This window comes from Macaca mulatta, chromosome 4, assembly GCF_049350105.2.
Source record: "Macaca mulatta isolate MMU2019108-1 chromosome 4, T2T-MMU8v2.0, whole genome shotgun sequence".
Taxonomy (NCBI): Eukaryota; Metazoa; Chordata; class Mammalia; order Primates; family Cercopithecidae; genus Macaca; species Macaca mulatta.
In genome coordinates this window covers 108,956,837-109,028,925 of record NC_133409.1, presented here as the reverse complement: position 1 = coordinate 109,028,925, position 72,089 = coordinate 108,956,837, and the positions used below count along the sequence as shown (strand labels likewise).

At 37.0% G+C, this 72,089-nt stretch overlaps 1 long non-coding RNA gene across 1 annotated transcript; it reads left to right on the top strand.

Moving 5' to 3' along the window:
* Positions 1 to 27,791: 27,791 nt before the first annotated feature.
* On the top strand, positions 27,792 to 71,795 carry LOC144340733 (uncharacterized). The gene is made up of 3 exons (XR_013417025.1): positions 27,792 to 27,939; positions 28,032 to 28,130; positions 70,999 to 71,795. It is a non-coding gene; the product is annotated as an uncharacterized LOC144340733 (long non-coding RNA).
* Positions 71,796 to 72,089: the final 294 nt, after the last annotated feature.

Sequence of the window (72,089 nt, the reverse complement as noted above, 5' to 3'; positions counted from 1 at the left end):
AATGCAGTGGCACCATCTCAGCTCACTGCAATCTCCACCTCCTGGGCTCAAGGGACTCTCCTGCTTCAGCCTCTGGAATAGCTGGGACTACAGGAGCACACCATGACACCTGGCTAACTTTTGTATTTTTTTGTAGAGGTAGGGTTTTGCCATGTTGCCCAGACTGGTCTCAAACTCCTGAATTCAGGTGATCTTCCAGTCTTGGCCTCCCAAAGTGCTGGAATTACAGGCATGATCCAGCGTGCCTGGCCCACCTACACCATTTTAATGTTAATTCTATCTCTAGAACCCCTTTTTTCCCCAGTGAGTATGGCTCTTTATACACTGCAAATTGCTGGCCAGATATCTGCTCTTCATATACTAATGGCCTGGGAATATTAAACTACCATTGTAACTTCAAGTATATCCCCTCATTCTGTCTTGTTTTAACCACACTTGGAATTTCCCTAATCAGCTGTTGTCAACGGGTCTAAGTCCACACTGATGTCACCTACTTTATTACCATGTTTTAATGTAGCTATTGTCCCTCAGGAACAGTCCTGCTGCTGGGTTGGTTTTCCTTTACCTGTCCTGGTCCTGGGTCTTCTTCCTTCTCTCTTTATTGTTGGTTGTGCTGAGGCCCCAGGATACCTTAATCAAAGCCCATCAAAACTTTGGCAATGACTATCAAAACAGAAGTACAAAAGTGCTTAAGTAAGTGGGGACTACCTGCGCTGAAGTTGTTAATGAAAATTTGGTGTGTTGTCTCTCTGAGTCCCAGAACATGGAGGGCATGAGGAGTGGAGTCATGCCTACTCTTCCCTGACTCAGGAAAAGGGAAGCTTTGGGTTATGGGGAAGAGGGCTAAAGTCTGGTGGTGATGGGAGTACTACTTTAGATTCTCCATTTTGTTCTCAAGTGAGATATTCCTCTTCTGAGTGTGCTGTGAAACCTCACACTGTTCTTTGTTATACAGGGGCCACCAGGGATCAGCCATAAATAGAGTGATGCCACATGATGTTAGTTCACCATCTGCTTGTTTCCTTCCTTCTTTCATGCCAAGAAAGAAGCCATGAAAATAGCTTATGCCAATCGCTTGTGCTAGTTCACTTGATTATACGCAATTTGAATTGGATATAAATATAATAGCAGTAAGTGTAATCTAATTCTAACATCTAATTGCTTGCAGCAATATTGTGCTTTTAACATACTATCCCAACATGTACATGTAACACTCTATTTTCAGCTGATCTCAATGCCATCAATTGGATGCTCAAGCTTTTCAGTGTTGCCTGAGGCTCTGCTTCCCACTTCTTACTCCTGCTGTACCTGGTCTTGCATTTCACTGTTATCATAAAATTTGTGGAATGCGATGTCATTATTCCCACTCACTTCCCCCATTCTCCAAGAGTTCTTCTCTCCACCCTTTCTTATTGGTTTTCCCAATGGATTTTTTTATTAACTCTTTGATGATTTCTGGAGGAAGCTCATGTTCTTTCTTCTTTCTTTTGTTGTCATTTCCCTGGGATCCTGTCTCCACAGGCAACTCATCACATTCTCTAACATAAGGCACTGATGGAGAATGTAGCACTGGAACTCGGACTCCAAAGTTAGATAAGATTTCTGCAAATGAAGTTTAAAATGAAGACATTCTGGATGAAAGAAGCGGCAGAAGTACTGTGTTTACTAGCAAAACAGTCTCTTACTAAGAGGCACATTTTTTATTGTGGTAAAAACCACATAAACCTAAGACACCTTATTGAAAAAGTTTTAAGTGTACAGTACAGTACAATGTTGTTAAGTATAAGCCACAATGTCGTAGACTAGATATCTAGAACTTTTCATCTTGTATGACTGGATCTCTATATCTATATCCATTGAACAATACCCAATTTCTGCTGCTCCCCAGCCCCTGACAACCACCATTTTACTTTCTGTTTCTATGAGTTTGACTACTTTAGATACCTCATATAAATGGAATCATGCAGTATTTGTCTTTCTGTAACTGGCTTATTTGACTTAACATAATGTCCTTAAGGTTCACAAACGTAGCATATGATGGGTTTAGCTTTGTATAACTGAATAATATTCCCTTTTATGTATACATAACATTTTCTTTATTCATCAATGGACATTTAGGTTACTCTGGAGAAGAACTGCTCTGCCTAAATCCTACTCAAAATTATTGCATACTAAATTGTCATTTTTATAGGTCAAATCATTCAAATATCCAGTAATTTAATATGACTCAATATATTATATTTACAGCAACTCAAATGACGAAAAATTCGTATGAACTTAAAAGTAAAGTGCAAACCTAAAGCACATTGTTCTCTGGCAAAGTTGATATTGCTTCCTCATTAGTCAACAATCTTTTAGCAAGCAAAGGCATTAGTTCCCTAACTTTACTGCATATTAGATTTATCAAAGGGGTTTTATAAAACCAATGCCAAGGTTTGCACCCCAGAAAAAGTAAATCAGAATGCTTGGAAATGGGTATTTTTTAGTATTCCGAGCTAATCCCAAAATGCATCAGTGTTTGCAAACCATGTGACAAGGGAGTTTCTTTCTTTAAGGCATTCTTTATATTCGATTGATGAATGTAGGATGAATAGTCATGTCATCAAATAGGATTATCTTATCATAAATTACATTATTCTTTGATTTCATGTTCTAGAAGGTGAATAGCTAGACATTTATTCACTTATTGTCAGAGAGGATGTATTCAGAAGACATATTCACAATTTGGCTCTGGGTCATCTTTTCCTGCCTGTGTAGCCCCTCACTTTCGTCCTGGGAAACAAGAACACCTGTAATAATAGTAGATAATATGTTTTGAGTCCATGCTATATAATGCACCCAAATTAACCACTTTATATTCACAAATACTATGACATAGATATGATTATTGTACTCATTTTACAGATAAGACTGGTCAAAGAGTCAAGGGGCAATTAAGGTAGCAAAGCAATGATTATGACATGACAATATGGCCTTAGAGCATGAACTGGTAACCACTATACTGTCCTGTCTTTCCATCGAATGAAGATTTCTCCTCCTTTTCTTTCTTTTTCCCTCTTCCTCCTTCTCCTTTTCTTCCTCCACTTTCTCCTCCTCCTACTTTCTGGCCCCCACCTAGCACAACATAAGATCTGCAACTGATGTCAACATCATATAACCTTAGAAAGTTTCCAAATCCAACCTTCTAATTACCACTCATTGGCGTACATCATGGCATGAATTCCCCTAACCCAACAGATCATAATATTCATATTCGTCTTTTATAAATTAATTACACTTTTGCATTATTATACAATCATTTTAAGAAGCATTCAATATAGCATGTTAGAACAAGGTCCTAGTACTTTTCCTTACTTCATTTGACCATTTGTGTTGACACAATGACTTCAAATCACAAGTCACAGGGCTCCTACAATTATGACTTCTCCACAGTAAATTGTTTTTTACAGTACAGTTCATTCTTCATCTTCTCATTTATGTTTCCACAGTCTGGAATCTTTTTCATATTCTTACAAAAACACATGTTTTCCAAACTTTGTTCTACATGTCAGCACAGAAGAGGTGAAAGACCAGACTGCAAAGCAATAAGACAAGGCATTTATTGGGATTTTAGGAATTGCAATTTGGGAGACACAGATTTGGCCAAAGGTCAAATTGAGTTCCAAATAGAGGGAAGGGTGTAAGGATTTATAAAAGAAAGTTGAGGGTGATTACATAAGTTGTTTTGAAATAATTATTATTAATGGAGGTGTCCATCTTAGTACATGACTCCACAGTTCACTGGTTGTCACTGTTCAGAAGTTGTAGCACTGGTGGAATTCAGCTGTTTTCTAGGATATTGTCGTCATTGCAGTTTGGCTAAGTTTGAAAGGTTCAAGGCAAGTTCCTATTTTTCTCAGGATTTTTTTTTTTTTTGGTTGATATGATTTGGCTCTGTGTCCCACCAAAATCTCATCTTGTAGCTCCCATAATTCCCATGTGTTGTGGGAGGGACCCAGTGGGAGATGATTGTATCATGAAGATCTGTCTTTTCCATGCTGTTCTCATGATAGTGAATGGGTTTCACAAGATGTGATGGTTTAAAAATGGGAGTTTCTCTGCACAAGCTCTTTTGTTTATTGCCTGCCACCATCCACATAAGGTGTTATTTGCTCCTCCTGCCTTCTGCCATGATTGTGAGGCTTCCCCAGCCACATGGCACTGTGAGTCCAATTAAACCTCTTTCTTTCATAAATTGCCCCGTCTTGGGTATGTCTTTACCAGTAGCATGAAAATGGACTAATACACAGGTCATGCAGGTAGTTCTTTTTCACATGGCTTTCTGAGTCCATTTTAGAGTTCTGGACCAAAGTGATGTCATTTTGTATATCACATCTCATGTACAAAACACTATTTGGCAAGATTGTAAAGAAGGTTCCATGAAAAAGAGAACTCCATGGCTGTGGTTGGCCTCGCTAAAATGGCCACATCTTTACCTCCCAGAATCTGTGAATATGTTCTTACATGACTATAGGGACTTTGCATATGTGATTAAAAGATGGGTAAGATTAATGCAGATTATTTGCGTAGGCCCAGTGCAATTTACTAGGGTCCTTATAAGAGATAAACAAAAGGATCTGGGTAAGAGGTATGACAATGGAAGCAGAGGGACAGGAAAGAGATTGGAAGATCCTGCTGGCTTGAAGATGGAGGATGAAGTCATGCTTCGAGCAATGCAGAAAGCCTGTGGAAGATAGAAAAGCCTTCTAGATTTTTCCCTAGAACCTCCAGAGGGAATGTGGCCTTCACATGAAAAGAGTCCTCTTTTTCATGGAACCTTCTTTACAATCTTGCCAAATAGTGTTTTGTACATGAGACAACCCTTTTCAGACTTTGGAACTGTAAAAGAACAAATCTGTATTGCTTCAAGCCACTAACTCTGCAGTAATTTGTTATAGCAGCCATAGGGAACTAATGCACTGGCCAAATAAATTTCAGAAATGCTACATGCTTTCTTCTCTTTTAGAAAATGTACAGTGTATATTAGCATAAAAATAATGCTTAATACTAAAATATTTAATAGAATTGCAATAATTTTCCCCTAGGAAGGGAGCTTTCATGGACAGAGAGCTTTGGTTGTGAATGACCTTAATTACTTGGCTATATTTTTGTTTGTAATCTACTCCACACTCAATAAATCCAAGGTGTTGTAAAGTAGACTGAGTTATGAACAGTATCTTGACCATTGTTCTGGAAGGATACAGACTTACTTCATGACTCCTTTATTCAGTTGATGCATTTCAGTTACTGTATCTTCTCTGTGTTTTCTGCTCATACAATATGGTAGCCCTGTAGATAATAGGTTTATGCTTGTATCAATAATTGTTTGGAATGGCTGCTGGTTTACAGATTAATGTTTTTTGCTAACAAGCTTGAGTAATATTTCATTTTATGGCAGCAGTTTAAAATAATAATGCATCTTTTTAAAAATCACTATGTTCCTAGAAATATTTTATAATGAACTGTGTATTTTAGGATAAAACATGTTCTGATTCATCAATTATTAGAAACATTGAGATTTTTTTTTCAGTGCATTATCAATGTAGTTTAGAATAACTGGCCTGTTTTCTTTTTGCATGGGTTTGGCACACGTTGCTTAGAGAGAAAACCAACATAAAGGTCAAGTGACTTTTAATTAAATTAATTAATTGATTATTTTTTAAGTGATGGGGATCCGCTCAAGTGATCCTCACACCTCAGCCTCTTGAGTGTCTGTTTCTACCCAAATTCAGTGACACAAACCTGTCAGGTGGCTTTTTAAATTTTTTTTGGAATAAATTTCCCGGTAGATAAGTATACATACCAGAAATTTAAGTGTATATTAGCATAATAATGTCAATAATTAATACCAAAACATCTAATATAATTGCAATAATTTTCCCCCAGGAAAGCTGTTTTTGAGGACAAAGAGCTTTGGTTTGAATGAACTTAATTATTTTGTAAAATTACAAGTATGGTAAAATGACTTTTCTATAGTCATTATAGGGACATTATGGTATACTGTGCTATATAGCAGAATAGTACAATAAATAGCATCTTTACTTACATTTGCAGTAAAATTTTTGAAATATCTGAAATTATGCTATGCTATTTTAGCAAAAGCAAAAAAAGTAAAAATATAGAAAAATATAACACAAAAGTAAAATCTACCAATAATTAAATAAGGACAGTATAGTATACTGTACTATCCCTAAAATATATAGCAAAATGACTTGTATAGTACAATATATTTTGAGTTATTAAAATTCATTTTTCCTAATTTGTTTTTGGCTTCCCTTAAGGGACATACTAGAATTAAATTTGTTTCTCTGGCATTCCAAATGTGTCTCACATTGAAGTATCACATTGTAGAACTGGAGGTAGCACAAAAATAAAGGGGATTTCAATAATCTAGAGCAAGTAAGTGCTTATCCTATTTATTTTTAAAAATATTAAATTTCTAATTTAAGCCAGGCATGCAACTAAGTGCTTCCTAGAAATAAATTTTGTCCCTGCTTTCAGTGTGCTTACAATTTTTCAAAATCTCCATTTTTTCCATCTCCTTGACTTATATATAAAACTCAGAGATTTGTGTTAATAAATTTTCACTATTAAAATGGTGGCTGGGTACACTATGGAATTTTTAGTCTTAAAGGGCTCAGGTGCCCAGGATGATTCTCTTGATCCAGGTCAAGGTTCTAACAGTGAAATTAAGTGTGCATTTTGAGATGGATCACCTGACTTTCTCATGTGAAAAACAGAGATAGTAACTACTACCTGTCTGAGAATTTCATGGAAGTTTGATGATTAAAAAGATGTGATTTGTGATAAACCTTGACTACTGCAAATAGTTGTCTCAGGGAATGGCTTGACTGATGGAAGCTCTAATTTATCAATAGCAGTAATTCTCTAAGTGTGATCATTGAACCAGCAATGTCCATACGTCCTAGAACCTCGTTAGAAATGCAAATTATCTTCCCTCAACCAAGACTTGCTGAATTAGAACCACTAGGCTTTAATGAGCCCTACAGGTGATTCTGATACAAGATGAAGTATGAGAAGCACAGCTCTAATAGATTGCTAAATGTACTAGTCTCTGCTCTGAGCTCAGAAGATGCTCTGTTAATGATTCTCAACCCTGAAATCTTCAACAGGAGCCTTCATCTTCAAAAGTATCTATGGAGGCATTGTCACCTGCCAAGAAGTCTACATTTTCATTTTTGATGCTCGAGTTATTTTCTAGCTGTTTTTAGCACTTAGTTGAGAAAAAGTCCTTATTTAATTATTGGTAGATTTTATTTTTGTGTTATATTTTTCTACATTTTTACTTTTTTTGCTTTTGCTAAAATAGCATAGCATCATTTTAGAGACTTCAAAAAGTTTACTGCAAATGAAGTAAAGTTGCTATTTATTGTGCTATTCTGCTACTATTTTACACATAGTATCTTATTTAATCATTATTAGTTTATTTTACATGTGACTCAAAGAAATTATATCGTCAGTAAATAGTATACTTAGAATCAAAAAATGGAGCTTTTTAATTCCAGGGTAAGAGATTTCATCGTTTCGTCATGCTGCCTTCCAAACAGAACGACCTATGGCACTCCTCCCAGTATTCAAAACCAACCTTTATTTTTTATCTTAAACTTTGAACCTAAAGTTTCAAGACTATTTTGTAAATAAAGGGTTGAAATCATTGTTCTGATCCAGAATTTTATGCTTTGTGATAGTAAAACTAGAACTTTGGCTAGGAGGAAAAACTTCCCAATTCTTTTTAAGGAAATTTCTCAGGCAGATACATTTCTTGTACTAAATCTTTAGAAGGGAGCTTACAAAATATAACTGTAAACTAAACACATTTTACAAATAAATATTCAAAATTCCAAAATTTAAAGATAACAACTAGGAATCAAATTATTTTTGTTTTATTATTTTTTTAAAACAAAAAAACCTTTTATTATGGATATTTGCAAACATATATAAAAGTAGAGAGAATAGAATATTGAACCCTAAGTTACACATGACCCAGCTTCAACAATTATCAAAATATGGCCAATTTTGTTTCCTCTGTACTCCCTCATTTTCTCTGGATCTCCCCTATTATTTTAAAGCAAATCCCAATTATCATATAATTTCCATCTGTAAATATTTCCAAATAGAGACAATAACTCTGTTTTTTAAAACAGAACCATAATACCATTATTATATCTTTAAAAATTAACAGTAATTTATTAATGTCATCTAATATCCAGCCAATGTTCAAATTTCCCTATTGTCTATACATAGCCATTTTCTCCCCAGTTGATATGTTTGAATCAGAATCAAAACGAAATCTGTATACCTTAATTTGTTGGTAGTTTCTCTTTTAATTTCTAAATTTCTGCTCCTTCCATTCTTCTTGCAACTTGATTATTATAGAAAATAAGTCCTTTATTTTGTAGAATTTCCCAGATTCTGTCTTTGGCTGATTGCATTCCTGTGGCATCATTTAACATGTTCTTTTCTATTCTTCTTTTAAACTGATAGTTGGGTCTAGAGGCTCGATTAGATTAAGTTGATTATTTGACAAGACTATTTCAAAGGCAACACTGTGAGCTTCCTATTATTAATATATCATATCATAATGCATATACTGTCTGGTTATCTGTTTTTTTGTGTGTTGTAAGATTGATCTGTGAGTTCAAGTGATATTATCTTCACTCATTTATTATAAAGTTGTAAGATGGTGGAGAATATGTTTCCACAGTTAGGGATTTCTGGATAAATTTTACAAAAATGTGTTTCCTGGCCTGAGAGCAATCTTAGAAGGCAATTTATGACTGATCAGATAATGAAAACATTCCAAAGAGATTGACCTAACTCTGGCAGTAAGAGGCTCAGGGCCTTGTAGACATCTCTGAGTTGTCAAAATGGAGACACTAGGCTCATCTTTTTCCTCAGAGGTTTACTTTCATACCAGAGGGTTAGGGTAAGGATCCTTCCATCTGATCTCCAAGGATACTTAGAAGGTGAGGAGGGAGAGTGATGTCTTCGCTTTTTAGAAACAAAAGAAATCCATTTTGTTGTATCTCACTTACAGAGTGACCCACCACTTGTTTAGGACATTTATTCCATCTGGCACTCACATGGCACTCTGAAGGCATGCTGGGTGTGCGGACCAATGCTGCGGTGTTACTTCACTTGTTGATCTTTTTGTGAGTGTAAAAAGAAATCTGCCTCTGATCTTAAAACCTTGTGTGTGTATTCAGAAAACATTAATAAAAACGAATATTAACCTAACAATCGCAAAGGAAACAATCAACAGATTGAAAAGGCAACCTATGGAATGGGAGAAAATATTTCCAAATGATACGTCTGATAAGAGGTTAACATCTAAAATATATAAGAAACTGCAAATAACTCAATAGCAAAAAAAAAAAAAAAAAAACTCCAAAAATGGGCCAAAAACCTAAACAAATATTTCCTATAAGAAAACATGCAAATGGTCAACTGTTATGTAGAAAAGATGTTCAATATCATTAATAATCAGGGAAATGCAAATCAAAACCATGGAGATATCACCTCACACCTGTCAGAATGCCCACTATCAAAAAGACAAAGTATTGGTAAAGCTGTAGAGGAAAGGGAACCCTTGTAAGCTGTTGATGAGATTGTAAACTGGTGAAGTTGCCATGGAAAACACTATGAAAGTTTCTAAAAAAGTCAAAAATACCATACTACCATATGGATCCAACAATCCCACTTCTGGGTATATATCCAAAGGAAATTATTATTATTATTTTTTTATTTCCATAGGTTTTTTTGGGGAACAGGTGGTATTTAGTTACATAAGTAACTTCTTTAGTGATGATTTGTGAGATTTTGGTGCACCCGTCACCTGAGCAGCATACCCTGAATCCAATTTGTAGTCTTTTATCCTTCATCCTCTTCCCACACTTTCCCCTTGAGTCCCCAAAGTCCATTATGTTGCTTTACGACTTTGCATCCTCATAGCTTAGCTCCCACTTATGAGTGAGAACATACAACGTTTGGTTTTCCATTTCTGAGTTACTTCACAGTAGAAATCAACAAGAGGAATTTTAGTAACTATACAAACATATGGAAATTAAACAATATACTTCTAAATGACCAGGAGTCAATGAAGAAATTAAGAGGGAAATTGGAAAAATTATTGAAACAAATGAAAATGGAGATACAATATACCAAAACCTATGGAATACAGCAAAAGAAATACTAAGAGAAAAGTTTATCACCTACAACAAAAAAACTAGAAAAACTTCAGATAAACAACCAAATGATGCATCTTAAAGAACTAGAAAAGCAAAAGGAAACCAAACCTCAAATTGATAAAGGACATAATAAAAATCAGAGCAGAAAGAAATAAAACATAAACAACAACAACAATAAAACCCACAAAAAATCAACAAAATTGACAAACCTTTAGCCAGACTAACAAGAAAAAAGGCCCAAATAAATAAAATTAGAGTTGAAAAAGGAGACATTATAACTTATAACATTGAAATTCAAAGGATTATTAGAGACTACCCTAAGAAATTTTATGCCAATAAATTGGAAAACCTACAAGAAATGGATAAATTCCTAGACAAATACAATCTGTGAAGATTGAGCCATGAAGAAATTCAAAACCTGAATAGACCAATAGCAAGTAATAAGCTGTAAAAAATACTCACAGCAAAGAAAAGTCCAGGACCCGATGGCTTCATTGCTAAATTTTACCAAATAATTACAGACTAATACCAATCCTACTCAAACTATTCTGAAAAATAGAGGAGGAGAGAATACAAACTTATTCTATGAGGTCACTATTGCCCTCATACCAAAACCAAAGACTTATATAAAAAAGAAAACTAAGACCAATATCCCTGATAAATATTTTTGAAAATTCTCAAGAAAATACTAGAAAACCAAATTCAACAACACATTAAAAAGATAATTCATCCTGGCCAAAAGGGATTAATCTTAGGGATGTGGAGAAAAGGAAAACCTTGTACACTGTTGATGGGAATTTAAATTAGTACAGACACTGTGAAAAATGGTATGGTGGTTCCTCAGAAAACTGAAAATAAAGTTACTACATGATCCAGCAAGCCCACTGCAGGGTATATAGCTAAACAAAAGGCAATCTGTAAGTTGAAGAGATATCTGTACTCTTATTTTTATCACAGCACTATTCACAATGGCAAGATTTTGAAGCAACGTAAGTATCCATCAACAGATGAATGGATAAAGAAAATGTGATACATTACTCAATGGAGTACGATTCAGCCATAAAAAGAAAAAAGATCCTGACATTTGTAACAACCTGTCCTTTGCAACAACATGTATGGAACTGGAGTATATAACATTAAGTGAAATAAGCTAGGCACAGAAAGACAAGCTTCACATGTTTTCACACATTTGTGGAAACTTAAAATTAAAACAATTGAACTTAAGGAGTCAGAGAGTAGAATAATGGCTACCAGAGGTTGGTAAGGGTAGTGAAGAGTAGAGGAAGTGGTGATGGTTAAAGGGTACAAAAATATAGTTAGACTGAATGAATAAAATCTAGTATTTGATAGCACAACAGGGTGACTACAGTACAGTATTTGATAGCACAACAGTAATTCATTTCACATTTAAAAATAACTAAAAGTATAATTGGAAAGTTTGTGTCACAAATAATAAATGCTTGAGGTGATGAATATTTCATTTACCGTGATTATTACATATTGCACACCTGTATCAAAATATCTCATATACCCTATTCATATACCCACTATGTACCCATAAAAGTTAAAAATAAAAAAAATGATAAAAAAAAAACCAGAATGGGGATACTTGTAGGATACTTACGAAGGATCAAAGAATAAGATTTAGAAATCAAGAATGTAATAGCCAAAATAAAATATTATAAACAAGAGTTGAAATTATAGCCTCGGGAATCTTTCAAGAAGAGGTAAGAAAAGAAAAGATAAAAAAGGCAAGAAAATATTAACTGAAAGTATAAAATTTGATGAGCAACAACTAACAGAAATTACAAAAAAGTAGTTAAAAGAAAATAAAGAGTAGGTAATTATCAGCAACATAATATAATAAAAATGTCCAAAGCTAAGGCACGCATGCCTCTTAATTTACAGAGCCCAATGTATGTCCAGCTTGGTGAAAGAAGAAAGATACTCCCTGAGGCATGTCAGCAAAAAAAAAAAGTCAGAATCCTGAGTGCAGCACTGGCTACATAATTGTGAGGCTTGGTGCAAACTGAAAATAAAGGTCCCTTATTCAAAAACCAGGCAAAAAGTGTCATTAAAGTAACTAAAATAGCAAACAGTATTCTTTATTCTGCAGTGTCTCTCAACCTATTGTGATACATTTTATTTGCTATTAATGGTGCACTCCCTTGAGCATGATGATACTGACAGCATGATTGTAGGCCCTCATAGAGGGTTGGGGACTCCCTCGCTTGATTGAGTGAGCTCCCTGTCCTCCCAGCTACCAAATTCAGGTTCTGTGCTCCAGCCAGGGATGGATATGTCAAGCCAGGCAATTCCCTGTCTAACAAACTTTTACCCCAACCCACTGCAGATGGGCAAACCCAAAGTATTGCAACTCTGCACTGCAAAGTGCTTGCTACCCAGATACCTAATGTCTGTGTCCCTTAGCCCGTACCCAGGCCTCACTGTGGGGGTGGGGGGCTGCAAGGATCACTGGACAGAGTCCAGGGAGAGGAGAAAGCTGGGTAGGGCTTGTTGTGCCAGGGGTCTGGGGAATGGACAGCTGAAGGAATGCAGTGAGATGGCAGGAGGTGCTACCATGTGTGAGCACTTAACACATGTTCCCTTTTTCCATCAGTCTTCAGTTGTAACACACGCATTCAGAAACAATTATTAACAATCTTGTGACATTAAACCAAGCTTGGCACCCTTCAGAACATAGGACCCTGTGTAACTGCACTGTTTACATGCACATGCAGTTGGCCCTGCCTGTGTGTAAAGATTTTAAAATCTTCCATGGTTCACATAAAAATGACTAAGAATATAATTAATATTTAACTTCAATAATAATAATAGATGCTACAAGGAAATAAAGCATTTTTTTCAAACTTTTCAGTGAAAATAATTTTAATTTAGAATTTAATGATAAGACAAATTATCAATCAAGTGTGAAGATTGTCTTAGTTATTTTTCTGCTGCTATAACAGACTGCCACAGACTGAATAATTTATAAACAATAGAAGTTTATTTGACTCATGATTCTGGAGGCCCAAGAGCATGGTGCTGTAATCTTGTGAGGACCTTCATGCTGCCTTATCTCATGGCAGAAGGTTGAAGGGCAAGAAAGCAAGAGGGGGCAGAACTCACTTTTTTTTTTTGTTACAAGTCCACTTTCTAGGTAACTAACCCTCTCCCATGATAATGACATTCATCTGTTCTTGAAAGCAGGGCCCTCATGACTCTTACCTTGTATTAGGCTCCACTTCCTAACACTGTTGCACTGGGGATTAAGTTTCCAACACATGAACTTCAGAGGTGAGTTTAAAAAAAATCAGTTTTTCCTGCTATACACTCAAAACACATGTCTGACACCAGATGTCTGGGGTTTTCTCCCTACTGGAAGCAAGCAGTTAGTTCTGCAGTGGGCACCATTTGGGTATCCTCTAATTCAATTCAATTCAATTCTGATGCTTTATGCCTGAAGGCAGCATTATATCCCTCTGGTTGAAAGTTCAGTTTCACAGAGCCCGGCTTCCAATGCTGATTGCACAGCTCAGGTTCCATGTGCTGATCCACTGGCTATAAATTGGGGTTCCAACAACCCCCTTTATGGGTTTGATTAATTTGTTGGAGCAGCTCACGGAAGTCAGGGAAACACTTTACTTACATTTACTGGCTTATTATAAATGATATTACAAATGATGCAGATGAAGGGATGCATAGGGCAAGAGATGTGAGAAATGATGTGGAGCCACCCTTCCTAAATCTCTACATGTTCAGCTATCTGGAAGCTCTCTGAACCCAGTCCTTTTGATTTTTTATGGAGGCTTCATTACATAGGCATGACTAATGAAATCATTGGCCATTAGTTATTGGTGATCAACTCAACCTTCAGTACCTGTCTCTTCCTTAGAGTTTGTGGTGGAGCTGAAAATAACAACTCTTTGATCATGCCTGGTCTTTTTAGAGACCAGGTCCCATCCTAAAGCTATTGGGGGATGCCAGGCATCAGTCAACTCATTAGCATACACAAAGATATTTATTACTTTAGAGATTTCAGGGATTTTAGGAGGTGTAAGACAAGAAATAAAATAAAGATCAAATAAATATTTTACATTATCAGAGAAGGACACATTCAAACCACAGCAAAAGTAGCATAAAAAATGTAAAGTGTGCAAGACAGAAAATTTTTCCTGTTCCCCCTTCGTATGAAGGTTTAGAGAGTATGCTTCAGCAACACAAGCAGATGAAGCAGGAAAGAGACTGATATAGAACTGGGAAACAGAAATTCCAATTAAAGAAAGCAGTAAAAAGAGGTTGAAGGGTAACATTATTATCAGGCTGTATTAGTCCATTCTCACGCTGCTATAAGGACTGGGTAATTTATAAAATTACCACTTGTAACTGGGTAATTTATAAAGGAAAGAGGTTTAATTGACTTAACAGTTCTGCAGTGCTGCGTAGGCCTCAGAAAACTTACAATCATGGTGGAAGGGAAGCAAACACATCCTTCTCCTCATGGTGGCAGCAAGGGGAAGAATGAGTGCCCCCCGAAGGGAGAAGCCTCTTATAAAATTATCAGATCTCATGAGAACTAACTCACTATCACAAGAATAGGATGGGGGAAACTGCCCCCATGGTTCAGTTGTCTCCACCTGTTCCCTCCCACGACATATAGGAATTATGGGAACTACAATTCGAGATGAGATTTGGGTGGGGACACAGCCAAACCATATCATTCTGACCCTGGCCCCTCCCAAATCTCATGTCCTCACAATTCAAAACACAGTCATGCCCTGCCAACAACAGTCCCCTAAAGTCTTAACTCATTCCAGTATTAACTCAAAAGTCCAATTCCAAAGTCTCATTGAGACAAGGCAAGTTCCTTCTGCCTAAAAGCCTATAAAATCAAAAGCAAGTTAGTTACTCCCTAGATACAATGGGGGTACAGGCATTAGGTAAATACACCCATTCCAAATGGGAGAAATTGGCCAAAATAAAGGAGTTATAGGCCTCATACAGGTCTGAAATCCAGCAGGACAGTCAAATCTTAAAGCTCCAAAATGATCTCCTTTTGACTCCATGACTCACATCCAGGTCACATTCATGCAAGAGGTGGGCTCCCGTGGCCTTGCGCAGCTCCGCCCCTGTGATTTTGCAAAGTACAGCTGCACTCCTGGTACCCATGTACTGTATTAGTCCATTCTCACACTGCTATACGGACATGCTCAAGACTGGGTAATTTATAAAGGAAAGAGATTTAATTGACTCACATTTCCACAGGGCTGGGGTGGACCCAGGAAACTTGCAATCACGGTGGAAGAGGAGGAAAATATGTCTTTCTTCTCATGGCAGCAAGATGGGGAAGAATGTGTGCCCAGCGAAGGGGAAAGCCCTTTATAAAACCATCAGATCTCGCGAGAACTCACTCTCTTGAGAACAGGATGGGGAAACCATCCGCATGATTCAATTATCTCTACCTGGTCCATACCACACCATGGGATTATGGGAACTACAATTCAAGATGAGATTTGGGTGGGAACACAGCCAAAGCATATCGGAGGCCAAAGAGCTTCTAGTTCAGATTAGAGCAGAAGGACAGAGGGCCCCGGTAAGAAATGCTCCAGGGAAAAAGTTGAGCTGATGTTACATAATGTTACGTGATCATTTTGGATATAAATGTTAACAGATATGTAACTGATAGGATGGAGTGTGTGGGAAAAAATTGCTAGATATTATGCCAGGTAAAGTGTCTTTGTAATATGTAGTTAGGTATTTTTAAATTAATGTATAAAGTAATTATTCTCTATTGTATTTCTGGTGACTAAAATTTCAAGTCTCCCCATCCCACATCCTTTTGCTTCTAGGTTGGGCTATATGAATCAAAAAAATATGTCACTTTTGGGCCTAGATGATTAAAAGGCAGGTATGCCTTTCCTACCTTATCTTTTTTCCCTTCCTGTCTGAATTCAGAGGTCACAAACCCAAGGGAATGATGAAGTTATCAAATAGAAGAAATTATATGTGGAAAAGCAATCTGCCAGCTAATAACCTCTTCATTGTACTGTTAAATAAAAGAAAAATGAACTGCTGTTGTCATAAGCTATTACTGTGCTCTGTTGTTACAGCAGCTATCTTAGTTAATACCAAATGCAGTTTAGAGATTTTGTGTTAAATTGGGTTTGGTCTGTGATAAGGCTTGTCTCCGTATCCCCACCCAAATATCTTGAATTGTAATCCCCACATGTCAAGGGAGGGACCTGGTGGGAGGTGATTGGATCACAGGGGCAGACTCCGCCTCACTACACTTTAATATATAGAGAGGAAAGCCTCTCAATTTTCATGTGAAAATAAACATTTGGATCAACATTTCTAAAGTATTTGATGATAAAAATAATAAACCCAGATCGAAACATTATGAAAAGATTGGAAGCATCTTGAATTCTACTTTGGGGTGTCTCACTGGGGATTTGATAGAATTTTTATGAAAGCCGAGCATTCTCAGGAGCCAGAGGAGCAGGTGGAAAGGAATTGGGAATCCCAACTACTGATGCAATAGCCATATTAATTTAAATGTGGATGACTGTCTCTTAAACTTTAAAATGTGGATATATTATTGCAAATATTTAAAAATTGATCGATAAATCCATCTCTGAGATCTTCCCCTCTCAAGCTTTAATTCTTGAATATCTTTCATGTCATGCTCTCTAGAAAAGTGTCAGAATATTATTCCCTACTGAGGTGACTTTGGATATATGCTAGGGTTCAGTTTTATACTACATTTAGGTTACTAACAAAGTCTTAGTCAAATATACATGTGTGAACTGTAAATGGCTAGAGTAAAAGCACTCAAATGTTTTAAGCAAGTGTAATTATTTTACATTTTGAGGATGCTTTACATTATTGAAAAAAGAAGGAACTTCAGAGCCTCACCTGCAAATTTTTAGATAAGCAAAATAAGTTTAATTAGAGCTAAAGCACCAATATTTAAAATTATATAAAAATAAATGTAATTACATATACTGTGCACATAAAAATGTAATTATATATGTATAATTGTCCATATATTTAAAAGATAGTACAGATTGGATTGCAAAAAAAAAAAAAGCCCTGTAGATTTCTTGCAGCAATATGTTCACATTTTTAATTACCTAATATTGGATAATAGAATGTATCTTGTTTTTATGCCTCTGGCAAACCTTCCCTCATAATCTATTTTATGTTGTAGGACAATGGCAAGACATGTTAAGTGAGAGATAGAGTACGAGGTACACTTAAATGAATAGCTTATCATGGATGTTACAGTCAAGATGTAGCTACAGAAACAAAAGTGGAGTTATAGATAGCACACTAGGAAAGTGAAAATTCTCATGAAGAACTCTTACTACTTTTTCTAAAATATTAAAATAATATCTTTCAGACATTTATATTATTTAGTATCTAGTTTGTTTTGAACCCATGCCAAGATTTTTAGAGACATAATCTGCCTTATTTCTTGTTCTTTGCAACGTTTGACACTCTATTGTTCCTGAGAAGTAATATTAGGTTTTATTTTTATTGCCTTATTTGTTCCTTTGGAAGTATAACTCACTTTCTTATGGCATATTGGATATTGAAACAACACTAAGAATGTACCTTACAAAATTTTATAATTTTTTTCTAAATCTAAAAGCAATTTAATACTAAGTCTACATCTTCACATATTGTACAGGTACACATTGTTATTATTTTCTCAGATTTTTCTGTTCATTCTGCTTTGGAAAAATCTCGTTGGTTCATTAATTTTAAAATCCTTGACCATTATGTCATTAGTAGGATAAAATTAGTAGAATAAAAAACTTACTGTCACATTTTAAAAACAAAACACAAGTATATCTGTGATAATATCAAAAGAAACAAAGGTAAGATCTGGGAAATCTAATGTGTCAATATGAAAATTATTAGAAATGGAGGCAGTAAAATATGTGTGACAGGGCAGACTAGTCAGGACTTTTTGTTGCTTTTAGATGACGGAAATCCAGCTTGATCAGTCTAGGGAAGACAGTTAATTTATTTACTTACCTAATTAACACTTGGAGGAGGCAGGGATGCAGCTGGGCCTCAGGAAAGCCACACCAGCGACTCCAACTCTGGCAAGCCTCTCTTTCAATCTTGCTTGTCAAACTCTTTATTCATACCAACTACTTTATCTCAGATGAGTTCCTTCTATGAGGATGGAAGAAAGTCTGCTGATAGCTCTCAACTTCTTCACCAGAAAGTGATAGATTAAGATGAAGTGTCACTATTCTCAAATTAAAAAGAAAAATTCTAAGGAAGCTTCCATACAGATTCAACTTGAATCAGGTACACTTTCCCAAACCACTTATATCTGACCTTAGGTATGGGTAAAATGATGTAACTCAGCATGGAATAGGAGCTTACTCCTGGGCCACCAAACGAGGATCAATGGATCTTCTATTGCAAACACAAATGTATAGTAGGGGAAAAGACATTTTTTCTGAGAAAGGGGGTTGAAGTCATGGCTAGGGAGCTACAGTTATGTCTAGGAAAAAACCCTTCAAAAAAATGAAGAACAAAGCAAGATGATAATGTAAAAATATTTATACTAACACCAAAAATATATGTCTTTTGGAAACAGGTATTCCTTAAGATTATAGAAGATATTAAATATTTGAATTTATGGGAAAATAAGTCCATAGCAGATCATGACATATTTATCAAAAATTTAAAAATGTTTCCATTTTATTATTCAGACATGTGTATAGGTGTATATTTCTGTTTCAGAAAGATTTCGTGACAATAGATTTTTTGAGAAAGGGAACCAAGTTGATGTTACATAAAAAAATAAGAACAACCTCATGTTTAAAGCACTCTGCAAATGTTACAGAATATTTTAAAATCTTATCTGAATTATTTCTGTCAGTAAATGAAGGAAGCATCTACTTCAAATTCTCCCTGACATTTCATTTCTTTCATCAAACATATCTTCATACATGTGCCCTAACATATATTAAACATTGGCAAATAGAAACTTGCAGTCACAAAATCATTTTGATTTTTTATGGTTATATTTTCAAAATGTTTGTATACAAGAACATCACTATACACTGCTGAGATAAATACATACAAGAAAAAAATACATAAAATTACATAAAATCTTAACATAAACTGGAAGAAGATGGATTTGTATAGGATAAGGAGGTCACTATATTAGGTAATACTCTATGAGTGCCTGAGACTGTAACACTGCATTATTGAGTGGTTAAAACTGATGGTTTTATCTTTGTTCTACGTGAATGAGATATAAATTATGAATGTCATTGATGTTTATGCTATCTAAGCAGCTGCTGTCTTATCTTGTGTTGGTTCTTAGCTCTGTATTTTGAGAGGTCTCATAGAACTGGAGCAATTCTCTAAATCTGCTTTCCATGGGGCTCTGCTTCACTGAGAAGGTTTGGTGTTTTTATATGAGCTTTATATGCCTGATGGCAGTAAGCTGAAGAATCTTTGGATGTGATCTGGACAATCTTGCTATCAACATTGGGCTGAATAGTTGATGTGAGGTCAGTTTTCCTTCAATATGACTGAGGGTTCATGCCACTTTGGTGAATCCAGACCATGTATTTTAGGGTAAAGGCCTAAGGTATGGTTCGAAGTGCTCTCACCTAGCATGCAGTTTATACATCCAAGGAGGGTGAAGCTTTATTTTGTAATATTGCACCAAGAGGAATGCCTTGATTTGGCAAGCCATTGGTTATGGTCACTCCTTATACTAAGAAGAAAAAGTTTAGCCTTCTTTCTGGTAAAAGCCAGAATGTCCTACAGACATTCAAAATCTGAATAGCTGAAGAAGACAAGGCCAGAAAGTAACACAATATTAAGATGGTGATGATATTCTGTTGTATTTTACTTTTCAAAATATGATAGGACCTTGTGTGACTGAAGCTATGTCTCTTGATGAAACTAACATGCAAAAGACATTGGGTACATTTTTCATTATACCTTACCAATCAAATTTCCCACCCTGATATTTTTTTTTTTGGTTAAAAATTCATTAATCAAAGTATATCATATTTCTCAGAAGGTGAATATTTTACATTTCTGAGCTTAAAGCCAATAGAAAGCTGGCACTAATAACTTAAAAGTCAGTCAACCCTTTATGTCAGTGACTATTCAGATATTAAAGTCACATAATATATAGAGGACTTTGAAGAACTCTTTTTCTTCAGCAGGAATAGTGGTCCCATAGAGAATCTTCATTTATAACTAGTATCTCAGATCTTGCAGTTGTAAAAATATTACCTGTCCAATTTTAAAATCAGGCCAGATTTATAGTTGCTGCAGTAGCAAGGCTGGATTTTTCTGGCATAAAAAATTTTATCAAATAATTGTTCCGTATCTTTTACAAAAATTATCATACTAGTTAAGATTAGAATTTCTTAGGCATGCTTGAGGTTATGTTTAGTCACATTTAACCTAATTTGGGAAGGCAGTTCTACATTTAAATACATTCTATACAAAATAAAAAATCCCACATTAGATTATATAAGATTCGAGATGTCTATAACCCAATACTGATCTAAATTCCCAAGCAAGAATATACTAAATATACACTTAATTGCTTGTAATTATTTGAGCATATTGAAAACATAAAAAAATTGTGAATATCCACGAACACTTGGAAAAATTTCTGTATACATGTATGTATGAAAATACATATATTTTCACATTTAAGTGGGCCTATATGTCTAGAAAATCTTTATGAAAAAGGAGGACATATACATTGGTTACGTAGAAAATAGGTGCGTACTAGCTAGATATGTAAGTCCACTGTGAATTCTGCATAGGCCGAAGTAACCACAGAGCACATTATATGTATCATGTACTTAAGCATTATTAGTTTTTAAAACTTTCTTGGAAAACGTTTGGGCAATAAAACTAAAAATTAATAACTTCTAAAATTATGAATTATTAAGATGTCCATTTCTTGCTACATCATAGTAGCTTTTATCAAATCAACTATCACAGTCAGACAACAAGAAAGGCTAGATTAAAAAACAAAGAAAGAAAACCAGGACCTGAAAAGCCAAGGCCACAGAGAGAGCATAGACTGACCTTCTCTACTGTGCTTTCCCCTCTCTGTGTTTCCTGAGTGTGTCAGAGAGTCCAAGCAGAAAGTAGAGACTGAGCAGTTTAAAAAGTCTCCTGGGAAAAATTATAATCAAGGAATAAAAAAGTCAGCTAGGCCAAGGCCCTGGAAAAAGGGTACCACAGAGAAGTGAACTCAACATTGTATAGACATTTGGTGCTGCAGGTCGCTTGTCTGGGTGGCCTTGGAGTGACCTAGTTCTCTCCCTTTTCTTACTTGGAGTTCTCAGGAACAGCTGTAGATTGCGACGGAAACGCAACATCTTGAGTTAGGGAGGAACTACTCTGGTACAGCCTTGGCTTTACTCCTCTTTTCCCTGGAAACCAGATGTCTTTCAAAGCTTTGCCCAGTGAGTTACGTGCCCCTGACGTATATAATCCAGGGTGGGCTGCCTGTTGGTCTTCCTCAGCTGCAATGCAAGTGGAGCATGCTCAGTTGAGACTTCACTTGCCCTGGGCAGCTTTGTTGAGGTGTGGAGGGATCGGCTCACAACAGATCCTAAGCTTCTTTTGTCTCTTGCTGCCTATCTGTGAGTAATAAATCTGTTTCACATAACTTGTGTGTGTATGTTTTGTCTTACCAGACTCAGGCAAATGGTAAGTAGTAAACCTACTTTACAAAATTGACATAGCGAGTAGAGGCTGGTCTGAAAGAACCATGGCTTATGGGCAAAGTAGGGGAAGCAAATAACCCCCAGGCCAGTACTAGGAGTTACGGCTCTACCCACTTTGCCAATAAGCATTAGCCTGGGCAAGCAGGGGCTGGATGTGCAGCTGGATGTTTGATCAGGAAAGAAGGGTGATAAGGTAGGCATAGGTAACCTCCCCCACCCACATGTGTGAGCTGGTTGCTGACTGAGGCAGAGAGAAAGGAATGCAGAAACAGGAGCACTATGCAGGATCCCCTGGCTATTGGACACTATGTGACTGATCATTCCTGGCTAGAGAGCTGGGAAAGCGGGTTCTCAGAAGAACCCTGAGAGGGAACTAACACATGTGCTATGTGGCCTTCACAGAAAGAGAGACTCATTATCTAAAGGATGAATACAGAGAAAGACCAGAGGAATCTCTTGCAGCCTGGTTGATGTTTTTTTAGTGTTTGTTTTTGGTTTTGGTTTTGTTTTCTTGATCAAGGGACATTGCAAATCCAAATGTCTCAGGCAGAATGGCACAGTTAGAAATGGGGCCATTCAGCCTGAGAAATTAGGTCCTCAACTGGAGGTCAATGCCAATGTCCCTATAATCCTGTTAAAACAAGAGGAGAAAAGAAAGGAACTCAGACTTTTCTGGGGTTCTTGGATATTAGAGCCCACAGGACAATATTTCTAGGTCCCCTTAGGGGAAAAATTAAACTGATGACCTCAGGAGATTTGGGGACAAATATGTGACTCACAGTACTTATTTGCTTATGATTGGGGTCCTTTGAGCAATTTCAGGTACCAGTGACTGCGGTTGCCATAGCTGAGTACATGATAGTTGTGAGACAAAGCAGCATACATCATGCACCCCTTAAATATATACACCTACTATGTGCCCACAAAAATAAAAAATAAAAAGAAGCCTTGTGTATTAGTCAGGGTTCTCTAGAGGGACAGAACTAATAGGTGCTCGCTCTCTCTATATATATGTAATATATATAATTTATACATATATATATGAGTTTATTAAAGAGTATTAAACTAATATGATCACAAGGTCCCACAACAGGCTGTCTGCAAACTGAGGAGCAAGGAAGCCAGCCCAAGTCCCAGAACTGAAGAACTTGAAGTCCAATGTTCGAGGGCAGGAAGCATCCAGCACAGGAGAAAGATGTAGGCTGGGAGGCTAAGCCAGTCTAGTCTTTTCATGTTCTTCTGCCTGCTTTTATCCTAGCCATGCTGGCAGCTGATTAGATTGTGCCCACCCAGATTAAGGCTGAGTTCACTGACTCTAACATTAGTCTCCCTTGGCAACACCCTCACAGATACAACAAGAATCAATACTTTGCAACCTTCAGTCCAATCAAGTGGACACTCAGTAGTAACCATCACACCATGTTTGCTCATTTCTGCTTGCCAGCATGATTTCACAAAGCCCCTGACTCTGTGATGATGTGCAGCTCTCAGAAAGATGCTTTAAAGACAAAACAGGATAGACCACTCCCACCCCCATGTCTCTTGCCCTAGTCACTGTATTCCTTAGAAGATAAATAATCCTAGTCCTTTCTTTTTCTTTTTCTACACATAAGATAATGTCTAACAGAGTTAGTGATTATGTCTCTGTAATCTATAACCAGATATACTCTTATACCCAAAGAGTATATGATCTGATTCTGCTTTCATATAACTTCTGAACAAGTTTAATACAATTTTACATGTACTAAATCCTCACCATCTCTATAAGCATTGGGCTAAAATACTGTGCCAAACAGTCTAATAAAAGCCCTCCACAGGGCTGCCCCCAGGCTATAGGCCTTGGTCTATAGTCCTCAATAAAACTTATAAATAAAACCCACTGCAACTCTTTAAAACCTTTTTTTTTCTTTAGTTGACATATGCATTGACACATTGCTTGTGGAACAGAATGTCACCACATTATAGCCAAGAATTCGAGCCTAACAGTGGAACATGTCCACTTCAGCCTGCCACCTAAGCTACCCAAGTCCCAAAAGTTTATTCCACAAAAGCAGTACTGCAAGCTAAGTGGAAAATAGGATATTATTTTGCTAATTCAGGCCTTGCTACACAGTACACTATCACAGTGTTAACAGCCCCTTTTGGCTGGTCAAAAAGGCCTTTGGGGCATGGAGACTAACAATGGACTGTCCAGGCTTAATGCCAGAGTCACTTGGGCAGGAGGCCAAAAAGGTATTCCAGAGACAGTGAAATAAGTATTTTTAACCCTGGAGGTACTCACTAATAAAAAGGAGGCCCAATTGCTGGCAGGGCTCTTTGGGTACTAGAGACAGTATGTACCCCACCTGGGTGTTCTGTTGCTCCCCTTAGTCAGGTGACAACAAAGCTACCAACTTTAAGTGGAACGCTTTGCAGCAGCAGGCTTTGGAAGCCATTCAGTGAGCTGTGGTCCAGGCACTGACTTTAAAAGCTTTAAAGCCTGCTACCCTGATGAAATGACGTGTGTGCATAACCACTTTGCATGCAGATTGGTGGCATGTAGCAACAGAAAACTGCCACTGGGGTGCACCAGCCTCTTGGAGTTTGGACATGTAAGTTGCCTGAGGCCGCCCCCAGGTACACCTCTTTTGAATGACAACCCCTTGCTTGCCATTGGGCACTAAAGGAGACTGAGCATCTTGTGATTGAACTGCCACAAAAGACACTGCAAATTGAACTGCCCATTCTCACCTGGGTGCTCACAAACCTTGCCAATGAAATTGGACAGGCTCAATACAGCTCAATGATCAAATGGATAGGATACATTCAAAAGATTGGGCCTAGCAGCCAAGGGACCAGTAGGCTCCATGAGCATGTGACTAACTTGCCAGAAGGGACTAAGCAACATGTAGGGGATGTTTTAGAGCCTCCTATGGATACTTGGGGCCCAAGACTCAGACATGTGCCTACTGACAGTATGACATGGCTTGTTTACTGATGGCTCTGCCAAATGGCAAACAGGCAGGGTTCCCTGGGCTGTGGCAGCCATCTAGCCAGTGGGTAGCTATCTCATGACTGAGACTGGACATAGGCATTTTGAACAATGGGCCAAACTACATGCAGTGGTGATCCTCTACCACCCTATCTCGCTACATTTTCACTGACTCATCAGCTGTTGCCAACAACCTAGACATCTCTTCAGAGGAAAGGCAACTAAGTGGCTGGATTATTAAAGGACAAGTACTATAACAATAACTTGCTGTCTGCAATGGGAAAGTGTATATGTCACTCATGTAGAGGCTGGGACTAACATAGCTTCTCTTAAAAGGAACACATGTCATGTTTTTTATTACCCCATGGAACTTCACTCTGACCAAGGAATGGTCACTACCCAAGTAACACAACAATGTGTGCATTCTCCTACAATGCAATGGACTTTCCATACACTTCGTCATCCTCGGGCCAATAGAGCTGTGGAATGGTGGCAGAGCCAACTCACAAGACAACTGAAAAAATGACATCAAGATGGCCTGCTAATGCAGTGACAACCCCTTCTGACTAGAGCAATGTGGTCACTAAACACTGCACTCTAATATAAGGGAAACGTGGTGTTGCAGCTCAAGTTGACAGATGCAGAGCTTGGTGGAGGTGGAGGTGGAAGTGGACTAAGTAGCTGCCTGATTAGGCTGTGCCTGCAAAATCCCAATTCCAGTGTTCCCAACTATGATTTTTCTTCTCTTCCTTTAGAGTGCACGTCCTGGAGGATGGTTTGCAGTTTAGGCTACCCTAGTACCCCAGGCGAGGCTCCCTAACTTCAATCTGAAGGTGATACCTCTCCGGGGTTCCTCCCCTCTATGGGATTCCACAGAGGTGGAGAACAAGACCAAGGAATACCAGGATGCTAAGGTTCTTCTGGAGGCAGGGAATGTTTAATCCTTCCAGTATAGTGGATGTTATCAGACATGTCAAGTTAATACAAGTTATAACCTCCCTTCCTAGGCTGGACAACAGAGGCCCAAAGTCTGGGTCAAACAACAAGAATAACGAGTGATCGCTGAGGTATTAGCCTTGGGACTGGGGCAGACAGATGGGTTCACTATACCAACTCAGCCCAACCCTTATGCAATAGGTAGGGGATACGTGAGACCCTGGGAGGGTAGAGGGTTGGGGAACTAACTTGTTAATCTGCTTTTTCCACAAGGAGAGGGTAGTACAGGCCTAGAAATATAATATCATTTTTAGGCTCTCCCAGACTGTGGCAATGTGGATAATCTGATAAAGTGTTGGATATCTTTTCTTTGGGCCTCATTCTGTCATAGACCACAGTTACCGGCCAGTGGTAAAACCACATCAGCATTCCTTAATGCCACAGTGGACACTAATAAATCCTGAGCAGCCCTGTCTTATTGAGTGAGGATCTGGTACCTATTGCATGGAAGAGAGCAGAAGGTTCTCCGTTTTAACTTATAACTGACTGTGTGAAAAATATCACAACTATAACTAAACAGAATCTTGGTGCGCTTGTGCTTTGATGCACTAAGCTCCTCTGATTACATATCAGAAATGTTCCAGTGTAATGAAGAAAACAAGAGCTGGACCAGTACTAGTACTCTGTGTAGGAGTTTCATGAACATTATATGAAGGAAATTGGGCTCATGAAACTCTGCCATCAATGAGACTTGGCTAGGAAATGTCAATGCCTCTTTACCAATGAGTGACTCACTGAACAAAGAAATAAAGAAAGGGGTGCTGTGTGTGCTCAAGGGTTGCATCTCTGTCTGCAGGTGGCTGGGGATGGCCTAGATACAGGATGGACAATGCCATGCCTGTGAAGCTGGTAACTGGTGAGACTCTGCACATTGGTTGTACTAGGGGTGCCCCAAGATATCACACTGGGAAGGAGATGCTCCGTTGGGCCAGCGGCCTAAAGCTTTACACGGGCTTACTAGGAACCCACCAGGAGGTGGAACTGACTTTGGGTTTATGTCCTTTATTAGGTCTTTGATGTCACTCATGAGTTGGTATTCATGAAAAAGTAGTAAGAACCCTGCCTCTGACCATGCAGATATTGCCTCTTCCACTGCCACTGTCTTGGAAGCCCTAGACATCCCCCAGATTCCTCAGGAAAGTTGTTTTAGACAACAGAATTGCTCTAGACTTTATTTTAGCTTAATTGAGAGGAGTGTATGTGATTGGCAATTCCTACTGCTGTAGCTAGATAAACACCTCAGGTATAGCAGAGACATAAGTAGAGGAGATCTGGAAGCAGGTCCACTGGCTACAAACAGTGGGGCTATCTGATAATCCTTCTTTGCCTTTTTTTTTTTTTTTTTTTTTTTAGCAATTTCTTACCTGAGACACTGGGATTCTGGATTAGGTCACTGCCTCAAGCAGGTCTGGCTGTCCTGCTAGTGGTGTAGTCCTTTGGGACCCAGTAAAGGATTTTCTATCTGTTACGCAACAGTGTTGCACTGAGTTTGGGTCAGTCAAGGTGCTACGTCGGTCTGGCTGAATAAACCTCTTCCTTCAGATCCAGGGAGGTTGGTGGGCCTATGAAATGGACTGACTTTGCTATGAGAGATGTCTGGGTAGAGGGGTAGACCTCAGGACAACTCTCCAGGTGGCCTTGGACATACCTAGTTATTCCCGTTTCTTGCTTGTAGTTCTCAGAAATAACTGTAGAATGTGCTGGGAATGAAACATCTTGAGTTAGGGAAGAACTGTTCTGGTACAGCCTGGACTTTACTCCTCCTTCCTGTGGAAGCGAGATATCCTTCCAAGCTTTGCCCAGTGATCATGCGGCCCCTGGGTTATATAACCCAGAACAGGCTGCCAGCTGTGTTTCCTCAGCTGCAGTGCAAGTGGGGCATGCTCCGTTGAGACTTTATTCACTCTGGGCAGCTTTGTTGGGGCTTAGGTGGTCAGCTCACAATGAATCATACGCTTATTTTGTCCCTTCCTGCCTATCTGTAAGTAAAAATCTGCTTCATATATTGTGTGTGTGAGTGCGTTCTGTCTCAACAGACTCAGGCAAATAGTAATTAGTGAACCTGCTTCACAGATGCTAAGAAGCTAAAAGGTTAAGCAGCGATGTCAGTGTTGTCAGGGAGCTGTGGAGACTGGAATTGAAGTCCAGAGTCTTTCATGGGAGACAGCTCAGGTAAACATCCAAGCAAAGTGATAAAGGAAGAAAACACTGCGAAACTCACTACCCACTGTGGGCTGCTTTCAAGCTTTAACTTCAGATCCTCCTGCGAGTTTTTATTTTTCAGAGTGTTTAAGTGGTTTTTTTGTTTGTTTGTTTGTTTTGTTTTTTGTAGTCTGTTCAGTTTTAGTTGCAAACAGTGCATTAGATAGATTGTAGTTGACTTACTTCATCTTAGCAATCATCGAAAACTTAGATATTTTATCTTTAAAATTACAAACCAATATAGACTACTACGAACATTTATTAGAGCATCACTATCTTTAAGTATGATTCCCTGCACAGGGTGTGATACTTCTGTATTTTAGAAAGTTCCCCTACCCCAATAAATCTAAAATGTCAGATTAAAAACCCTCATTTCTTCTTTATTTGCCTAGTTCAGCCAGTTTGACTCTCAGTTGGATTTTGAGCATCTCAGTGATGTTTCAGTTTGGAGGTCTGTTCAGAATAGCTTTTTATTCCAATTTTAATACCTCTATTATCCTGGTAAAAGTGTTCCTGATGAAATAATTTTGAATATCTCAATAAAAATCTCCAGTGCCAACCAAATATTCTTTAAGCTTTCAACTTATATATTTTATACATTTTATACATCATGTAGTCTTTGAATGTGAAAAAAAATCAGTTAAAAACATCAGTTGTATTTACAACAAATACATGAGGATCCTCTTAATCCCTGATTCCAAGTTCTCAGTGCAATGACTAATAGACAAGACAAATTAAAGAAGACTTACCTCATGTCTGGGGGACAATGTCTGGCGGACAAGTATACCTTCCACATACCAAATTGTTGAGAATTTGTGCTTGAGATAGTATTGATAACAACTCAGTACACTGAGTCAACCTGCAACTCTTTCTCCTAACAGATGTCATCATAACTAGCCCAGATTAGCAGAGGAAACTCTTTATATTTTGTAAGAAAATGTTGAGCAACAGGGCAGTTGGTGGAGAGTATGGAAACATACAAATACAGTTAACAGGAAAAAATATTTTAAAATCATATCAGGATCTAATTCTGCATCTCAAAAGCATCCCCTGAGTATATGGGAAGTTAATAGAATGATACTAGCTTCTGAGTATTTTCTTCTGAGGTGTCTCATATTATTCTTTATATTATTTATAAAGAAGGTGACAAGTAGTCAGTGTAAACAACAAAACAAGAAAACCAGACTGTCCTCAGACTTCCCAATACTAAAAATCTGAGGGTGGTAAAACAACTGCTTCAGAATTTTGAGGAAAAAAAAGAATTTGTTACCTTAGCTTTTAATATAGCTAAGTTGTCTTTCACTTTGAAGGCAATAGACATATATTCTTAGATGTTAAAAGATTCAGAACATATACCAACCTCCAACAAAATGGTTGTAAAAAGATTAAGTAGTTTCTTAGTTATAGAAATAAACTCTCCTTTGTCTTCAATCTTTAATCAGGGTTTTAGTGCAGTGGTGGAACACATAAAAAGTAAAAGTACTTTCATATCCCAGTGAAATCCATAGACTTTGATAAAGTTTGTTTTCCATTTGGTTTAAATATCACAACTTACATTTTTTGGTCCCTCAATAACATCTTGGTTATGGTTGACTATCTCTGCAATACAGTAGGTAAGTATCACTTCTGGTTCATATCTATCTTAGGAGATTTAATGAATCACAAGGAGAAGACTTATTTTTAAGTGTTGACTTAAAAATGACTGTGTCAGGGAACTAACAGGTGCATTCACATTTTGATGTGGAAATCATTTCTGTTCTTTGTTTCCACTCATTGTTTCCAAGTTGTTTTTCTATCATACTGACGAGAGTTTTCCTGAGGAAAAACAAAGGTCTTCTGATTGGGTCAGGTTTACATGATGATTTATCATTTACATCTCTTGAAACTCAACAGGGAGAAAACAATTTTGTGTGTAGTGAGGTGGTGGCAGGCAAGAGAAGGAGTGTATACAGAGAGAGAATTCATTTTAATTCTGGTGCAGTGCACAGATGAGGAATATCCCACATGGAGTCTCTTCTAGCCTCTGCTTAAAAATAGAATGATTTTATTTTCTTGTATGCTTGTTGTCTCTGCCTGTGGGAATAGGGAGAATGAAGAAAGATAATTGAGCTTATTCTTTCATTTTCAGCAAAACCCAAATATATACTTGAAGGGAAACAGGAATAGGTATTGTCATCTTATATATAACTACTCTTGTTCTCAGTACTTAGAAAAGGCATGGCTGCTTTTGCCATGAATATTTTAAAGTTTCAGTGAGGCTCAGGGAGAGGCAGCCTTCCCTGGCATGCAAGTGGCAGTATTTGTTTGAAGGATAAAACTGCATCATGCTTTTCTTGTGTGTGATGTGTGTGCATGTGAATAATTTCAAATGATTTCAACAGTATGGTATATCTCATGTTTATGGTTTCCCCAGTAAAAGGCTGACAATATCCTTAAGATATTTTCTTCAGCCTTCTTCACTGCGATTTCATTTTGTAAATAATTAACATCCTTTCACATTAAATAATTTTTCAATGTATGAAGTTTCCAAACGTCTAACATGAGTTAAAAAAAGTATAGCATTTTTATCACAAATAAATATAACTAAATATGTCATTGGTACTCTACTTAATGGGATATGAAGGTAGTGTGTGTAGAATAAAGAGAGTATCTACAAACTATTTTGTGGTAAGTAAAATCTGGGGCATGCTAAATATTTAAATTCCTGCAAAGATCCAGACCAAACAACCAGGAAGATAATGAAAAGTGTAAAGCTTGTCACATGGAAAATGCCTCAAAAATAATATGAAGTAATATTCTACCAAAGGCATGAAATTTTTTTGGTCCCCCACACCTTCCAGCTCTGGAATACATGGCATAAATAAACCTCTGATAACAATTATCATAGTGAAGTACATAACTCTGATTTAAATAAGTGATCCATTAAATTAAGTTTATGTAACTAGAACTATTTTAGGATATACAGGGGTATAAGATAATGTTCCTGGCCGGGCGCAGTGGCTCAAGCCTGTAATCCCAGCACTTTGGGAGGCCGAGACGGGCGGATCACGAGGTCAGGAGATCGAGACCATCCTAGCTAACACAGTGAAACCCCGTCTCTACTAAAGAATACAAAAAACTAGCTGCGTGTGGTGGCGGGCGCCTGTAGTCCCAGCTCCTCGGGAGGCTGAGGCAGGAGAATGGCATAAACCCGGGAGGCAGAGCTTGCAGTGAGCTGAGATCCGGCCACTGCACTCCAGCCTGGGTGACAGAGAGAGACTCCGTTTCAAAAAAAAAAAAAAAAAGATAATGTTCCTGTCTTTAAAATAATTATAATTTTGATGGATAAATTATAAATACACATGTCAAAAGTTACACAATATTAGCTTCAAATAAGAGTTTAGGTAATCCCTGGAATAGATGACATTTTAGTAAAATAAATTACAAATATGATAGCTATTATAGGAGAGTTCAGAAGATGAAAGAATATCTTCTATTTAAGCAAGATTATCCTGAGGAGGTGAAATGAAAAATAAACCTTATAAATATCTCCTTGAAGATGAAAACAGAGAAACGTTCTAAGTAGAATATTAAAAATGAATCCATGGGGGTGATGTCAGAGTAAGGACCTCCAAAAATTTTCCCTTTCATTAAAGCAATAAAAACACTGGCAAAAAATGTTCAGTAAACTTTTGTTTAAAAGTCACTCAAATTATCAAAGACTTGCAACAACCCAGGGAGTGTTTATTCAAGAAAAATGGCTGAATGTAAGTAAAAACAGTGAGCTTTGTATCATTTTAACTTACTCTATCCTATTTCCTTGTACAGCTCTACAGTAGCTTTGAAAACAAACAGCCCACAATCATGGTGACAGCCAGCAGTCTGGCAGACACTGGGATAGAAATATAATGTTGGATATTCTACACAGCCTCATTCCTAGAAAATTGTGATTATTTAAACTGTCTCTCAGTTCCTGGAAAACTCCACTTACAAGACTGCCTTTATTTGACCTGATTCGGAGCTTGGGTAGTATTAACAGCTTTATCCTCAGGGGTGTTGGTTAAAAAAAGAAAAAAAAAAAAAATCCTAGGGCCAAGTTTAACATTATGGCTCTGTGAGACAGTAGATAACATTAAAGGCAAACTATAGAATTTGGCAATGATAAAATTAGGCAAAGTAAGACGTTTACAAGGTAAATCTTAAGAATGAGATGTTCATGAGGAGTTTGGAAAAGCTTTGACTTATTTCTAAAAATCTACATGGCTTGTGGCATATGTGTACAGCTCTAGGTATGTCCAGAGTTGTGCGATTGCTCTGGGAAGATCTGAGAAAGTCCTAAGCTCGCACTTCTGATTAACCTTGAGGTTTTGGGCAAGCAAGAAGTAAAGGTGAAGTCAGAGTTGTAAACAACTGGCTGAGTGTTTAAGATGTATCTCGATACATATGCTAAGCTCCTTGGCAAAAATTAGTTCCATACATTGTAAAAACACCTTTTTCTAACCATTAGCTGACCAAAACACCAACCAAGCAGAAATTTCAGTGGCCATACTTTGTACCATATTTTAAAAATTAACTCAAAATGGAACTAACTAAAAAAGGATTGGAGGCTGTAATGTTGCAGCTAAAACTATACAACTCTTAGAAGAAAATAAGCAGAAATCATTTTGACATTGGTTAAAACAATAATTTCTTAGATGTGACACCAAAAGCACAAGCAGCCAAGAAATATATATCTCAAATTGTTCTTTATAAATTTGTACTTCAAAGAACATTATCAAGAAAGTGGTAAAATCATCCAGAGAATAGAACTAAATATTTGCAATCATAACCGGTAAGAGCTAAGTTTTAGAATATATAAATAACTCTTAGAATGCAACAATAAGACAAATACCTTGATGAAAAATGAGCAAAAGATTTGAATAGACATATCTTCAAAGAGATATACAAATATCTAATCAAAGTATTAAAAGATACTAAACATTATTAATCATTAGAGAAATGCAAATCCAAACCACAATGAGATACCACTTCAAACACACTAGAAATGATATCATCAAAGGAGACAGATAATAATAAGTGTGGGCATGGATTTGGGAGAAATTGGAATCCTCATGTATTACTAGTGGAACTGTAAAATGTTGCAGCTATGTGTACTGAAGAGAATCATAAACACATGTCCACTCAAAAAATTGTTCACAAATATTTACAGCATCATTATTCATGATAGCAATGTAGTGGAAATAACACATATTTATCAGCTTTTGAGTGAATAAACCAAATTATATTCATATATACCTAGAATGGAATATTATTCAGCCATTGATGAACTTGAAAACATTACATTAAGTGAAATAGGCCACAAACAAAAGGCCATATATTATATGAATCCATGTATATGAAATGCCTAGAAAAGGCAAATGTGTAGGTATAGAAAATTGCTTCCTGGGGCTCAGAATAGGTTAAATGGGAAATAGCTCAATGGCCATTGGGCTCCTTTTTGGGATTATAAAAATACATTGGTATTTAATAGTGTTGATGTTTGCAAAATATTGTGATCCTACTAAAACTCCACTGAGTTCTACACTTTAAATAGATGAATTTTATGGTATGTAAGTTATATCTCAAAAAATAATAAAATGAATGAACAGAGATCAAGATTTGAAATGACTGTATACAGAGCTCAGCAGAGTCTGTCCCAGATAAATAAGAACTTAATAAAAAATAATAAAAGTTAACCATTTAAAGTCACTAGAGGGTCACTATAGGAGAAGTGGTACATTATACTTGCCTACATCTCCAGGGCAGTGGGGCAGAGATTCTGCTGAGGGTGGAGGAAGGAAGTGAGAACAGAAGGTGCTAAAGCTCTGTGTAAGAGGGCTGACTTCATCTGGAACACAATGTGAGGACGTTTATCGAGGAGATATTCGTGGGGAACACATAGAGGAGGCAGGTAATTCCATGGTATTAATAGCAACAAGTGAAAATGTAGATCAACTAGAAGTTTATCAGAGTGAACTAGAGAAAGAGCATAAAAAAGCCCTCCTACGGTTGGAGAATCCTCAAAGACTGACAAAACCTAGCTTTTCAAAGAAGCCTGACTTTAATCAGATCACATTTTGGAGCAATTTATGTCTCAGTACTGTCAAAAACAATACAGCAATCAGCTAGCAATTAGTGGATACTAATAGCTGGGCATGAAATCCATAGTGCTAGATCAGCCAGAAATGTAACAGGAAGATCACAGAAAAAGACAAAGTGAATACTGATGAAAACCACAATCATCTCAGAAAGGTTCTGTCTGTGCATTCCCAATGTGTGTTTTCTGAGGAGCAACATCAGAAGCTATATACTGTAGGGGAAATAGATGTCCATAAAATAGTTTTCTCAAGTCACCAACCAGTGAAAAAGCAAATAGGCAAACAACACAAATCTCACAAACATTTACAAAGTTATAGGAAAGTTTCTCGAATTTAGCAGCTTTGTGTCATGTTGTGATATCCCATCTCAACTGAAAACAAGATGCTTCATTTTAAGCTACTAGAATGGAAGCAAGCCTAGTTGGCATTTTTTTATTTTTTTTAGGTTTATGGACATACAGTACGCATTAGGGTATGTGTTACCTTCTTAACTAGTAGTTCATGGGCTTTGAGAGGACTACAGAGAAAGATAAGTCCCTTTAGCTTGTTCCAGCTTAGGTATAAGTTGTGCCACTTGGCTCGTATGAAACAGTAGAGTCAATGTTATTTTAAGTGTCCGTGATAAAACAGGATACTGCATGGAGTCTGTGGAAAACTCTGATAAGACAATCAGAGTACAGTTCCCCAGAATTTGCTGTAAAGCTATGCAGTTTTCTATAAATCACTTATTTTAAGAAAATTCCTGGTTTGCAAATGGACCCTGATTGAGACTAAATGCTTAAAGATGAAACACAATGTGACCAGATGACTTGAGATGCCCATTACAAATTGGATATTATCTGATCCATCAAGCTATAAAATTGGTGTCCCAAGTGGCATTCCATCATCAAATGGAGGTAGTACACATGAGGTTGGACTGGAGGACATAATATGATCAGTTGGTTCACATCACAGTGTACTTTCTTCTGCTGCACTGACACATTCACTTCAACTTATACCTATAGACAGCTAAGGACACTCCCATAATCAATTGAGTAAGAAAGAAAAAATTAGAGTCTAGTTTACAGGTGATTTTATATTACATGTTGGCTCTTGCCATAAGGGAATTGTTATAATACTACAACTCCATTAAAGGGTGGTTATGAAAGACAGAGTAATTACCCCATAGGTAGAACTGGCTATCTCCTTTATCCAGTTCAGATTATCTGATGTTCGGGTTTATGCTGCTTCACTAGTGGTATGACCAAATGGTCAGGGACTTGAAAAGAATAGGATTGGAAGATTGATGGCAAGGAATGAACAAGAGGGAAGAGGTATGTGGATGGCTGTCTCCAAATGTGAGAATATTTTTTTCCCTAAAAGTAATTTATAAATTACATTCACTACAGAGAAGGCACTAAATTATCAGGTGAACAAATACTTTGTGCATATCAGTATCTTTTTCTACAACTCTATGCTTTCCCAATGGACTCGTGAAAGAGGGTGGCTATGGTGACAGAGAATCAAGCCATGCATGGATTTTACAACTTGGACTTCCTCTAAAGGACTCATCTGACTACCGCCATTGCTGAAACATTACTTGTCAACAGCAGAGAATAATGCCGAGCTCCAGATATAGAATCTGGAGGGACTAGTCAGCCACCTTGGAGCAGGGTGATTACATGGAGCCCCTTCCATCATGGAGGAAAAACCAATTTATCTTTAATGTAATAAATGTTTATAATTCTGCCCATCATGCTTTTACCGAGAACACCATTCTCAGGTTTGCTGAATGCTTTATTCTATGTTATGTATCCCATCTATTATTGCTTCTGATCAAATAATTTATTTTACAGTAACACAAATGAAGTAGTAAGTTAGCTCTCAAGAGATTTAGTAATTTCATATGCAGAAGCAGTTGGCCTTATAATATAAAGAAAAGAATAATTGAAGACATCTATATGCTGATTCTAAAATTTTTATCTCCAAATACCTGAATAGACATTTCTTAAAAGAAAATATACAAATGGCCAATAAATATATATAAAAAATGATCAACATCACTAATCATCAGGGAAATGCAAATTGAAACCATAATGAGATAGCATTTTAGCCCAGTTAAAACAGCTATTATCAAAAAGATAAAAAATAACAGATGCCAGTGACAATGCCAAGAAAGCGGAATGCCTGTACACTGTAGTGAGAATGTAAAGTAGTACATCCACTATAGTAAACAGTATGTAGGTTCGTCAGAAAACTAAAAAATAGAATTACCTTATGATTCAGCAATCCCACTGCTGGATATGTCTAAAATGAAGGAAATTGGTATATCGAAGAGATATCTGTACTCCAATGTTTATTGCAGCGCCATTCACAATAGCCAAGATATGGAATCAATTTAAGTGTCCGTGAATGGATGAATAGGTAAAGAAAAGGTGGTATAGATACACAATGGAATATTATTCAGCCAGATAAATGACATCCTGTCATTTGCAGTGGCATGGATGGAACCGAAGATCATTACGTTAAGTGAAATAATCCAGGCACACAAAAAACAAATATTACATGTTTGCATTCATATATGGGTGCAAAAAAAAGTGGATTTCATGAGGTCAAGAGTGGAATGGTGGTTACCACAGACTGGAAATGGTAAGGGTGGGAATGAAGAGAAGTTTGGTAGTGGTACAAAAATACAGTAAAATAGAACAAATACATTCTAGTATTCGATAGTACCGTAGGGAGATTATAGTTAGTAATAATTTATTGAATATTTCAAAATAGCTAGAAGAGAAGAATTTGAATGTTCCCAGCACAGAAAAAGATAAATATTTGAAGTGATGAAAATCTAAATTGCCATAATTTTCTCATTGCACATTGCATACATGTATAAAAATATACGTACCTGCAAAATATATATGACCACTATATTTCAATAAAAGTAGAAAAAAATATGTATCTCCAGCCCAGACCATCTCCTTGATTCCAGACTCACATATCGAATTGCCTAGCTGATATCTAGATATCTAATGGTTTCTTCTATAGTTTGAATATCATTTTTTTATCCCTATCAAGTGTCATATTGAAATTTGATCCCCAGTGTGATGGTGCTGGGTGTTGGGGCCCAGTGGGAGGTATTTGAGTCATGGGGTCAGATCCCTTATGAATAGATTGTCCTTCCTTGGAAGAGTGAATGATTTCTCACTTTATTAGTTCCTATAAAAGCTGGATGTTAAAAGACCTTGGCACTTCCCTGCTTCCACCGCCCTTTTCCTTTTCTTTCTTCATGCAATCTCTACACGTGCTGCTCCCCTTCACCTTCTTCCATGAGTGGAAGCTGCCTGATGTGGCCCTCAGCTTACGTCGATGTCAAATATTAAACTTTGCAGCCATCTAGAACCTGAATCAAACACACCTTTCAGTTTATTTGAGGAATACCCAGCCGCAGATATTCCTTTGTAGCAACACAAAACAGACAACTTCTTAAAATTAGCAAGTTCAAAACCAAGCACTTGATTTTATACTCCCTTCCTCTTATAGTCTTTTCCATCTTAACTGATGGAAACTCTATTCTTGCAGTAGAGTCAACCCAAAATCTTGGAGTCGTCCTTGACTTCCTTCTTGCTCTCATATACCACATCTAAATCATCCTCAAAGTCTGTCAACTGTACCTTCAATAAATACCTTAATGCAGTCATTTACTGCTATTTCCTGTTGCCTAAGTTATTGAATAGCCTCCTAAATATTTTCTCTATTTTGATCTATGAAAGCCATCCCTCTGTCTCTAAATCTAATTGACATAGAGCAAACAGATGAACCTTTAAAAATATGCCAGATCATGTAATTTCCATTTTAAAAATTTAATGGCTCCCCATTTCCACTAGGTCCCACATAACATAACATATTGTGCTTCTTTCTTTCTTGGCGCTTTTCTGACCTTCTTGTGTCACTGGTCTTGATGTTTTTCAACAAGTCAAACTGCACACTTCAGAGTATTTGCGTTTGCTTTTTCTCTGCCTGGCATACTTTCCTACTACTTATATATCTATTTATCTTCACTCTTTTAGGTTTCTGTTCAAATGCCTTCTAAAGAAGTATTCTCTAGCCACTGCACCCTCCACCCAATCACTTTGTAATTTCATTTTTCTGTATCTTTTTTATTCTTAAGTACTATAACCACAACCAGCTGACATGGCTGCTGCCTTCTTCTCCTCCCTCTTATTCATCTCCTCTTCCTTCCCCTTTTTTCTCTTCTTTCTTCTCTATTGTTGTTGTTATTTTGTTTATCTCTCTCCACTAGACTGTAGGTTTTCCAAATATAGATATCTTGTCTGTTTCATTCATTGTTGTATGCATAGTGCCTAGAATGGGGTCCTAGCACAGGGATAGGTAGTCAGTGAGTATTTGGGAAGTAAAATTAATTTTTCATTAGCGATGTGCTAAAACCTTGGATATATATCAGTTGATATAAGGGTACTAAGAAAGGTTCTCTCTTTATAGGAGTTAAATGCCTAGGTGCAATGGGCCACACCTGTAATCCCAACACTTTGGGAGGCCAAGGCAGGAGGATTGCTTGAGCTCAGGGGTTCAAGAGCAACCTGGGCAACATAGCAAGACCTCGTCTCTATAAAAATTACTTTTAAAGACTAAAATTTATTGATCTAAAAATTGACTTCTGCCTGTTCCTTCCTCTGGAAACTTCGTCTCAGAGGGACACCTGCCAGATACCAGCCGGAGTTCTCAAAAACAAGCAATGGGGAAAGGATTCCCTATTTAAAAATGTTGTTGGGGAAACTGGCTAGCCATATTCAGTAAACTAAAACTGAACCCCTTCCTTACACCTTATACAAAAATTAAAGATGGATTAAAGACTTAAATGGAAGACCTAAAATCATAAAAACCCTAGAAGAAAACCTAGGAAATACGATTCAGCTCATAGGCATGGGCAAAGACTTCATGACTAAACCCCCAAAAGCAGTGGTAACAGAAGCCAAAATTGACAAATGGGATCTAATTAAAAAGCTTCTTCACAGCAAAAGAAACTGTCATCAGAGTGAACAGGCAACCTGCAGAATGGGATAAAATTTTTACAATCTGTCCATCTGACAGAGGACTAATAGCTAATATCCAGAATCTACAAGCAACTTAAACAAATTTACAAGAAAAAACAACCCATCAAAAAGTAGTCAAAGGATATGAACAGACACTTCTCGAAAGAAGACATTTATGCAGCCAACAAACATAATGAAAAAAAGCTCATCATCACTGGTCATTAGAGAAATGCAAATCAAAACCACAATCAGATACCATCTCACGCCAGTTAGAATGGCAATCATTAAAAAGTCAGGAAACAATAGATGCTGATGAGGATGTGGAGAAATAGGAATGCTTTTGCACTGTTGGTGGGAGTGTAAATTAGTTCAACCATTGAGGAAGACAGTGTGGCAATTCCTCAAGGATCTAGAACCAGAAATACCATTTGACCCAGCAATCCCATTATAGGGTATATACCCAAAGGATTATAAATCATTCTACTATAAAGACACATGCACATGTATGTTTATTGCTGCACTATTTGCAATAGCAAAGATTTGGAACCAACCCAAATGCCCACCAATGATAGACTAAAGAAAATGTGGCACATATACACCATGGTATACTATGCAGCCATAAAAAAGGATGAGTTCCTGTTCTTTGCAGGGACATGGATGAATCTGGAAACCATGATTCTCAGCAAACTAACAGGAACAGAAAACCAAACACCCCATGTCCTCACTCATAAGTGAGAGTTGAACAATGAGAACACATGGACACAGGGAGGGAAACATCACACACCAGGGCCTGTTGGGGGATGTGGGGCAAGGGGAGGGATAGCATTAGGGGAAATACCTAATGTAGATGACGGGTTGATGAGTGCAGCAAAACACCATGGCATGCGAATACCTATGTAACAAAACTGCACATTCTGCACATGTATTCCAGGACTTAAAGTATAATTTTAAAAATGACTTCTAAAATTAATGCTTTCTCTAGCTGACATTTCTTATTCTCTGAAAGTCATAGAATTTCTAGCAATTTATATTTCAGAAATCTGCCCAGTGCCCCCCACGTTTTATCTGCTGCTTTTATATTTGTAAGCCTTAAAGATCCTCTAATCTCTTATCTCACTTTACTCTTTTCCCCACTATTTAGATTTTCTCAGCCTCACTGGATTTTTAAAAATCTGAAAGTTCTGCCCATTTTATTGGTTTCATAATTTCACTAATCTTTTAAATTTATTATTGTTATTTCTTATTTACATTGCTTCTTTTGGTAAGAAATATTCCCTAGTGCTCCAGGAAACTTGAATATCTTTTTTCCCTAGATGAGAAAAATTTGAAGAGTTCTCATATATACCCCATGTAAGCTGAAAGTTAGTAAAATATACCAGATGTCATGTTTCATTTTGTTGAATATATGTAAGGGATTTATTTTAAATTGAATAAATTTAGTGAGAACTAGTCTGCAAAGGCATTGTTTCTCCAAAGTTATGACATAATCTTATATATGAAAATATGTTATGGAAAGCTTAGAATAATATGCTAGGCTAAAATCCATTTCATACTAGACCAGAGAATATACAAGATAATCCTGGGTCATCTTTTAGTGCCAGAAAGTAATAATCCAAAAACAACACAATGGGTATTTGTCAAAGGGAAACAGAAGCCAATTGAAAGAGCTCCTAATGGCCAAAACTGGAGCAATTAGAGCAACAAAATAAATATGGTAGTACTAGATTGTAATACAAAGTAAAATAAATATCCATTAGTTCATACTATTATAAATAAATGAAGGAATAAAAAACAAATGGGAGACAAGAGACAAATCTCTTTTATAGAAGAATTCCATATAGTCTGTGAACAGACTCTCCCTTCAAGAATGTGAGCATTACCCCCTACTTCTTAAGTGGGAGCTGTGCTTAGTGACTTACTTCCAAAGAGAATAATATGAAAAATTGTAAAGGACAACTTTTCATTGGAGAAATCTGGCAAACAGTGCCTCAATTAACAAAGGTTAACATAATCAATAATAAGTCCATTGGATTATATGTACTCTTAATATGATATGATATGAGGCGAAGGACAATTCTCTTTTATCTCCTCAAAATTCAAAACTCAGTCTAATCATGAGAAAAACACCAAACAAATTCTTATTGAGGAGATATTCTACAGAGTATCCAGCTAGTACTCCATAAAATGTCAAGGTCATCAAAAAACAACAAAAATGAGAAGCTGACACAGCTGTGAGAAGCCTAAGGAGACATGATGACTAAATATAATATGTGCTGTATGAATTACTGGAACAGAAAAAGGACATTAGTAAACAAGATAATGAAAGTATAGACTTTAGTTAACAATAATGCTGCATTATTGGTTCATTAGCTGTGACACAGATATTGTAGTAGTGTAAGATGTTAATAGTCAAACCTGTGTGTACTGTATATGAGTATCTTTGCAACTTATCTGTAAATCTAAATTTATTTCTGTAAATCTAACTATGTACATATATTATAACAATTTTATTTAAAATGTTGTGCATAAGGAGGTGATAGAAATTATGTCCTCTGTCTTTGAGATACTTTATTTATTTTTTTTCTAATAGGTCTCCTAAAAACTTTAGTTAGACTTAAATTCTTTTCAGAGTAAAAATAAAATATATAAGAGTCCATCACTTTGCTAAACCTCATGAATATCTGTTGGTTTTGCTCATGATTTTGTTTCATAGAATGTTTCTAAATGGTATGTTAAAGGATAGTGTGAGATGATGTATTAGTCTGCTCTCACACTGCTATAAAGAAATACCTGAGACTGGGTATTTATAAAGAAAAGAGGATTAATTGGCTCACAGTTCTGCAAGCTGTACAGGAATCATGACATGATTTGCTTTTGGGGAAGCCTCTGGAAACTCGAAGTCATGGCAGAAGGCAAAGTGGGAGCAAGCACATCTTACATGACAGGAGCAGGAACAAGATGTGGGGAAGGTACTACACCCTTAAACAACCAGATCTCACGAGAACACTATGATGAGAACAGCACCAAAGGGGCAATCTGCCCCCATGATCCAATCACCTCCTACCAGGTCCCACCTCCAACATTGGGGATTACAATTCAACATGAGATTTGAGTGGAGACACAAATTCAAACCTTATCATTCTGTTCCTGGTTCATACCAAATCTCATGTCCTTCTCACATTGCAAAATACAATTGTGTCTTCTCAACAGTCCCACTAGTCTTAACTCATTTCAACATTAAAAGTCCAAAGTTTCATCTGAAAAAACACCAGTCCTTTCTGCCTATGAGTCTATAAAATAAAAAACAAATTAGTTACTTCCATAATTCAATGGGGATACAGGCATTGGGTAAGTACTCCCGTTTTGAAAGGGAGAAATTGGCCAAAAGAAAGAGGCCAGAGGCCCCATGGAAGTCCAAAATTCAGCAGGGCTCTTGTTAGAAAAGCCTCAAAATATTCACCTTTGACTTTATGTCTCACATCCAGAGCACGTTGATGCAAGGGGCGCACTTCAAAGACCTTGGGAAGCTCCCCTTCTCTGTGGCTGCTCTCATGGGCTAGTGTTGAGTGCCTTTGGTTTTTCCAGGCACATCGTGCAAACTGTCAGTGCCCCTACCATTGCAGAATGTGAAGAATGGTGGCCCTCTTCCCACAGCTCCACTAGGGAGTGCCCCAGTGAGGACTCTGTGTGGGTGCTCCAACCCCACATTTCCCCTCTGCACTGCCCTAGTAGAGGTTCTCCATGGGGACTCCACCCCTGCAGCAGACTTCTGCCTGGGCATCCAGGCTTTTCCATTCACCCTCTGAAAACTAGGCAGAGGCTCTCAAGCTTCAGCTCTTGCACTCTGAGCACCCTCAGGCTTAACACCAAGCAGAAATTGCCCAGCCTTATGGCTTGCACCCTCTGAAGCACTAGCCTGACCTCCACCTGGGTACCTTTTAATCAGGGCTGGAGCTGGAGCAGCTAGGATGTGAGAAGCAGTGTCTGAGGATGCACAGGGAAGTAGGGCCCTGGTCCTGGCCCATGAAACCATTTCTTCCCCCTAGGCCTCTGGGCCTGTAATGGGAGGGGCTACCTCAAAGGTCTCTGAAGTGCCTTGGAGGCCTTTTTCCCATTGTCTTAGCTATCAGCATCGTGGTCCTATTTACTTATGCAAACTACTTCAGCCAGCTTGAATTCCCCTCCCCAGTAAACATGGCCTTTCATTTTCTACCACATGGCCAGGCTACAAATGTTCTATACTTTTATACTCTGCTTCCCTTTTAAATATAAGTTTCAGGTCATTTCTTTGTTCATGCATATGAGAATAAGTTGCTAGAAACAACCAGGAAACATCTTGAGTACTTGGCTGCTTAGAAACTTCTTCCACCAGATAACCTAAATTATCACTCTCAAGTTCAAAGTTGACAGATCTGTAGAGTAGGAGCACAATGCTGCCAAGTTCTTGTCTAATGAATAACAAAAGTGACCTTTGCTCTGGTTCTCAATAATTTCTTCATTTTCATCTGATACCTTCTCAGCTTGCTTTTCACTCTCCATATCACTATCAGCATTTTGGTCACAACAACTTAACCAGTCTCTAGGAAGTTTCAAATTTTTCCTCATCTTCCTGTCTTCTTCTGAGTCCTCCACACACTTTCAACCTATGCCTGTTACCCACTTCCAAAGTTGCTGCCACATTTTCAGACACCTTTATAGGGATGACCCACTCCTTGATTCCAATTTTCTCTATGAGTCCATTCTCACACTGCTATAAGAAATACCTGCAACTGTGTAATTTGTAAAGAAAAGAGGATTAATTGGCTCACAGTTCCACAGGTTGAACAGGAAGCATGGCAGGATCTGCTCTTGGGGAGGCCTCAGGAAACTCAAAATCATGGCAGAGGGCAAAGGGAGAGTGAGCATGTCTTAGGTGGCAGAGAAGGAGCAAGAGGGGAGATTACTACACACTTTTAAACAACTAGATTTCATGAGAACTGTATCATGAGAACAGCAACAAAGGAGGAAATCTGCTCCCATGATCCAATCACCTCCTACCAGGCCCCACCTCCAATACTGAGGATTATAACTTAACATGAGATTTGGGTGGGGACACAGACCCAAACCATATCAGATGGCACATTGACACCAGGTTGTCAAGGGAAGGCACCTTCTCTCTCTACTCCTCAATGCCATCAGGTTACCTTCTGTTAATTCTGGCTGTGGATCCTTGAAGAAGATATAGAAACACATAGGATTTAGAAAAAGATGACCTGTCTGTATTCTTTTTCTTAAAGTAATTCCCTCTGATTCTTTGTGGTACATCAAATATGTATAAACATTTTCCTAGCTTTCATAAGCTGAAATCTGAGGAATAATATCAATGTACCTATATGCACCATTCACCATATCTAAGATGGTCTGGAGTTAGTTCTAAACACTGTTTACTGCTTACTCTACTCACGAGAGAATTATTGCTTTTACCCATCCCATGTGTATTAAACTGTTTTTGCATTGGTATAAAGAAATATCTTAGACTGGATAATTTATAAGAGAGAGAGAGCATGGGGGAGGAGGTGGAACACATTTATAAATGACCAGATCTCATGAGAACTCATTCACTATTACAAGACTAGCACCAAGGGGATTGTGCTAAACCATTCATGAGGAATCCTCCACGATCCCATCACCTCCTGCCAGACACCACCTCCAACACTGGAGATTGCATTTCAACTTGTGATTTGGGAAGGGACAAAGATACAAACTTGATTGCCATGTTTCTTCAGTACAGGCTTCCAGTAATTTTTGGTGTCCATCATGCCTTTGAAACCTTTAACCTCACCAGTGTATATGCATTGTCAGAATCTATGTGGGTTGGACTAAATAACTTTTGCTAAGCAGATGCTGGTGTACTTGTAAATTTAGGTTTCCACATCTGAATATGGAGATAAATCCCCAGAATTTACTCTGCTCTGTGGCCAGAGATGTGTTCAGTTGAACATTTAAACCACTGATTTACATCAATTACAGATATGATTTGAAGAAGGGTACACTCACAAGCAGGTTTGCAATTCTGAAGCAAATCTCTTCCTGTGCTGGAGCAGTGCATTAACTTACAGTTTCCACAGTTCTGCTCTGTTCGATTGACTGCTTCACTCAGGGTCTCTGCACGGGTTCCTAAAACCGAGTTTAATGTCAGGATGAGTTCATTACTTGTGATCCATTTTCTAATCTTCCTGACTACTAACCCATTTCCTCAGGTTAACTTCTTAAAGATTATGTCTCTCCCTGTGTAGGAGTATATCTCTCTGTGGGCAACCATACAACACTCTGTGTGGTTTCTGAAATGGGAGGATGGTTGCGAAGGGTTCAGCTTCTCTGCCTGAAGGCATCCCTGTGGAATTACATCTTGCAAAAACATGACTTTCTGAGGGTCTAGAATATACTTATATGACACACATCAAAAGAATGATAGCAAGCACTGCATAACAACAGATAGGCATTCACACTGAGACTATTAGATTGCTCAGGACACTGATTCATTTTTCACATCGTCCTTTCAGAAATAATAGTATAAATATTCATAATCGCCAAAATGCTGTTATTTAGGAGTTGAAATAAACAACTAGTATTTATTGTTAGCACCAGTACAGTTAGTGTTATAGCAAAACTATTTTACTTAATCCTCACTACAATTAACAAGTGTTAACATTCCTCATTTATAGATAGGAATCAATCTCAGGAAAGTTTGATAGTGTGTCTGTGATCTCACTATTAAAGGCAAATATGGGGATTGAACCTGGATACATTTTGACTCCACCCTTACTCTTTAGCTTTACTTTATTAAAACAAAGTAGCCAGTAAAAAATGAGCAAACAAAAAACAATATAGGAGGGTTACACCAGGTGTATTCAGATACCTTATTTGTTTGCAAATATTTCTTTTTCTATATAATTGTCAGATTAGGGGGTCATGAGTAAAATCTTTGATAGAGAGGAAGGAGGGCAGAGAAAGAAATGAGAAAAGAAATTCTAGACTAAATTCAGATTTAAAAAAATAGTTGTTTGCCTAACTCACACATTATAGTATTAAAGGCAGTATTTTATTAATAAAATATAAATTCATGAAGAAAACTGATGCTGAGAGAAAAGAGTCCAGGAAAACAAAGACATTTAATGCTGAGAATCTAGCTTTAGAGTTCTAGTGCAAATCAAGAGCACTTTTAGGAAAATACCAAGATATCAACACAACCCAGAAGATGGGCCAATTACAATAACTACTTAGGTACCTGCTATAGGATTAAACCTGGGAAAAATAACCAAAACTAATATTGTTGGATAGTTCAAATTGAAAACAAAGAACAGCTGTGAATTTTTAGTGAGGAAAATACTTTGCAGCATAAGCAACAGAAGTTTCTGTTTAGCTGCCTGCAAAGAACTGATTTGAAATAACTTGTTTTTCATGGGCCACTGAGACTGAGATGGTTCTGAAAGATGTCTTCTCTGAGGGAGTCCTAATTTGGCTTATTCACAGAACATTTTAAATGGTTTTTGGACATGGATTGTGCATGCAATCACCCCACCCTTATAAACAATATCTAGAATTACCTTGGCACTATGCCTGTCATTGAAAGTGTCTTATTTTTTTTCCCTTTTGCTATTTTAGGATGAGATTACAATATGGTATGAGGTAGGGATATAAAATTTTCTTTCTTAAATTGTTGCCCATTAACTTAATTATCACTTGTTGAGTAATCTGTCTTTACTGACATTTATCATACTTATCAAATACCATACATTGTACATGTGTAGACATGTTCCTATGTTTGGTGCCTTTGCCACATCTATATTTATGAGGCCAATGAAACACAGCTTTAATTATGACATTTTACAAGTGCATTTTACTGTCCCATAGCGAAGGCATCTTTTCACAATTGTATTTGTCTATTCCTAATAGTTTTTTTTGATAAATTTCAAAATCATTTGTCATTATGTGAATACATATTTTTTTAACATTCATGGTATTCAAAGCCAAAGATACTAAAAGGTATACAGTGAGAATTCCCCCTCCAGACTTGTTTGCCTGGTTTCCATGCCACCTGCCTTCTACAAACAAGTAAGCGCTAATATTTGTTTCATATGTATCCTTCCAGAATTTCATTTCTATGAAAAAAGGAACTACTTATCAAGATATTTTTATCATTTAACAATATACTTAAGAACTTCATTTTAATGTATTGACAGCATCTTCATTCTTTTTTATTATTTGATTGTGTATTATGGATGTACTATAATTTATGTAACCAGCCTACTGTTAGTGGACAGTTAATGTTTTCCCGAATTTCTGCTCTTACAAACAATACTACAGTGAGAAAACCTGTACCTGCACAAATTAGCATAAGAACAAGTGTGTCAGTAGAACAGTTTATTAGAAGTAGTTGCTGGGTCAAAAAGTACAAGCGTTTATAATTTTGATAGATCTCACCAAATTGCCACTTAGGGTCACACAAATTTATAATCTTCACAGCAAAGTATGAAGATAGCTGTACCCTAACAACATGGTGTACTATCAAAGTTCGGAATTTTTTCTAACCTGAACATGAAAAATGACATCACATTTATGTTTTTCCTACTATGAGTGATACTAGTCATCTATTCACATGTCTAAGAGTCATTATATTTCTTTTTTTTTTAAGCAAACTATTTATAGTCTATGAGCTTTTAAAAATCTAGTTCTTTGGTTTTTAATGGAAAATTTTCTAGGAACTCTGTATAAATATAGAAAAAAACAAAATACTCTGTGATATGAGTTAAAGATATCTTCCCCCAATTTGTTATTTGGTTTTTGACTTGACTATTTTCAGATTTTAAAATGTAATTAAATTATAGCCAATTTTATGGATTCTGAGTTTGACTCATTGCTAGAGAGGCCTTATTTTCTTTAGTTAAAAAGAAATTTTATGATTATTTTTTATATTTTTATTATTTCATTTTAAAGTATATATTATTGATTCTTTTAGAATTATCTCCCTTTATGACTTGAAGTATAAGTTCAACTTTTTTTGCTTAATTTTCTATGAAATTATGAAATTCTCAATTCTTTTTTTTTTTTTTACTGATTTTATATGCTACTTTGATTATATATTAAATTCCCACTTAAAGTCTATTTCTGGGCTTTCTATTCTAATTTCATTGGTGCAGCTACTTATATGCATTCCTACTGCTTTTGCTGTTGAGACACTGGTAGTGTCTGTCCCCCATTGCTCTTTTTCCAGAGACTTTTCTATGTTTTTTGCTTATTTTTCTATACTTTTATGATTAATTATTTACTTCTAAAAATCCCCTTTAATAAGCTTGAATCATAATAAAGTTGTCATTTAGGAATAATGACATAATGTTGCTGTTGCAAGTTTCAAACAAGAGCTTGTTATATTCTTCCACTTGTTCAGGTATTCTACTATATCTTTTAGTCGTATTTTAAACTTTTTTTCATAAGGGTTTTACACATTTATAGTTAAGTTCCTTTCTTGGTAATTTATATTTTTATGGCTATTGGAAATTGAATGTTTTTTCTACATTAGACTCTAACTGATTATATAAATGACACTAATCTCTGTATGTTAATTTCATGCCTCACTATCTTACTGAATTCTCTTACAGTTTGTCATATTATCTGCAGGTAGTGTTAGTTCTATCTCTTGTTCATTTTTTATAGCTTTAGTTTCTTTCATTTTACTTCCTGTAAATGTCAGATAATAGCAGTGTCATCTGGCATCTCTTTTATTTAATTAGAACATTTTCTAGTGTTTCTCCATAAAGAATAATGCTGGAAATTGGGCTAAATCAAATACATATTTTCATGTTGGGAAACAATGTAACTTTTCACTGAGTTTAAAAAATAACAACTGCAATATTGAGAAACTGAACTAATTTGACTATTAGTCTCAGGAAATTAAATATTTGCATCATGAAATACAGCATACCTTCCTATTGGCTAAGTATTTTCTGTTCTTCAGTAAAATTTTCTGGTTTATTTATTTAGAGGTTTCATTAGGATACCAGTAACCTCTTTGTCTTGATATCCAATGTCCATACTTAAGTCTTCATTTTACTTGAATTTTAACCAGCTTTTGATATTCTACTAAATTCTCTTTCTTAAAACATTATTTTCTCTGATCTAAAAATGGTTTACTATATTGGTTTTCTTCTAATGCCTCTGAGTAGTACCATGAGTTTTTGCTTAGTTTTTTATATTTATTTTCACTATGGTAAGTAGGATCTTTTCCACTATACTTTTTCAAGTGGTTCTAGTAGACAGGTGCTAAAAGAACTGTGATCCTACTAAAAGATTTTTCTGACAGTTTTTTGTTTGTTTCATTTTTAGTCTTTCAGTTGCAAATAATGTTAAACAATGCTTGAGACAATAAGCACATTATTCTTAGTTCTTACTTTAAAGTGAGTAATTGCAGTGCTTTACCATCAAACATAATGATGTTGCTGGCCTGTCATTATTATTCTCCTATATTTGAAAAATAGAATTTATTTAATAATGGGGTCTATTTCTAGACTTTCTGATATGGAAGATAATTACATCTTTTCTAATGGTGAGATAATCATATTTCTGTTCTTTTTTTGGTATACTGCGTATTTTCTTACGTTAATTTTTTATTTTTTTTGTTTCAATAGTTTTTTGGAGAACAAGCGGTGTTTGTTTACAGGAATAAGTTCTTTAGTGGTGATTTCTGAGATTTGGGTGCATCCATCATCAGAGCAGTGTACACAGTACCCAACATGTAGTCATTTGTCCCTCTCCACCTACCACCCTTTACCCCAAGTCCCCAAAGTCCAATCATATCATTCTTATGCCTTAGCATCCTAATAGCTTAGCTATGACATATGAATGAGAACATACAATGTTTGATTTTCCATTCCTGAGTTACTTAGCTTAGAATAATAGTCTCCAATTCCATTCAGGATGCTGTGAATACCAGTATTTCATTCCCTTTTTATGGCTGAGTACTATTTCATGGTGTGTGTGTGTGTGTGTGTGTGTCACATTTGCTTTATCCACTCGTTGATTTATAGGCATTTGGATTGGTTACATATTTTTGCAATTTCAAATTGTGCTGCTAAAAACAGGCATGTGCAAGTATCTTTTTTATATAATGACTTCTTTTCTTCTGGGTAACACCCAGGAGTGGGATTGCAAGATCAAATGGAAGATCTAGTTTTAGGAATCTCCACACTGTTTTCCATAGTGGTTATACTAGTTTACATTCCCACCAACAGTGTTCCCTGATCACTGCATCCACACCAACATTTATTATTTTTTGTTTTTTAAAATTATGGCCATTCTTGCAGGAGTGAGGTGGTATTGCATTGTGGTTTTGACTTGCATTTTCCTGATAATCAGATTGAGCATTTATCCATATGCTTGTTGGCCCTTTGTATGTCTTCTTTTGAGAATTGTCTATTCATGTCCTTAATGCACTTTTTGATAGGATTGTTTGTTTTTTTCTTGATGGTTTGAATTCTTTATAGATTCTGGATATTAGTCCTTTTTCGGATGTATAGATTGTGAAGACTTTCTCCCACTCTGTGGGTTATCTGTTAACTGATGATTATTTCTTTTGCTGTGCAGAAGCTTTTTAGATTAATTAAGTCCCATCTACTTATCTTTGTTTTTGTTGCATTTGCTTTTGGGTTGTTGGTCATGAAGTCTTTGCCTAGGCCCATGTCTAGAAGGGTTTTTCCAGTGTTATCTTTTAAAATCTTTATAGTTTCAGGTCTTACATTTACGTCTTTGATCCATCTTGAGTTGATTTTTGTATAAGGTGAGAGATGAGGATTCAGTTTCATTCTTCTAGATGTGGCTTGCCATTTACCTAGCACTACTTGCTGAATAGGATGTCTTTCCACCCCCCCCGCCCCACCGCCCCACTTTATGTTTTTATTGACTTAGTTGAAGGTCAGTTTGACACAAGTATTTGGCTTTATTTCTGGGTTCTCTATTCTGTTCCATTGGTATATTTGCCTATTTTTATACCGGTACTATGCTATTTGGGTGGGTATGGCCATATAGTATAGTTTGATGTTGGGTAATGTGATGCCTCCAGATTTATTCTTTTTGCTTAGTCTTGCTTTAGCTAGGTGGGAATTTTTTTTTTTTTTGGTTCCATATAAATTTTAGAATTATTTTTCTAGTTCTGTGAAGAGTAATGGTAGTATTTTGATGGGAATTGCGTTGAATCTGTAGATTGCTTTTGTAGTATGGTCATTTTCACAATATTGATTCTACCCATCCATGAGCATGGGATGTGTTTCCATTTGTTTGTGTCATCTATGATTTCTTTTAGCAATGTTTTGTAGTTTTGCTTGTAGAGGTCTTTCAACTTTTTGGTGAAGTATATTTCTGGTTTTGTTTTTGTTTTGTTTTGTTTTTGCAGCTATTGTGAAAAGAGTTGAGCTCTTGATCTGATTCTCAGCTTGGTGGCTGTTGGTGTATAGCACAGCTACTGATTTCTGTACATTAATTTTTTATCCTGAAACTTTGCTGAATTTATTTACCAGTTCTAGGAGCTTTTTGGAGGAGTCTTTAGGGTTTTCTCTGTAAACTATCATATCATCAGCCAACAGCAACAGTTTGACTTCTTCTTTACCAATTTGGATGCCCTCATTATTTTTTCTCTTGTCTGATTGCTCTGGTGAGGACTTCCAGTACCACGGTGAAAGTGAGCATCCTTGTCTTGTTCCAGCTCTCAGGGGGAATGTTTTCAACTTTTCTTCATTTAATATAATGTTGGCTGTGGGTTTGTCATAGATGCCTTTTATTACATTAAGTTATATCTCTTCTATGCTGATTTTATGAGGGTTTTAATCATAAAGGGATATTTGATTTTTGTCAAATGCTTTTTCTGTATCTACTAAGATAATCATGTGATTTTTGTTTTTAATTCTGTTTATGTGGTATATCACATTTATTTTGTTAAACCATCCCTGCATCCCTGTCATGAAACCCACTTGATCATGGTGGATTATCTTTTCGATATTCTGTTGGATTCAGTTGGCTAGTATTTTGTTGAGGATTTTCGCATCTATGTTAATCTGGGATATTGGTGTGTAGTTTTATTTTTTTGTTATGTCCTTCCCCGGTTTTGGTGTTAGGGTGATATTGGCTTCATAGAATGATTTAGGGAGGATTCCCTCTTTCTCTTTTTGGATAGTGTCAATAGTATTGGTACTGATTCTTCTTTGAATGTCTGATGGAATTCAGCTGTGAATATGTCTGGTCCTGGACTTTTTTTTTGTTGGCATTTTAAAAATTACCATTTCAATTTCACTGTTATTGGTCTGCTGAGAGATTCTATATCTTCCTGGTTTAATCTAGAAGGGCTGTATATTTCCAGGAATTTACCCATCTCCTCTAAGTTTTCTAGTTTATGCACATAAAGGTGTTCATAGTAGCCTTGAATAATATTTTGTGTTTCTGTGGTATCAGTAGTAATAGCTCCCATTTTGTTTCTAATTGAACTTATTTGGACTTTCTCTCTTCTTGGTTAATCTCATTAATGGTTTATCAATTTTATCTATCTTTTCAAAGAACAAACTTTTTGTTTCATTTATCTTTTGTATTTTTTTGTTTCAATTTCATTTAGTTCTGCTCTGATTGTTATTTCTTTTCTTCTGCTAGGTTTGGGTTTGGATTGTTCTTGTTTCTCCAGTTCCCCAAGGTGTGTCCTTAGATTGTCTATTTGTGCTCTTTCAGACTTTCCAATGTCGGCATTTAATGCCATGAACTTTCCTCTTAGCTTTTGCTGTATCCCAGAAGTTTTGATAGGTTGCGTCACTATTATCTTTCAGTTGAAAGAATTTTTTCAATTCCCATCTTGATTGCATTGTTGACCCAATGATCATTCAGGAGCAGGTTATTTAATTTTCATGGTTTTGAGGGTTCCTTTTGGAGTTGAATTCCAATTTGATTCCACTGTGGTCTGAGAGAGTACTTGATATAATTTCAATTTTCTTAAAATTTTTGAGACTTATTTTGTGGCCTATCATATGGTCTATCTCAGAGAATGTTTCATGTGCTGATGAATAGAATGTATATTCTTTAGTTGTTGGGTAGAATGTTCTGTAAATATCTGTTAAGTCCATTTGTTGTAGGGTATAGTTTAGGTCCATTGTTTCTTTGTTGACTTTCTGAATTGATGACCCCTCCAGTGTTGTCAGTGGAGTATTTAACTTCCCCCCTATTATTGTGCTGACATCTATCTCATTTCTTAGTCCTAGTAGTCATGGTTTTATAAGTTTGGGACCTTCAACGTTAGGGCCATATATATTTAGAATTGTGACATTTTCTTGTTCAACTAGTCCTTTTATCAGTATATAATATCCCTTTTTGTCTTTTTTTCTTTCTTTTTTTTTTTTTTTTTTTTAGACAGAGTCTTGCTCTGTTGCCCAGGCTGGAGTGCAGTGGCGTGATCTCAGCTCACTGCAACCTCTGACTCCCAGGTTCACGCCATTCTCCTGCCTCAGCCTCCCAAGTAGCTGGGACTACAGGCACCTGCCACACGCCTGGCTAACTTTTTTGTATTTTTAGTACAGATAGGGTTTCACCATGTTAGCCATGTTGGTCTTCATCTCCTGACCTCGTGATCTGCCCGCCTCTGCCTCCCGAAGTGCTGGGATTACAGGCATGAGCCACCATGCCCAGCCCCCTCTTTGTCTTTTTAATTGCTGTTGCTTTAAAATTTGTTTGGTTTGATGTAAGAATAGCTACTCCTGCTTGCTTTTTGTGTCCATTTGCATGGGATCTCTTTTTCTACCTCTTTTTTTTTTTTCCAGGTGGAGTCTTGCTCTGTCACCAAGCTGGAGTGCAATGGTGTGATCTCGGCTCACTGCAAACTCCACCTCCCAGCTTCAAGTGATTTTCATGCCTCAGCCTCCTGAGTAGCTGGGATTGCAGGCATGCACCATCACACCCAACTAATTTTTGTATTTTTAGTAGATATGAGGTTTCACTATGTTGGCCAGGATGGACTCAATCTCCTGACCTTGTGATCTGCCCATCTTGGCCTCCCAAGCGTTGGGATTATAGGTGTGAACCACCATGCCCAGGCTCCACCTCTTTACCTTAAGTTTATGTGAGTCCTTATGTGTTAAGTCTCCTGAAGACAGCAGAAACTTGGCTGTTGAATTCTTATCCATTCTGCCATCCTGTATCTTTTAAGTGGAACATTTAGGCCTTTTACATTCAATGTTAGTGTTGAAATGTGAGGTACTATTGTATTCATCGTGCTATTTGTTGCTTGAATACCTTGGTTTTTTTTCAGTGTGTTATTGTTATATAGGTCCTGTGAGATTAATGCCTTAAGGAGGTTCTATTTTGGCATATTTTAAGGATTTGTTTCAAGATTTAGAGCTCCATTTAGCAGTTTTTGTAGTGCTGGCTTGGTAGTGGCAAATTTTCTCAGCATTTTGTCTGGAAAGGACTGTATCTTTCCTTCATTTATGAAGCTTAATTTCGCTGGGCATGAAATTCTTGGCTGATAATTGTTTTGTTTAAGGAGGTTGAAGATAGGGCCCCAATCCCTTCTAGCTCGTAGGGTTTCTGCTGAGAAATCTGCTGCTAATCTGACAAGTTTTTCTTTATAGGTTATCTAGTGCTTTTGCCTTACAGCTCTTAAGATTCTTTCCATTTTCTTGACTTTAGATAACCTGATGACTATGTGCCTAGGTGATGATCTTTTTTATTATTATTATTATTATTATTATTATTATACTTTAAGTTCTAGGGTACATGTGCATAACGTGCAGCTTTGTTACATATGTATACTTGTGCCATGTTGCTGTGCTGCACCCATCAACTCGTCAGCACCCATCAACTCGTCATTTACATCAGGTATAACTCCCAATGCAATCCCTCCCCCCTCCCCCCTCCCCCCTCCCCATGATAGGCCCCAGTGTGTGATGTTCCCCTTCCCGAGTCCAAGTGATCTCATTGTTCAGTTTCCACCTATGAGTGAGAACATGCAGTATTTGGTTTTCTGTTCTTGTGATAGTTTGCTAAGAATGATGGTTTCCAGCTGCATCCATGTCCCTACAAAGGACACAAACTCTTCCTTTTTTATGGCTGCATAGTATTGCATGGTGTATATGTGCCACATTTTCTTCATCCAGTCTGTCACTGATGGACATTTGGGTTGATTCCAAGTCTTTGCTATTGTGAATAGTGCCGCAATAAACATACGTGTGCATGTGTCTTTATAGCAGCATGATTTATAATCCTTTGGGTATATACCCAGTAATGGGATGGCTGGGTCATATGGTACATCTAGTTCTAGATCCTTGAGGAATCGCCATACTGTTTTCCATAATGGTTGAACTAGTTTACAATCCCACCAACAGTGTAAAAGTGTTCCTATTTCTCCACATCCTCTCCAGCACCTGTTGTTTCCTGACTTTTTAATGGTTGTCATTCTAACTGGTGTGAGATGGTATCTCATTGTGGTTTTGATTTGCATTTCTCTGATGGCCAGTGATGATGAGCATTTTTTCATGTGTCTGTTGGCTGTATGAATGTCTTCTTTTGAGAAATGTCTGTTCATATCCTTTGCCCACTTTTTGATGGGGTTGTTTGTTTTTTTCTTGTAAATTTGTTTGAGTTCTTTGTAGGTTCTGGATATTAGGCCTTTGTCAGATGAGTAGATTGCAAAAATTTTCTCCCATTCTGTAGGTTGCCTGTTCACTCTGATGGTAGTTTCTTTTGCAGTGCAGAAGCTCTTTAGTTTAATGAGATCCCGTTTGTCAATTTTGGCTTTTGCTGCCGTTGCTTTTGGTGTTTTAGACATGAAGTCTTTGCCCATGCCTATGTCCTGAATGGTACTACCTAGGTTTTCCTCTAGGGTTTTTATGGTATTAGGTCTAACATTTAAGTCTCTAATCCATCTTGAATTAATTTTCGTATAAGGAGTAAGGAAAGGATCCAGTTTCAGCTTTCTACTTTTGGCTAGCCAATTTTCCCAGCACCATTTATTAAATAGGGAATCCTTTCCCCATTTCTTGTTTCTCTCAGGTTTGTCAAAGATCAGATGGCTGTAGATGTGTGGTATTATTTCTGAGGACTCTGTTCTGTTCCATTGGTCTATATCTCTGTTTTGGTAGCAGTACCATGCTGTTTTGGTTACTGTAGCCTTGTAGTATAGTTTGAAGTCAGGTAGCGTGATGCCTCCAGCTTTGTTCTTTTGACTTAGGATTGTCTTGGAGATGCGGGCTCTTTTTTGGTTCCATATGAACTTTAAAGCAGTTTTTTCCAATTCTGTGAAGAAACTCATTGGTAGCTTGATGGGGATGGCATTGAATCTATAAATAACCTTGGGCAGTATGGCCATTTTCACGATATTGATTCTTCCTATCCATGAGCATGGTATGTTCTTCCATTTGTTTGTGTCCTCTTTGATTTCACAGAGCAGTGGTTTGTAGTTCTCCTTGAAGAGGTCCTTTACATCCCTTGTAAGTTGGATTCCTAGGTATTTTATTTTCTTTGAAGCAATTGTGAATGGAAGTTCAGTCATGATTTGGCTCTCTGTTTGTCTGTTACTGGTGTATAAGAATGCTTGTGATTTTTGCACATTAATTTTGTATCCTGAGACTTTGCTGAAGTTGCTTATCAGCTTAAGGAGATTTTGGGCTGAGACAATGGGATTTTCTAAATATACAATCATGTCATCTGCAAAGAGGGACAATTTGACTTCTTCTTTTCCTAACTGAATACCCTTGATTTCTTTCTCTTGCCTGATTGTTCTAGCCAGAACTTCCAACACTATGTTGAATAGGAGTGGTGAGAGAGGGCATCCCTCTCTTGTGCCAGTTTTCAAAGGGAATTTTTCCAGTTTTTGCCCATTCAGTATGATAATTGAACTCTTCTCTGCAGCAAGCAGACCTAATAGACATCTATAGAACTCTCCACCCCAAATCAACAGAATATACATTCTTCTCAGCACCACATAGCACTTATTCCAAAATTGACCACATAATTGGAAGTAAAGCACTCCTCAGCAAATGTACAAGAACAGAAATTATAACAAACTGTCTCTCAGACCACAGTGCAATCATACTAGAACTCAGGACTAAGAAACTCAATCAAAACCGCTCAACTACATGGAAACTGAACAACCTGCTCCTGAACGACTACTGGGTACATAACGAAATGAAGGCAGAAATAAAGATGTTCTTTGAAACCAATGAGAACAAAGATACAACATACCAGAATCTCTGGGACACATTTAAAGCAGTGTGTAGAGGGAAATTTATAGCACTAAATGCCCACAAGAGAAAGCAGGAAAGATCTAAAATTGACACTCTAACATCACAATTAAAAGAACTAGAGAAGCAAGAGCAAACTCATTCAAAAGCTAGCAGAAGGCAAGAAATAACTAAGATCAGGGCAGAACTGAAGGAGATAGAGACACAAAAAACCCTCCAAAGTCAATGAATCCAGGAGTTGGTTTTTTGAAAAGATCAACAAAATTGACAGACCGCTAGCAAGACTAATAAAGAAGAAAAGAGAGAAGAATCAAATAGACGCAATAAAAAATGATAAAGGTGATATCACCACTGACCCCACAGAAATACAAACTACCATCAGAGAATACTATAAACACTTCTACGCAAATAAACTGGAAAATCTAGAAGAAATGTATAATTTCCTGGACACTTACACTCTTCCAAGACTAAACCAGGAAGAAGTTGAATCCCTGAATAGACCAATAGCAGGCTCTGAAATTGAGGCAATAATTAATAGCCTACCAACGAAAAAAAGTCCAGGGCCAGATGGATTCACAGCTGAATTCTACCAGAGGTACAAGGAGGAGTTGGTACCATTCCTTCTGAAACTATTCCAATCAATAGAAAAAGAGGGAATCCTCCCTAACTCATTTTATGAGGCCAACATCATCCTGATACCAAAGCCTGGCAGAGACACAACAAAAATAGAGAATTTTAGACCAATATCCCTGATGAACATCGATGCAAAAATCCTCAATAAAATACTGGCAAACTGGATTCAGCAGCACATCAAAAAGCTTATCCACCATGATCAAGTGGGCTTCATCCCTGGGATGCAAGGCTGGTTCAACATTCGCAAATCAATAAACATAATCCAGCATATAAACAGAACCAAAGACAAGAACCACATGATTATCTCAATAGATGCAGAAAAGGCTTTTGACAAAATTCAACAGCCCTTCATGCTAAAAACGCTCAATAAATTCGGTATTGATAGAATGTACCTCAAAATAATAAGAGCTATTTATGACAAACCCACAGTGATGATCTTTTCGTGATGAATTTCCCAGGTGTTCTTTGAGCTTCTTGTATGTGGATGTTTGGATCTCTAGCAAGGCTGGGAAAGTTTTCCTTGATTATTCCCTCAAATATATTTTTCAAACTTTTAGATTTCTCTTCTTTCTTGGAAACACCAGTTATTCTTAGGTTGACATTTAACATAGTCAAAATCTTCTTAGAGACTTTGCTCAGTTTTAAAAATTCTTGTTTCTTTGTCTTTGATGGATTGGGTTAATTCGAAAACCTTGTCTTTGGGCCCTAAGGTTCTTTTTTCTGTTTGTTCAATGCAATTGTTGAGACTTTCCAGTGCATTTTGCATTTCTCTAAGTATGACCCTGATTTCCAGAAGTTGTGATTGTTTTCATTCATGCTATCCATTTCACTGAAGAATTTTTTTTTTTCATATTGGGTAGTATGTTTTTGATTTATTTAAGTTGGACTTCACATTTCTCTTGTGCCTCCTTGATTAGCTAAATAATCAAACTTCTGGATTGTTTTTCTGACAACTCAGAGATTTTGTTTTGGTTTGGATCCATTGCTGGTGAGCTGATATGATCTTTTGTGCATGTTAAAGAACCTTGTTTCATCATATTACCAGAATTGTTTTTTGGGTTCTTTCTCATTTGAGTTGACTATGTCAGAGGGAAGATCTGGGATTCAAGGGCTGCTGGTCAGATTCTTTTCTCCCATGGGCTGCTCCCTTGATGTGGTGTCCTCTCCTTTCCCCTAGGAATGGGGCTTCCTGAAAGCCAAATGGTAGTAATTGTCTTTGCTCTTCTGGGTCAAGCCACCCAGTGAATCTACTGGGCCCTGAGTTGGTACTGGGAAGTGTCTGCAAAGAGTCCTTTGATATGATCCATCTTCAGTTCTTGATGCCATAGATACCAGCACCTGCTCTGGTGGAGGTAGCAGGGGAGTGAAGTGGACTCTGTGGGGATCTTTGGTTGTGTTTTTGTTTAGTGCACTGGTTTTGTGTTGGTTGACCCCCAGCCAGGAGGTAGCACTTTCAAGAGTGCCTCAGCTGTGGCCCTATAATGAGGATGCAAACTTGCCATAGCAATACCTAGTTAAGCATTCAGGTTTATCAGGTATTGGGCAGGGCCATAGAGCTTCCAAGAGATTATGACCTTTGTCTTCAGCTACCAGGGCAGGTAGAGAAAGAGCACCATAGGGGGACAGGGATAGGTGTGTTTAAGCTCCACATCTCCTTGGGCAGGGCTTGCTGTGGGTGTTGTGGGGGATGGGGATGTGGTTCCCAGGCCAATGGAGTTATATTCCTCAGGGCATTATTCTGCTACTGCTGAGTCATACAGGTCTCCAGGGAAGTGGGGAAAAGTTGGCAGTCACAGGACTCACCACACTCCCATGCAGCCCATAGTCCTAAAGGCCCCAGTCTCACTCACATCGTGCCCCACCCCCCAACAGGACCGAGTCTATATTTCCAGGCAGCTGGTGACCAGGGCTGAGAACTTGCCCCAGACCACAAGCCTCCTAACTGAGAAAGCAAGCAGACTCACAGGTTTTTGGCATCTTGGGGAGCCTCCAGCAGTGATCTAATTCCTTCCTTTGAAGGGTCTGTGGATTCTCTTGGTTTTCTTGGTATGTTCCTGCAGTAGTTCTTGTAACAAAAGTTCATGATTAGGAGTCTCCACATGCTGCTCTGTCTATCCGAGCAGGAACAGCAAGCTAATCCTGCCCTCTCTCTGCCATTTTAATCCCTGTCTTCATATTTCTTTTTAAGTTTCTCATGTGAATTAGGTTCTCTTAACAGATGCATTGCAGAAAACAATGTTGCTGAATTGTGGTGAATTTATTCTTTAATATATAGCTAAATATTATTTGTAAATATATTATTTAGAATTTTAAAATTCATAACCTTTAAGGTAGGCTTATAATTTGTATTTTTGTGCTAATTAATTGTAGTATTTAGTTTTGTTATTTCACAAATAATTGGCACCCACTTTGCTACAGTCATTATGCTGTGTATCAAGAGTACAGCGGTATCAAAATGAATGTGGTTTCTGAGCTCACATGGTAAGGTACAATTGGAACCATGATACATTTTAAAAAATAGTTTACAATGTCATAAGAGGACACAATAAGAGAATTTGACCTAGTATGGAGTTTCTAAATGTTTAAGATGTCTTTTCTAAGGAAGTGACAATTGAGTGAAAGCTAAAAATTGAGTAGATGTTAATGTGTAAAAGGATTGAAGGGTCAGAAAAAACCTCATGATTACAGAGTCTGTGGCAGGAGATACTAGGGCACATAGAATAAGAGAGAAGGTAGTGCATCTATAGTGCAAGTGGCAAGCTCTGGCAATTCTTTCAGCCGTTACTTTTGATGTTTGCCTCCATATCTATAAGTCATGCATTTATCTGGCTGCTTCATTATATTTTTGTTATCTATTAACTTTCCACTCTTCAAGATGAGTATTATTATATTCTCTACCGCTCTATTACTCACATGCATAAATCCTGTCTCATGACTCCAAGTTGGTTATATCATAAGACTATTTGCATTATTTTTATTTTTACATATTTTGACTATGTAGAATGAATTCACAGAAGACCCATGTTGCACAATGTGATATAGTATAGTTTGAAAACTATACTTTTCTCCTGAAGTTAATAATTATCCTCATCTATATCTATGTAGTGTGTCCTTTAAATCTCTTCCACTTGCTTAAATTGCCTCTCAATGTCTTTAAACACAGCAGTATTTTATTAATTTCACTTTCTTCCAGACATCTTTCCCAGGGACTCATGGCCTGATCCAATCAAGACCAGCAGTTTCCTATGACACCTGCAAGGCTATTTATTATCTTCTTTTGCCATTATCCATTTTGTTTGTCTCTTTTAAAGCATAGCGGATCTCTCGTTTTCTGAACTCCATGTCTTCCGCTTTCTTGATCTCTCTCAGTTTCTTCCTTAGAAAGGTTGCATGGAAGATAAGATTTTGGAGGAATTGTGTATCTGAAAGTGTTTTCTATTCTGCTCTGCCATTTTTGTATTAGTTGGGCTGTGATAGAATGCTAGGTTTGAAATATTCATCCCTCTAGATTTTTAAAGGCAATATTATGTTGTCTTTAAGCTTCCAGTGTTGCTGTCGACATTCTGATTCATTATTCTTTGTATCGTACTTTTTAATTTTTCTTCTATGTCTCTTAAATTTTAAAATTTTATGAAGATGTACCTTACATTTTAAATTATTCTGAGAGTGTGTGAGTTTATTTTTTCCATTGTGCTTAGTACTCAATGGATCATTTCAAAGTAAAAATTCATAATCCTACTTCTGGGAAATTTCTTTGATGATTCCCTTTCCCAAATTTCTTTATAGAACTCTGATTTGCATATTGGATCTACTGAAGTGAGCTTTAAAAATATTTTTACTACCTTTCTTCATTTTTAAAATTGTTATCTGCTTCCCAGCATATCATCTTAATTTATCTTCCAATCATTCTATTGTTTTCTCATTTCTGCCAACATGTTTATGATTTCTAAACGTTCTTTTTTCTCTAATATTCATTTATTAAGGCACCTTGCTTTTGTTCAACGGGTGCAATCTTTTAGAAATATTGTGCAGTCTGTTTTACCAAGTACTGTTTTCCTCTTTGCATATTTGCTTGTTTGTCTTGGTCTCCATTTCTTATATTGGAGGACTACATTCTTGTGTGTGTCTGAGGTAGCTTACTTTTTTTACATTTGAGAGGACATGGAGCTGATTGACACATTCTATGCATAAATGGGCTTTGTAGACTTCATGGTAGGTTCTATCTATCTCATTAGGTTTCTAGTAGAGAAATAAGTGCTACAGAATATTATTTGAGTGACTATTTTTTTTTAAATTCTTTCAAAGGAAGCTCTACAGCTAGTATCATTCTAAATGGAGAGAAGATAGGCTAATTATTTGTGTATGACAGAAACCCTAGAGAATTAATGATTAATTCTCCTATGGAACATACTTTGAGAAGGATTACTTTGACCCCGATGTATCTTTATTAATAGAATGTTTTTCATAGGCTGGTTAGATTTTCTGAAAAATAATTTTTCAATGAGCTATCTAGAGGTATAAAATGCCAACATTATGGCAGCTGTATGTGTGGAAGTCATGCCAGATGTTTCAATACTTCAGTGAGTAAAGGTTCACTAAGGCCCCTGTTTGCAGTGAGTGCTGGACTCTTACCCTCAACTGTGCTAGTGGTTCCCAGGCCAGAATTCTGTTATTTTTGCTAGAAAAAAATCTTCAATCCATAGTAAAAGAGATGAATGGGAGGGACTATTCTGCTCAGAATCAATGTGAGTACTCAAGAGTGTAACTTATTAGTTGCACTTTTAACTGATCCATTAGCCTAAATTTTATCCGCACTTACAGAGCTGCATGATGCCATCCGTCTTCAGGCTTCAGAAGTTTCTGCAGTGTAATAGAATTTACTCCAGTGCCTGCTTACAATTCACTTTTATGGGGTCTTCTAAGTTATTTACCACTCATTTGCTGCTAAACATCTCAGATTTTGTTTCTATTTTCTCCTCTTCCAGTCTCTTTTCTTTCTGGAAGTTTGTGACAAAACAAAACAAAACACAATATATTTTTACTGTTATTTCGAGGAGTTTAGAAAAAGCAGAGGAAAATACATATGCTTGGTTCACTATTTATAACCAGAAGCCTGATTACTTTTTCTTTATATTACACTTTAATATTTTGCAGAGATAAGATTGTCTCATTCTTCACTGTTCCAGGAAAAAAAAAAGTATTTGCTTTTCTGTTTATTCCTTCCTGATAGACTTCAAAGTAATGAAAAGCATGTATCTATAGTAACGCTATTTGCAAGTACATTACATGTTTATAAATATTTGTTAAGAATAATTTTTATAATATCATGATTTTATTTTCAAGAAAATAAGCCTCTGTTCCCCACTTTATATAAGTCCCTTTTAAGACTTTGTAGTAAATATTTTAGTTATTTATATATGTTTCTTATATTTCTTGTTAAGATGATTACAGATTATTTTAAATAACTTCATAGATTTTTAAAATACAATATTTGGCTGGGTGCAGTGGCTCATGGCTGTAATACCAGCACTTTGGGAGGCGGAGGCAGCTGGATCACTTGAGCCTAGGAGTTTAAGACCAGCCTGGGCAGCATGGCAAAGCCCTATCTCTACAAAAAATAAAAAAATTGTCCAGGCATGGTGGTGCATGCCTGTAGTCCCATCTACTGGGGAGACTGAGATGGGAGGATCCCTGAGCCCAGTGGTGGAGACTGCAATGAGCCGTGATGGAGCTGCTGCACTCTAGCCTGGGTGACAGAGTGAGACCCTGTCTCAAAAAAAAAAAAAAAAAAAAAAACCAACAAAACAAAAACAAAAAAAACACCCATCCCTTTTACACAGTATTTTATTTCTTCCTTAAATTTCCTGAAATTATTCAGTGTATAAATAAATTTTAATTTGTGAACATTTATTTTGTAACCAGGGAGCTACCTGTATTTTTTTCCTTCTAATAAATTTTAGTGAATATTGCTCTTGTACCTTAAAAAGACAAATAGTATTGGGAAATAATTTTCTCACTCTTTACAGTGACTATTCTTATTTTTGAAACTCTAAAGCAATCTCATTAATTTGTGCTTTCTTTTGTTTGTCTGTACTGGAAGCATTAACAGCTTCTTTTCTATTGTCCTACAATATTACTTTAGTTTAAAAGTTTTCTTGTGAAGTAATGCATGCAATTTTATATTTGTGTGCAACCTTGACTTTATAAGAAATATTTCTGTGAATAATATAATCATTTTCATAACTTTATACATCATCTGCAATTATTTTTATTAGTTTTTTTATCCATTATTTATAGGAACAGCGTTTGCTTTTTAAGTAACTGAAATTACTTGCATGAACTTTCATTATTACATTTTTAAATTACTCTGTTCAGTAGGTATCTAACACTGGTGGCCACAAGGCTGCATTCCACCCATGGACATATTTTGTTTAGAAATTTTGTTATGTCTGTGAATAGTCTTTAAGATGCAATGTAACTATATAGGAATTGATTATAACTCTAGAAATTCAGCACTTATTGTTTTATACCTGACCAATTTCACACACCCTATGCAGATAATTGTCCTTTTAAGCTCTAATTTAGGAAATTCAATTTTATTTGTGATTATCTCATACTTAGGCTAATGGTTATTTCATATTTAGAGGAAAGAAAAACAAACTTTAAATTTGTTCATGACAATCAAAGAATAATTTTCAAAAAATTTTATAAGCAGTATGATAAAAGGCAAATTCTATGTACTAAGGGCAAAATAGTTAACCTGATATTGTTTTTTTTTTTAATATAACTGCATTGGATCATAATTATGATTGTTACTTTCTTTTTCTTTTTTTTAAATTATACTTTAAGTTCTGGGGTACAAGTGCAGAACGTGCACATGTTACATAGGTATACCTGTGCCATGGTGGTCTGGTGCACCCATCAACCCGTCACCTACATTAGGTATGTCTCCTAGTGTTATCCCTCCCCAGCCCCCCACCCACCGACAGGCCCTGGTGTGTGATGTTCTCCTCCCTGTGTCCATGTATTCTCATTGTTCAACTCCCACTTATCAGTGAGAACATGCGGTGTTTGGTTTTCCATTCTTGTGATAGTTTGCTGAGAATGATGGTTTCCAGCTTCATCCATGTCCCTTCAAAGACATGAACTTGTCCGTTTTCATGGCTGCATAGTATTCCATGGTGGATATGTGCCACATTTTCTTTATCCGGTCTGCCACTGGTGAACATTTTGGTTGGTTCCGAGTCTTCGCTATTGTGAATAGTGCTGCAATAAACATACATGTTCATGTGTCTTTATAGTAGACTCTGTCTCCAAAAAATAAAAATAAAATAAAATAAAATAATAGCCAAATTCTACCAGGGATATTGTTTTGTTTTATTTTATTTTATTTTTATTTTTTGGAGACAGAGTCTTACTCTGTTGTCCAAGCTGGAGTGCAGTGGTGCGATCTCGGCTCACTGCAACCTCCGCCTCCCGGGTTCAAGCGATTCTTGTCCTTCACCCTCCTGAGTAGCTGGGATTACAGGCACGTGCCACTGTGCCTAGGTTTTTTTTTGTTTTTTTTTTTTGTATTTTTAGTAAAAAAGGGGTTTCACCATGTTGTCCAGGCTGGTCTTGAACTCCTGGCCTCAAGTGATCTGCCTGCCTCAGCCTCCCAAAGTGCTGGGATTATAGGAGTGAGCCACCACGCCTGGCTCTGATATTGTGTTAATACCTCTAAGTTTTGTCTAACTAAGCAAGATGAAAGAATTGAGCTAATAAATTCAGCTGTATCCTAATTAGCAAGCTGTAGAAGTAAAATATATCAATAGAAAATATGCCTTCTACTGCAGAGGTAACTAACATAGGGAGACAGAGGAAGAGCGGCCACACTTTTTCTGTTAAGGACTAGATGCTAAATATTTTAAATTTTGCCGCTTGTGTTGTCTATATTGCAGCTACTCAATTGTGTTGTGGTGTAAAAGAAGCCGTAGACAACATGTAAATTAATGTGTGTGGCTGTGTTCCAATATAACCGTTTTTTTGGTTTGTTTTCTGTTTTTGTTTTTTGGGGGGGAGTTGTTGCTTTGTTTTGTTTTAAAACAAGTGTTAAGCTGGATTTGGCCTATGGGCCATATTTTGCCAACTTTTGGGATACAGCAATTTAGCAGGTCTCACTTATACAGACAGAAGTTGGGGAAAACTCTAAGGATGGCCTGGAAATTATATGGGCAGGAGAAAGGGAAATACTGGGTAGAAGAGGGTGGTTCTCCAGCAAAGGCCCCACTCTCAAGCCTGAAGTTCTGTGGCCCTAAATAAGAACAGGCATTTGTGTTTTCACAGAAGTTGCCTTTTGGCCTGCTACACCCCCATCCTTCCCCCATATAAACCTGAGACCTTAGCGGGCACAAACACAAGGGGCTGAACATTGGCACCAGCAGACCAAGCCACTGCGGAACAATGCAGCAGAAAAAGAGAGAAGAGTAGGGACTGGATGTGAGGGGAGTTCAGCAGCGGACAGGCGGAGAAGAGTCCGGCCGCTGGGCGGCCCAACTCCAGGGAAAGACCACCTTCCCACTCCATCCTCCAATTCCAGCTCCGCATCCATCTCACAGAGAGCCACCTCCACCACTCAATACAACTTTGCATTCATCCTTCCAGCCCACGTGTGATCTGATTCTTCTGGTACACTGGGGAAGGACTCAGGATATAGTATGCTGTCCCACTGGCCCCCTGCCCTTGCGATAAGGCAGAGGGTCCACTGAGCTGATTAATACACAAACCCTCTGCAGACCGCAAGTCTGAAAGAGTTTGGTAACACACACCCACTTGGGCTTGGGGAATCGCAGACACCCACTCTTAGACACTGTCTGGGGTTGGAGCCCAAAAGCGCTCCCACCTCCCACGGGCCTCTGCGCCTGCCAGTCCGCATGCTCCCCCCAGGAGTCTGAGCTGCTGCGCGACCAAGCTGGCCACACCCACCCTTGTCACACTTCCTGCTAGGGGAATCAGGGAAGTCTGTCGTTTAAGAACCTGGTCATGGGAGTTGCATGATGGTTTTGTCCTTCAGTTTTCCCACTGACAGAGTAACTGAGAATGGGGAGATCAGTCAAGACATGGTCTTTCATATGTACGTGCATTCAGTCTTTTTCTACGTACTACACCCAATTTTTTCTTTATGGTTCTGGTATGAGAGTGACAATGATTTTCATGTAGTTCAATAAGTCTAGCTAAATTAGGAGTAAATTGAAATAATTATGATTAGAGAATGAAGTTCATCTATTTTATTTTCATATTGGAATTTGTTCTTGTGATGCTTGCTATCTGCTGTTTGACCTGACAGATCAGATGTGCACACTTTTCTGCATTACATGTCTCACAGGAGGCTAACTTGTATGGCTATAATCTATGGTCCTCTGAGCCCACTGGCTGCTGACTGTCTTTACCCATAGAGGAGCAAGGAGTAAACTCCTCTGGAGATAAAAGAGAGAGAAGAGGACGATTAAGGTATTTATTCCCTTGGCTCCTTCCCTTTTTTGAAGGTTACAACATTTTCTGGTAGTTCTTTCAGGGTTTTGCAGGCTCCCTTCCCTCACATTTTCAGGAATCTGGAACTAGCTCCTGGATGGTGCATCCTCCCTGTGGTTTCTCTATATCTTGACCTTTTCTTTGTAAATAGCCTGTTTTTAAAACTCCTCTCAAATTAACTATCTTTTGTGTGCAATTTGTTTCCTGCCAAGACTCTGAATGATAGAGTTCACAAAAAAATGATCAATACCTTGGTTGCATAAGGAAATGGAAAATCTCTATTTATAGAAAAAAAATGTACATTATGTTGATTATTTATGTATTTTTTTTCTGAGATGGAGTCACTCTCTGTCACCAGGGTGGAGTGCAGTAGCATGATCTTGGCTCACTGCAACCTGAGTCCCAGGTTCAAGCAATTCTCCTGCTTTAGCCTCCTGAATAGCTGGGACTACAGTCGTGTGCCACCACGCCCAATTATTTTTGTATTTTTAATAGAGACAGGGTTTCACCATTTTGGCCAGAAAGGTCTCGATCTGTTGACTTCATGCTCCACCCTCCTCAACCTCCCAAAGTGCTGGGATTACAAGTGTGAGCCACCATGCCTGGCCTACATTGCTTAATTATTTTACTTAATTAAATTTTGTCTTATTTAAATTTTTATTTTTGTAATCTATAGAGAGTTATATTAAAGTGTTACCTACAAATATATTTCTATAACTTTCTTATATTTTATGTAATTTTATTTAATTGCCCTTAAAATTTGTAGACTTTAGTTTCATTTAAGTAAAATGACTTTCCCTTTTCCATTCAATAATTTTTCATCTTTAATATCGCACTCTTATTTAAATGTAGCTGATCCAGCATTTGCTTACATTAGATTGATAACATTTTGCCTTTAATTTTTATCACATATAAAATATTTATTCTTATTATTTAAGTAATATAATTTCATAACCAAGTGGAGAAAACACCAAATATAACTTAAAAAGAGATCATTAATAATCTCAACTTCATAGCCAGCTACTGTTAGTATTTTCATATTTGGCATATTCAGGATAAGTAAGATGAAATAGTTGGTAAAAGCTAAATGTAATAAAAGTAAAGTATCCATGTCTAAATTTTCTTTTAACTTAAAACTTATAAAAGTGCATTAAAAGGTAGTAGTTTTGTATGTACACTAAATACTTTTCTGTATGGAACCATAAAAATAGGATGATGATGATGGTACTCCCTTTCTGAACACTTTTCATTTTCTCCTTTTGCCTATGAAATTAAATGTCAAAAAATGTGCTTTCAGGTAGCCTTTGTAATAATCCCCTACCTTCTTTTAAGGGGCCAATTCCCAGGCCCTGTATTTCAGCAATTCTTATTTATTAGGAATGGAGAGGGATTTGGAAGTTTGGTTAGGAATGGAGAGGGATTTGGAAGTTTGGATGTTTAAGAAGAACTCAAGGTGCTTTAGGTACATGAGGCCTTTAGACCACTATCAGAAAAATTGTCTTGATGTGACCAGCAAGGCCCTCATAGCTACTCCTGACTGTCTCTATCACTCACTCTCAAAGGAACTCTCTCTATTGGCTTCCCTTCAGCCATACTTAACTATTTGAAGTCTCTGAATGTTGCCAGGTTTGTTTATGCCCCATAACTTTGTTAGTAGTGCTCTCTTGAGCTTGTCTATCTGTAACACCAGTTTATTTATTGGCTCTTATCTCCCATCCTATTTACAGTCATTGTGAGATACACTGTGTCAGGGAAAGGCTGTCTCATAAGCCATCTTACTGATGCTACCTTACTCTTACTCGTATGAACATCCTGTCCTCTAAGACACTATCAGGACAAACTCCAACCCGTCCCATGCTCATTTAATTTAGACACTGGTACATTTTTGCAGTTCCATAGTCACCATTATCAGTGGAACACCTACCTTTATGGTGCGCTAATCTGTGCACTCCTCCTGTGCTATCCAAGTCTGTGTTCTCAGAATTGCAAATGAATGATCAGCCCTGGATCTTCAGCCTCCTTTCTGAATATCTCTTCTACCTTCAAATCTTAACTAAACTTGGCTATCTCATGAAGACTGCATTCTCAAAATGAAGCATTCTAAGATAACAGCTTGGGTCAACAGCTTCTTTGCAAGCTGAATTTTTTGGAAACTATTATTTTATCTTTCTTTGCTAGAAAGAGCCACTGCTACAATGAGGCTAACACCATCACAATTTACCATCTTGCTATTCCCTCACCACTGCCAGGTGGTTTTCTCCCCATCATTAACTAAAGACATTAGTCTCCTTATCGTAAACCAAAAAGTGACTGAGGCAGATCTCAACCGATGTAGAGGTTTATTTTGCCAATATGAAGGACATGCCCAGGAAAAAGAAACACAAGTCAGTGTAGGATCTGTGTCCTATGCTTTTTCAAAGAAGGTTATGGGACCTTCTATATTTAAAGGTAAAGAACATGTGAGAAAGAAAAAAAAAAAAAGGGAGGGTCGACAATGAGGCAAGTGGTTATTTTCTTGTAAGGCTCTGATTAGTGCTCACTCAATCTACATTTTACAAGCGAAAAGAAGTGGGTAGAGGGAAAGTCAATTATGCATTAATCTTGTTCTCAGTAAATCTAGATTTTTACCCAATACAAGTAACCATGTAAAATTACAGTCATGGCTTTGGGAACAAAAGGAAGGTACTTTTTATGTGACTAAGTTACCAAGATTAACTTTTCCCTTTGGCATAGGTAACTTCAGTGTCCTGAGACTATTTTCCTTTCACATTATCAATCAAGATATCTATTATGCATTATTCTGGCTTCATGAAACTTGTAGGTCTAATACAAACACTTACATATGGCATTTGTTATTATTAGGCATGGTAGGTAACAATCTCTTCATATTAGTAAGAGTACAAAAATGTTCACCTGCATGTTTGTTTCCATTTATCTCAGTATGCTTCTGGAGTTTAGTTCTGCCTAGTCCTTAATATAATTGCAAATTTATAATTAATATAACTGCAAATGTATAATTAATATAATTGCAAATGTATAATTAATATAATTGCAAAATGTTTTATATACTGTGGTTACATAGTGTTCATATTCTGTGGTTACATATTCTCAATATAAAGTATATATATTTTATATATATCATATATGCAAATATATAAATGAATATAAAATATCTATGCATATAATCTATTTATATATCAAGTATTATATATAGGCTATTCCCTATCCTACTTTGTATGTTAAACTGTTTTCAGAAAAAGGGTCATGATATCTATTAAAACTTGTTCCCAGATTTCTTCTTTTCCCACAGAGCCCTGACAGATGAGAAGCAGGAATTTTTTGTTGAAGAGCTTTTATCCTTTAGTCATAGAATCATGAAATTATTCTGGAGCATTTTTTCCTTTTCTTCCAAGTGTTCAAGTAATAAGAAAGACAGCAGGATCTTTTATTTCGGAACAAACATGAAGTTATTTAAGATTATGTTATTGAATAGTCAAAAGATTACTACGGAGACTAAAGAGTGCTTTCAACCTAGAAAAATGACTTTGAATTAAGAAAAAAATACCTTAAACCCCTGTCCTAGATAAGAGCCAGTGTGAATTGCCTAAGCACTGACTATGTGATTTTTCAGCATGTTATTTTGCAAAGTCATCCCACAGCCAGATTTCTAAACATAGACCTTGTAAATTGGAGGGAAAAATTCAGAAGACATTTTTGTACACTAGGGTCAGATGAAACTTTCCACTCTATAGTACTTTGTCCTCTAACAACTTTATCTGCCCTTTATTTTAAATTTTGGAGAATGGGGATAGAGGATTAATTAAGAAAGTCAAATATTTATAGAAACATTAAGTAATCAAATTGCTATTATTTGTCTTGACATCTGGTCTTTCCCATCTTACATCTTCCTAAGATGTACTCTCCTCTCTCTCTCTCTTTTCTTTTTTTTTTTTTAACATTATCGAACATGCTTCATAAGGTCAAGACCATAAAAAGCTTTTCTTCCTTAAGAAAGTGACTATCTAGAAAGCAGCTGAGGTTAGGGGTTGCAGTTAACTATTGCAGTCAATTATGGAATTTTAGGAATAAGAGCAAAAGCATAGAGCATGAGATTAAAGAAAGAATACATTTTTTAAAACACCATAGTATCACTAGCCTATAACACAAGCTGCTCCCACATTGGCTACTGAAAGGCAACACAAACAATTGCTATTATCTGGCAGAAGAAAAATTACTTGCAGCTACTTTCAGCTACGGGCATGTTCTTAGCTAGGCACACTGCACTGGAAATACATGGTGAGTTTTGTCAATCCACGTGTAGTAAAAGCTTAAGCTATTATTAAAGTAGCTGAAGCAAAGGAGTGTAAAATTAGCATTTATTGAATTCAGGATTACAGATTT